The sequence below is a fragment of the Bidens hawaiensis genome, unplaced genomic scaffold (assembly GCF_021521415.1).
Source record: "Bidens hawaiensis isolate Kalapana, Puna unplaced genomic scaffold, B.hawaiensis_p1.1 tig00010169_1, whole genome shotgun sequence".
NCBI lineage: Eukaryota > Viridiplantae > Streptophyta > Magnoliopsida > Asterales > Asteraceae > Bidens > Bidens hawaiensis.
Window position 1 is genome coordinate 95,071 of NW_027491772.1, and position 72,089 is coordinate 167,159.

The window sequence follows — 72,089 nt, forward strand, 5'->3', positions numbered from 1 at the left end:
AAGTAATTAGCCACTCATAATAAGGTATGAAATACAAATAATTGTTTCATGAAAAATAATATATAAAAAAAAAAGTTCAAACGAAAAGTTAACCAATATAATATTCAGCTTTTTCTCTGCATATGAGCTTCTCCAAAATCAACGGCACCTTTACATCATCCACCATTTTTTTATTTTTTTGAATGTTTAAGCTTGCCTCCTACTATTTACAATAAACCGTTATTGCCAGGGATCGAACCCTGGACCTCTCACCCAAAGGCTTAAGCCTTTACCATCCCACCAAAGTGGAGATGGCGTCATCCACCATATAATCCTCTTTTCTTTCTTTTTTGACTTTTCGCAAAGTAGCTGCAACTTCAATTTATATTATATATTTTTCTTCTCCGTCTCTTGTCTCCTTTTACGAGACAAAACCCTTCTCCAAAAAAAACTTCTTATTCTTCTTCTCGGCTGTCTCTTTATTTATAATAATAATTGTAGGGTTTCTTTTCATTTAGTTGTTTTTTTTTCTTCTAGCTCAAGAAACCCAACAGCCCATCTACAAAATAATTGAGTATCGTAATCCAAAGTGTTAAATAAAAAATTTATAATGATAAATGAAGTGAACGACAATATTCTTTTATTTAATCTTTGCCTTATAAGATTACTTATTTTCTTTTATTATTATTATTATTATTATTATTATTATTATTATTTCAACTATATTTGGCTATTCGCTCGTTAATCTCAAGCTTTATAAAGACACTCCATTTTAGCTCGTTGTTTCTTAAAACTTTAAAATTCAAATATGAGCTACAATGGAAGTATATTCAATAAAATTAGCTCAATACTAACTCAAAAAATGTAGGGAATATATATAATACTTGTATATAATTTAGACCATATCAAATATCCCCGCACTTAAACCTTTTTTCGTCCCTGAAAAAGTATATATATTTCAATAGAATCAGAATTCAAGACTAGTTATTAAAACATATAGGTTATCTTTTAAGCACAGATAAACGCAAAAACCGCGATTTCCGATATTGTTGTCCACTTAAACCCAGCCACCAGCCTATCAAACCCCCAATTGCATTAAGCGCTTTAAGTTCAAAAACCACGGCTACACCTACCCTATCTCAGATAAAGAGAGCTAGAAAAACTAGAGTTAAAGCAAACTGGTTTGACAAATCACCATAAGTCAATGACTAGTTGATGGTACTAATTAGATACACTTGGTGAAATTTAATGGATGAATGGTCTTGTGAAGGTCGTACAAGCTATTCCTAAATATTATTGGACTTTGTCCTATAAATTCCTAATTTGATATTTATTAACTAAGAACCTTCGAGCCCCAATAGTGTATCCTCAGAGTCACTATCCCCTTGGTAACACGTAAACTCTAAGTCCCGTCTAGTATGTGCATCATTGGCCTCTTTTACTAACTTTAAAGAATGCTTCTTTGGAATTTTACAATACATAACTTTCTTCACAATCATTTTCTTTTCTTGAACAACTTTTGATAATACAATACATAACTTTCATAACAAACTTTCAAAACATACTTTTTTTTTCTCTTTTTTTTCATCTTTTTTTTCTCAATATTTTATATCACCCTAAAATATTTAACTATTTCTAAGCTCGTAAAAAGATTTACTTGTGGTGTGTGCTGGTTTGAGTGTATCTAAGTCTTACCATCTCAAAGTTTTTAGATTACGGTAATCCTCCCTATGCATCGAAATTCGGTTTCACCGTTTTTCAAATATAAATATATATAAAAACTGCTAAAGGGGACTATCAAAGCTAGTTGGGCCTACCGGCACATCCCAAGCTTAGTGCGTTATATTTTATTTAATCTCATATATAATAGTAGTTTTAAAAACCAATCTCAAATTTTTCTATCATTTTCCATTATTTGCAAAAAAATTCATTAAAATTTCAGGAATTTTTTTTTTTGCTTTTCTTTTTTAACCATTTTTTTATTTTTGTATTTTATATTTTTTTTCTCATTTTTTAATAAAATTTGAAACTATTTTTTTTTTAACCAAAGAAAACTCCAATTCCCATCCCCACGCTTAAAATCTACATTGTCCCCAATGTAGGAACAAAAAATAAAGCAGAATAAAAATTTAAAGCAAATAAAACAATAAAGTGGAACAGACTCCCCTGGTAATAATACAGTTATCTTCAAAAGTCTCGTTCCAAGGAGACCGTATAGCATTTCATTCGCGGCCGCAGCTTCTGGGTGTCGTCTACAATATGATAGGCTAAGAAATATCCTCGTCCGAATGGAGACTAAGTACGAACAAGAAAATCCAATCCTGCAAAATAAAACTCAAAACAACCCAAAACAAACATCAAACAGACTCTAAGGACTAAAAAGACTCAAAGAAAAATAAAATAAAGCAGAATAAAAATAAAAGAAAATAAAAATAATGCAACTAAAATTTTATACAAACTCTACAACTCGGGAAAGATCCCGAGTCTGTTCTCCTCTCTACTCTCCAGGCGGATCAAGGTAGATCGCCTCCTCCTCACGATCACCAAGTGGACCTCCAACATAATGCTTCAGTCTATTCTCATTCACTTTCCAAGAATGTCCATCCTCAGCCTCTATCTCAACCATTCCATAAGGAAATGCCTCCTTCACAATGAACGGACCAGCCCATCGGGATCTTAATTTACCCGGAAACAACTTCAACCGGGAATTATATAGAAGCACCTTATCCCCACACTTAAACTCTTTGGGCCCTTTAATATGTTTATCATCACGTTCCTTTGTCCGCTCTTTATACCCCCAACTTCTTTCATATGCCTCATTCCGTAGCTCCTCAACCTCGTGAATTTGAAGAAACCGACTCTTTCCCGCCGCAGATAAATCAAGATTTACGGATCTTAAAGTCCAATAAGCACGATGTTCTAACTCCACGGGAAGACCTTTCCATAAACTAGCAGAAAGGGAGTGGTCCGGATAGGCGTTTTAAATGCAGTACGGAAGGCCCAGAGTGCATCTTCTAGCTTTTCAACCCAGTCCCCACGACTGTTACTAACAGTTTTCTCTAAGATCCTCTTTATACCACGATTGGTGTTTTCCACTCGACCGCTAGTCTGAGGATGGTAGGCCGTAGAAAGTCGATGGGTGACCATATAACGTTTCAGAACCTTATCCATCTGAGCATTACAAAAATGGGTACCCCGATCACTGATCAGGGCCTTAGGAGTACCAAATCGAGCAAAGAGTTTTCGAAGGAATCCCACTACAACTCGCGCGTCATTTCTAGGTAAGGCTTGAGCCTCCACCCATTTGGACACATAGTCGACAGCTACGAGTATGTATCTGTTCCCTCTAGACATAGGAAACGGGCCCATAAAATCAATGCCCCAGATATCGAAGATCTCAACCACCTGGATGGGGTTTTGGGGCATCTCATTTCGGGATGAGATGTTACCAGCTCTCTTACACGCGTCACACGAACGAACAAACTCATGCGCATCACGAAAAATAGTCGGCCAATAGAATCCCGCATCAAACACGCATTTGGCGGTATAAGTTGCACCAAATTGGCCTCCAGTCGGGCCTTCATGACAATGTCGAAGAATACTACGAGCTTCATCACCAAAAACACATCTTCGGATCACCTGATCCGAGCCAATACGGAATAAGTACGGGTCCTCCCAAATGTAGAACTTGATATCTGCAAAGAACTTCTTCTTTTGCTAATATGTCAGTCCTGGCACTAACTCACCAGAGGATAAATAATTAGCAAGATCAGCAAACCATGGGAATCCCTCATCACTCGCCTTTACATATAGTATAGTCTCACCCGGGAATTCATCACCAATTCCCTGTTCCCGGGTCTTGTCCATGTCGGAATTTTCTAGCCGTGATAAGTAGTCGCCGGCGACATTTTCAGCTCCTCTTTTATCTTTAATTTCAATGTCGAACTCCTGAAGCAAAAGGATCCAACGAAGGAGTCGAGGCTTCGCATCTTTCTTAGCGAACAAGTAACGCAGAGCCGCGTGATCAGAGAAAATGATAGTCTTAGAAAGCACGAGATATGAACGGAATTTATCGCACGCGAAAACAACCGTAAGAAGCTCCTTCTCTGTCGTGGTGTAATTCTCCTGAGCATCGTTAAGGGTCTTGCTAGCATAATAGATGGGATGAAAATGTTTCTCTTGAAGCTGCCCTAACACGGCTCCAACAGCAAAATCGCTCGCATCGCATATGATCTCAAACGGAAGAGTCCAGTCGGGAGCAACAAGTTTAGGAGCACTTAATAACCTCTCCTTAATCAACTCAAAGGCCCTCAAACACTCCTTATTAAAATCGAACGGCCTATCTTTCCTAGAAGCTGGGTCATCGGACGGGATATTTTCGAGAAATCTTTAATAAATCGGCGGTAGAATCCAGCATGACCTAAAAAACTACGAATAGAATTCACAGACGTTGGCAGTGGAAGTTTGGAAATGGTGTCTACATTAGCTTTATCTACCTTGATCCCCGCACTAGAAATCTTATGACCTAAAACAATACCCTCACGAACCATAGAATGGCATTTCTCCCAATTAAGAATAAGGTTTGTCTCTTCACATCTATCGAGCACTCGATCTAAGTTACGCAGACAATCATCGAAGGAATTCCCAAAGACAGAAAAATCATCCATAAAGACTTCCATGGAATCCTCGATTAACTCATGAAAAATGGCCACCATGCACCACTGAAATGTAGCTGGAGCGTTACACAATCCAAATGGCATGCGTCGGTACGCGAATGTGCCAAAAGGACATGTAAATGTGGTCTTCTCCTGATCACCCGGGGCGATGGGGATCTGGAAATAACCAGTAAATCCGTCAAGAAAACAGTAGAACTGTTGTCCTGACAAACGCTCAAGCATCTGATCAATGAATGGAAGCGGGAAATGGTCCTGTCGTGTAGCCCCATTAAGTCTGCGGTAGTCGATGCAAACTCGCCACCCTGTTACAGTCCGTGTCGGTATGAGCTCATTCTTTTCATTTGTGATAACTGTCATACCGCCCTTTTTAGGGACCAACTGGACTAGACTAACCTATGCGGAGTCAGAGATCGGAAAAATCAAACCAGCATCGAGCAACTTAATAACTTTCTTTTTGACAATCTCCTGCATGTTCGGGTTAAGCCTCCTCTGCGGCTGCACCACAGGTTTAAACTCGTCTTCCATAAAGATTTTATGTGTGCAGAACGACGGGTTTATACCTTTGATATTCATAAGCTTCCGGGCGATGGCATGCTTATGAGATTTCAGAACAACCATCAACTTCTCCTTCTCCTCTGTTTCCAAGCTCGAAGAGATGATGACGGGAAGTTGAGACCCCTATCCTAAAAACGCGTACTCAAGATGAGATGGTAAATCTTTCAGCTCTAAAGATAGGGGGTTCTCAACAGATGGTTTTTCAATCGGAAACTCTCGCTCTTCAACCGCAAGGACATTAGAAAATATTTGGGAACTCATGATTGGCTCGTGTCCTCCTGCCTAAGGTAACTGCTCCTCCTCCTTCTCCTGCAACTCAAAATCAAATTCTGACGTCTCGAATGACTGATTTTCCACATCGATGATCTGAGTGTCGAACATGTCTCTCTGGCAGACCTTCGTAAGATAGTCGCCAACATGCATCATGAAAGTATCGATGAAGTAGAGAGTGCCGTCATGCTGCTGAGTATGCCTCATGGATTTCTGCACGTCAAATGTGACCGTGTCATCATGAACTCGAAGAGTCAATTTGTCATCGGCAACATCGATGAGAGCGCGTGCGGTGGCTAAGAATGAACGGCCGAGGATGAGCGGGACATTCGAGTCCTCATCCATATCGAGAATGACAAAGTCGACCGGAAAGATGAATTTGTCCACCTGCACCAACATGTTCTCCACAATGCCCCTTGGGAACTTAACAGATCGGTCTTCCAGCTGGATACTCATTCGGGTGGGAAGCAGCTCTCCCACGTTAAGTTTGGCAAACACAGAATAGGGCATGAGGTTAATGCGGCCAAAGCATTGCTAACATGAAGATTACCAATCAAGCAAAAAATGGTAAAGCTGCCAGGATCTGTCATCTTCCTAGGAAGCTTGTTCTGTACGACGGCAGAACACTCCTTACTAAGAGTAACAGTCGAAAGCTCCTCAAGTTTCTTTTTATTTGTGAGCAAATCTTTCAGAAACTTGGCGTGTTTTGGCATGTTTGCGAGAGCTTCAATAAATGGAATGTTCACATGGAGCTTCTTAAGCATGTCGAGAAACCTAGGGTACTGCTCCGAATCATTCTTCTTCACTAGACGACCGGGATATGGCAGTTTTAGCTTATAGTCGCGCACTTGTTCCTGCTCAACCTACTTTTCCTTCTCAACTGACGCACCGCCTGACCGTGAGGTACTTGCTGGGCCTCCCCTTTGGTTCACCTTATCAGGCGGTGTCTCCATCTCCAACTCCTCGTCAACATTCTCCTTACTTTGTGTATCTCTAACGAAACCTCTCCCACTTCGGGTGGTCACTGCCTTGGCCTGAGCATTTTGAAATGCTTTAGAATAGGTGGGGCCAGGATTAGGGACGGTGTTACTTGGAAGACTCCCCGAGGGTCGTTGATCAATCTTTGCAGACAACTCACCAAACTTGGCCTCGAGATTCTGAAATGCGACCTATTGTCCCTTCATAAACGTCTCATGCTGCAAAAGAGTGGATTTGGTGTTGGCGTCATTTTGTAAGAGCTGATTTAACAATTGAGATTGGTTAGCCAACATCTCCTCGATCTTAGAAGTACTATTTGGTATAGGAGCAGGTTCGGGGGTGGGTTCTTGGAACAGATTCTGGCGTTGCTGATAACCGGTGTTACCTACCCGCCAATTAGAGTTAGAATTATTGTTTCGCCACCCAGAATTGAAAGTACGGTTTTGATTAGCAAGAAAATATACCTCCTCCTGAGAATCAACGGGACAATCGGCTGTCTCGTGATTTCCACGACATATCTCGCACCTACGAGCTTTCAAATTAAGCTCTTTGATTTCCCTCTTTAGTGCTTCCACATCTGCCGACACACTCGTATTCTGATCAACATGATGCACTCCACGTGATGCTGAGATGGTTGCGGCCTTAGCAGCCTAGACGGACCTTCTACTCGGTGTATGTTGATCCCCTAATGCAATGCTCTCGAACATTTCTTCAGCCTCCTCTATGGTGAGTTTATCGAGCATGTTTCTTTGGCAGCGGTATTGAACCGCTGTTGGGTTTCGGGAGTAAGACCGTTATAGAATTTTTCAACCACAGCCCAATCGTTTAGGCCATGCTGAGGACAACGGCTTATAAGAGTTTGGAAACGCTCCCACGCGGAATAATATGACTCATCGGGGTCCATATGAAAAGAACGGATTTGCTCGCGTAGACGCCCGACCTTTGATGGAGGGAAATACTTCCTAAGGAACTTGGATTGCAAGTCGGCCCATGTGGCGATTGAAGCATTTGGAAGAGAGTCAAACCATGTAGCAGCACGACCGGAAAGTGAGAACGGGAATAACTTAAGATGAATGAAGTCGGACGAGATATTATCAATATTAAAAGTTTCGCAGATCCGCACGATTCGGGACAGGTGTCCCGGAGCATCTTCGTCATTCAAGCCGTGGAACTGAGCAGAATTAGTGATAGAATTCTTGACGTGAGAGGGAATTTGCCATTTTTGGTCGGACAATTGCAGATCGGGCTCCCATGATGCCATCGCTGGCTCTGGCATGAACGGTTTGTCTCGGTGGTGGAGCGGCGTCGCCCATATCTATTCTAGGAGTAGAGACGCTAACCTGGATGTCAGGTGAATCGCTCTTGCTATCAGTAGTCTCCTTAAGTCGCTCTTGAAACTCTCTATCTCTCAGGCTCTTTTGATGCAATGAATAAAGGTGGGCCTTGAGAACGGGTATTATGCATAAACTAAAATAAAAAAAATAATTTACAAATTTTTTTTTGTTTTTAAAATAACTAAAACTAAAGGCAAAAATAGCAAGTAAAATCACCTAAAGGAAAAATAACAACTAAAAAAATAAAATAAACAAATAATCAGATCAGATAATCAACTCGGTTTAAACAAAGAATTTGCCAGTGTCCTCGGAAACGGCGCCAAAAACTTGATGTGTGAAAAACGTATATAATATTAAAAACCAATTTTTACCGAATTCACCTAAAAAACACTCAATCGGCAAGTGTACCGGTCGCAATGTAATTAGCAAGTAAGAACGGATATCGAACCTAGGACACTATGGGTAAACTCTAATTATTAAACCTAAAAGATTACCAACCTAGACTTTCTTTTGATTTTTTTAGAATTTTTTTATATTAATTAAACTAATAAAACTTAACTAATTAAAATTTAAACTAAAAATAAAACATTATAAAAATTGGGTTTTACTAATATGCGAGAAACGACTACCTAGGTAATGGAATCCTACTAGTTAAACTTAATAGCTGACGAGCTTGACTTGGTTGAAAAACAATATCTTAAAAAATATGACACTAAAGACCACTAAAATACGCTAGATCGCCTCCCGGCCTCACCAACGACACCCTAGAACTCTAATGACATGTGAAGCTCAATTGTTAAAGGTTTGGATCACCTCCCGGTCTCACCTTGCCTAATAATATTATGGTACCCCACAACCCAAATCACCTCCCGGTCTTTTCGGATACAATATATATTAATATAAAGAGGGTATTTTTAATTAACTTGAACAAAACTTGTATCACAATAATCTAAGGGACCTAGGATAACTCACTCCCTTGCAATTATTACCCAAACCCGCAAAAGACAAAGATGACACAACACTAAATTACCTCCCGGCCTCTCTAGTGAAAGAACAATAAAATCTAAACCACTTTCAGTACTTATTCCTACGATTTTTTCGACCATAAACGGCAAACAAGTTGAAAACACAAAGTAGACAACCTAATCAAGCGCCTAACAATCTCCAGAAAACTATTAAACACAAGTGGAATAAATATTAAAGCTATAAACTAGATTCTATTACGCAACAATATCATGACCATAACAATTAAAAACCTTACCATAGCATCAAATCAACCAAAAATCAATAATAGTTCGTCAAACCATTAAATCTAACATAGTACTCAACCAAAACCTAGAAAGTGTAAAGTAATTAGCCACTCATAATAAGGTATGAAACACAAATAATATATAAAAAAAAGTTCAAACGAAAAGTTAACCAATATAATATTCAGCTTTTTCTCTGCATATGAGCTTCTCCAAAATCAACAGCACCTTTACGTCATCCACCATATAATCCTCTTTTCTTTCTTTTTTGACTTTTCGCAAAGTAGCTGCAACTTCAATTTATATTATATATTTTTCTTCTCCGTCTCTTGTCTCCTTTTACGAGACAAAACCCTTCTCCAAAAAAAACTTCTTATTCTTCTTCTCGGCTGTCTCTTTATTTATAATAATAATTGTAGGGTTTCTTTTCATTTAGTTGTTTTTTTTTCTTCTAGCTCAAGAAACCCAACAGCCCATCTACAAAATAATTGAGTATTATAATCCAAAGTGTTAAATAAAAAATTTATAATGATAAATGAAGTGAACGACAATATTCTTTTATTTAATCTTTGCCTTATAAGATTACTTACTTACTTTTATAATTATTATTATTATTATTTCAACTATATTTGGCTATTCGCTCGTTAATCTCAAGCTTTATAAAAACACTCCATTTTAGCTCGTTGTTTCTTAAAACTTTAAAATTTAAATATGAGCTACAATAGGAGTATATTCAATAAAATTAGCTCAAAACTAACTCAAAAAATGTAGGGAATATATATAATACTTGTATATAATTTAGACCATATCAATTAATATGTCGTCGATGAATACGATAACAAATTTATCCAAGTAAGGCTTGCAAATACGATTCATCATATCCATGAACGCGGCTGGCGCATTAGTAAGTCCGAATGGCATGACGGTGAACTCATAATGGCCATACCTTGTTCGAAAGGCGGTTTTCGGGATATCCTCGGATTGGACTTTGAGTTGGTGATAGCCGGAACAAAGATCGATTTTAGAAAAGAAGCTAGCACCTTGAAGTTGGTCAAAAAGATCATCGATTCGAGGAACTGGATATCGGTTTTTGATTGTGACTTTGTTCAACGCACGATAGTCAATACACATACGCATGGATGCATCCTTCTTCTTGACAAATAGGATTGGCGCTCCCCAAGGTGACGAACTCGGTTGAATGAAACCTTTCTCCATTAGTTCATAGAGTTGTTTCTTTAACTCCTTCATCTCAGTTGGCGCTAAGCGATACGGAGCTTTGGCGATCGGAGTGGTACCGGGAACAAGATCGATCCTAAACTCTACTTCGCGATCGGGAGGGATTCCGGGAAGTTCATCAGGATAGACATCAGAAAAGTCAGAGATGACAGGTACGTCCTTTATCTCTTTTGGCTTTGATTCTTTAGTGACGTAGGCCATGAATGCTAGGCATCCTTGATTTAAACAGCCCTAATCATGGAAATTATGTTAACTTGGCCAGCGTCTTTATCCCCTTCAATTCGAATCGTTCGTTTATTGGGGGCTTGAAGTTCAATGGTTTTGCTATTGCAGATGATACAGGCATGGTTATCGGATAACCAATCCATACCAAGTACAATATCAAAACCAGCAAGTGCCATTGGTAAGAGTTGGATAGGCAAAATATAACTAGCTAAATGATTTTTTCCGTTTTCAAGGGCTTTGGAGATCTTAACGATTTCGCCACTAGCAGTCTCGACACTTAGAGTTTTATTTAACTTTGTTAAAGGTTCATTTAATAGACTACAAAAGCTATAATCTATAAAACTTAAATTGGCACCTGAATCGAATAAAACTCTAGCATAGGTGTTGTTGACTAGAAACGTACCGGTAATGGTTTCCGGCGTGTCAGCGGCCTTCTTTGTGTCGAGTACAAAGACTCGAGCGTTTCCCTTCTTGTTCTGGCCACTTCCACCCGCACCACCAGTCGCGGGTTTGTTCTTTGGACACTCAAAGCTTAGGTGTCCCATCTCCTTGCAGGTGTAGCAAGTCATCTTTTTCTTCCAACAATCAGTTGCAGCATGGCCCGTACGATTGCATGACTCACAAACTTTAGGAGGCGAAGCGAAGTTACATCAACCCTTGTGATTCCTTCTGCACGTTTTGCATGGCGTGGCGTTGGAATTGAATCGAGATTGTTGTTGGTTAACGCCTTTGCTTTTGAATTGATTGTTTCCTTCTGTATACCCTTGGGTTGTTGTCATTGTAATCTTCTTGTCTTCTTCCTGGTTGCAGACCATTCGGCCCATCAGGTAACCAGCCAATTCCATTGTGGAGTCGGCGGTTTGTGGTAAGTGTGACCTTACCATGTCGCGGATTTCCCGCGGCAGTCCCCAAATGTATCGGGTAACTTTGCTGGATTCTGGATTCACCAGCTGGGGAACCAATCGTCAATATTCGTGAAACTTGGTGTTGTATTCACGAAGATTCGTCCCTACGACCTTAAGATTAAGAAATTTAGTTTGGATTTGGTCAGTTTCATGCATGGGAAAAAACTTTGCCATCAACATAGTCTTGAACTCATCCCAACTCAACTTGTACATTACTTCTCTCCCTTTGCTCATAATCATTGTATTCCACCGCTCGAGCGCTTCTCCCTTGAACATCAGGGCAGAATATTGGATTTTCTCTTCATCGGAACACTTGCTTGTTATAATGATCGTCTCCATTTCCTCAAGCCATCTCACGGTTGTGATGGCTCCTTTGTTACCGTGGAACTCCTTCGGTCCATAGTATTTGAAATCCTTAAACGAACACCCACTATCTTAAGTTTCTGGAACTCTTGCCTAACCCCACCATCGGCGTTAGACTCATGGACACTTTCTTCGATATGATACGGTTTCGGATGGGATTACATGGATTTTCAAGATGGATTAACGGAATGAGAATGTTTCGAGTTTTTAGATTGAGACCTAGCCATAGACTCTTCTCTAACCGCATCGTTTATCATCTTTTGTATATGGCTCTTATATTTTTAGGGGATCGGTTCATCTTGTTTGTTTTCGGGGCCTTTCCCCTTTTCTCTTCTTACTTCTTTTTCTTTTCGAGCATTCTCGTTGTTATTATTTTGTTTAAACATTTTTCTTTTTTTTTCAATGTATATCTGAAATTTTTAACAACGTTTCCTTTATTAAACATATTTTATTACACATTCATATATATATATATATATATATATATATATAGATTATCCTATCTTTATTTCAAGAAGGTTTCAACATTCTTGTTATACACATATATAACACATAACATACAAGACTATATTATACACAACTTCTTCTTCGCATCCCCCTTCAACACTGCCTCAATCTTTCAAAAACTTTTTCACAACTTTCGTCAATTTGTTGCATTTGTGAAGAAGCTTTTCTCCCATTTTCTTCTTTTTCTTTCCTTCATCAGCCATCTTCTTTCTCCAATCGTCTGTTTCGTGCAGAACGCGGTCCAAGTGTTCTTCATACGACTGTGGGACCTCGTTGGGGTATCCGTATTGTGGAGGTGGGTCGCGGTAACCCAATGTCACCATTTCGTAGTGATTCCTCGAATCTGGATACGGAACGTCGGTCATGTCAGATGAAAGGTAGAAGAAAGCCTTAGCAGCTTTGTTCTGTTCTCGGATCTCATTTTCTTGCTCTTCTATTGATGGAATCTCCCCTTGGAATGGTGGGAAGCTTGATGATGCTTGGTTCTTGAGAGTTTTGAGATATTGGACATATGGATCCACAGAACCGTAGCTCAGGTTTTGGGAAGTGAGTGATCCATCCATTGATGTTGATATCTCATTTGGATTATTGGGATGCTCTTCTTCCGGTTCTTCCTCATATTCTTCCTCAGGATCCTCCTCTTCTTCGGGGTCCTCCTCCTTTTCTGGTTCCTCTTCTTCCGGCTCCCCTCCTTCCATGGGTTGAGCAGTTTCATTCACCATCGAAGGCATTCGAAAACTTCCGTAAGACATCATCACCCTCGTTTTGGGCTTATGAGACGGTCATTCGCCATTGTTTGGTTGAGAGTTTACTTCATTGATAGTGGGGCTTCTTGTATGCCATCGTCGTTGATCAGAGTAGCATTGCATCCAGTCGGAGGATGGGATCTCGGTTCTTCCTTGATGGGTAAGTTGGAAAGGAAAGCATAGGATGGGTGAGGATTTGGTTGTAGGTATCCGGTTGGATAGTACTACGGTATCTCTGATAGTTGGTACGTGGGGATCTCTGATAGATGGTACGTTGGTACTTCAGAGGGTTGGTACATGGGTATCGTTGGTGGATGGTAGCTTGAGTGCCTTGGTGGCTCGATTCTTTGTTTCGGTGGACTATCGGGAACGTCTATTGGGTAGTGCTTGGATCCGGGGTAGTATACAGGTTTGGTCAAGTCATGCTCTGCATCTTGATCAAAGTATGCTTCATAATATCCATCACTCATGTTATCCTCGGGGTAAGGTTCAACGATTCCAGCCTCTTTTGCTCTTTTCACATAGTTTTCCATAAAACTCTTGAATGCCATCTATATTATGGGCGGTTTAGAATGTGGAGGGAAAGAAAAGGTTACCAGCCTATCTTATCCCTAAAACAAATAAACAATTATTTTTTATATTTTGATCGAAGCTTGGGTATTGTTTTATGATACCCAATTCGCTAAGATCGATGGCTCTGATACAAACCTGTCACACCCCCATCTTAGGCCTATGAGTGCGACCAACAGTTGGTACCACAATTGTAAATAAATCAGAGTTACGTTCAATTAGTGGAAGTCTTATAAACATGTGGATTTAACTTATAAATATTTACATACAAAAGACGGGATATAAAAGATTCCCATTTAAGTTTAAAGGATTATTTGTTTTACAAAACCACCTTTTTCAATACTTTAAGTTTATACAAAACAAATCCGAGCCATCGGATATATAAGTAGCACTTCGACACTCCAAGTGCTAATCTTGGTCACTTGCAAAATGTAAATAAAATACATTAGCAACAAATGCTGGTGAACAAGCTGACACTAAAATATTTTCTTTTACTTTATTACCCCTCGAGACTACGTCTGCCTCGGCCCATCGTGGCTTAGGAATAACAAAGTTAAAACAACACATTTATAAACTCGAGTCTCTACTCTATGTCACCTCAGCAAACACCACAGCGTTCGACTTAGTTAAGTACCTGTACGTATACACAAGGTCGTGCTTCCCGCGGGAAAGCGTCCTACGACCAGGCGTGGTGAGGTGTGCCTACCGCGTACTACCACATATGTAAGGATCCAAACAAACGTATACTACAGCCTGAGGGCTAGGCTTATACACTTATTTATAACGGTTTTAGGAACACATAGTCCCTTGTAAACAATTTTCATATAACATGTTTGACTCGTTTAAAAATGAGTTTGTAAACGTTTGGGGCATATTCACCTTTTCGCTTTGGGATCGGCTTCAGCACCGTCCGAGAGTCTTTCCCTTGCTATCTTGCACCTATAGTACGAGTATAACCATTTATTAGTCGGATATTCAATCCGGCTTAAGACCTTTAGTCTTATTTTATAACTCTACCTCGATGAAACTTTAGTTCATAGATCTCTTTTACTTGAAAACCTTTAGTTTAAAAGTAATTATAAACCTTTAGTTTATTTATAGAAACCCGACGTTTCTTCTTCTCTAAGAAACGTATTCTTTTCTTTATTATTTAAGAATAGTTATTTATTACTTAAATAATATTTCATAACAAAGAATATATATACTTGCACACATATATATATATATATTTATCTATCACAAACATATCATTTATTATTTCTTTGTTATGTTTTCTTTTCTTTTATCGAGGTATCGAGTATAACCTCGACTTAAGGCTTAAGCCTTTAATATAATATTTTTATTATATTCATTTTTCGTTACGCCTTACCTTATTGGCGTTTAGAAACCCTAAGAACTCGAGCAGCACTCCAACGTCGCTTGGTTTCCTTTGTCATTTTGATCAACGTCCCTCCTTGTTGCCAAACGGTAATACTAATCTTCAACACTCGATGGCACGCTTTTCGAGACTCATCGCCATGATAACAAACGCCTTCTTGGTTGTATGTGGGTGGAGGGTGGTACAAACTTCGAGGAAACGTCGACACGGAAATTGAGGATCGGAACACGTTTATCGAGTAATTATGGTACGTTTATCAAGGTGGATCGAGGGTCGGGTTTATGAATTTTAGAGAGATGTTATAGAGAGAGAGAGAGGAAAGCTTGATTTTGGTGTGTAAGAATGAGATTCCGACCTTGCTACTTATAGACAAAATCTGGTGTCCCATCGCGGTACGCGACGGTCTCCTAGGCACCCGTCGCGTACCGCGACGTAGCCCTGGCCAGTCACAACATAGGTCTGCCACGTGTCGCCACGTGGCAGACAGTGTGCCACGTGTTGACACGTGTCGGACGACGTGCCACGTGTGGCCACGTGGCGATCGGTGTGCCACGTGTGGCCACGTGGCAGGCCACGCGTCTCGCTGTCAGACACCCCATCGCGATACGCGATGGGTCTCTCTTCTGATCCATCGCGTAGCGCAATAGGTCAGGAAAAACAAAATTTTCATTTTTAACCCTCAGGTTTGGAATTTGGCAATTTTAGTCCCTAGACTTTGGAAAGTTTACATTTTGAACTCGAAATTTTCATAATGTTACAGGCCCCTAAATGACCGCTTAGTGATAAAGGAGGTAGGGGTGCAGAGACAACCAAGAGGTTTGCCTAGTAGCAGCCATCCTTGAAAGAGTGCGTAATAGCTCACTGATCGAGCGCTCTTGTGCCGAAGATGAACGGGGCTAAGCAATATACCGAAGCTGTGGGATGTAAATATACATCAGTAGGGGAGCGTTCCGCCTTAGTGTGAAGCATCCATGCGAGCGATAGTGGACGAAGCGGAAGCGAGAATTTCGGCTTGAGTAACGCAAACATTGGTGAGAATCCAATGCCCTGAAACCCTAAGGGTTCCTCCGCAAGTTTCGTCCACGGAGGGTGAGTCAGGGCCTAAGATCAGGACGAAAGGCGTAGTTGATGGACAACGGTTGAATATTCCTGTACTACCCCTTGTTGGTCCCGAGGGACGAAGGAGGCTAGGTTAGCCGAAAGATGGTTATCGGTTCAAGGATGTAAGGTGACCCTGATTTTTCAGGGTAAGAAGGGGTAGAGAAAATGCCTCGAGCCAATGTTCGAGTACCAGGCGCTATGGCGCTGAGGTAACCCATGCCATACTCCCATGAAATGCTCGAACGACCTTCAACAAAAGAGTATCTGTACCCGAAACCGACACAGGTGGGTAGGTAAAATAGCCCCGTAACTTCGGGAGAATGGGTGCCTCCTCACAAAGGGGGTCGCAGTAACCAGGCCCGGGCGGCTGTTTACCAAAAACACAAGTCTCCGCAAAGTCGTAAGACCATGTATGGAGGCTGACGCCTACCCAGTGCCGGAAGGTCAAGAAAGTTGGTGACCTGATGACAGGGGAGCCAGCAACCGAAGCCCCGGTGAACGGCGGTCGTAGCTCTAACGGTCCTAAGGCAGTGAAATTCCTTGTCGGTAAGTTCCAGCATGCACGAACGGCGTAACGATCTGGGCACTGTCTCAAAGAGAGGCTCGGTGAAATAGACATGTCTGTGAAGATGCGGACTACATGCACCTAGACCATATGACCCTATGAAGCTTCACTATTTCCGGGATTGGCTTTGGGCCTTTCCTGCGCAGCTTAGGTGGAAATATTTTGAGCTTTAATTTACACGAATAATACGGTACGTACTATATTTATGGGTGATCAATTTAACAATCCAGTCATATTGCCAAATTTTGTGTGTAAAGGTGGTAAAAATTAAGGTCAATGGTACGTGAGCTTAAACCATTTGCTCATAACCGAGGTATATCAAGAGTTCAATTAAAATATTATTATAATCGACGAACAAGAAAAATAAAACACGATGGTGAAAGTAGTTGTGAAGAAGTGAATTAGTTGAATAGTGCATCAATTAAAACTTTCTACTCTAGTAGGAGAAACCAAATGAGGTTGAATTGAATACTCATATGATGAACTCGTATATAGACCGATCGGAATACATTAAAAATTAAAGAAAATGAAAACTTTTGCTCCTTTTAAATTTATTAACTCACTAAAATTTAATTTTGAATAGTATGGGAAAAATAGTTGTTAAAAACTCTTTTGATTTATAAAAAGTTACTATAACAACTATAATTTAAGATTAGAGAAGTAAATTTGTGAAAAAGGTAAAGTGTGTTTTTGAAGTAATTTTTTATATTTTAATTTGGGCTACCATTTCAAAAGTTAAAATGAATTGCTAATTGTGAAACATACTAATAACTAATTGCATAAACATACTATTTATTCGAATTGCAGGTTAATTATATACATTGCTTATGTTTTGTATGAATTTGAATAATGCATTTGGAGATTACATAACAAAATTTTCATATGTTTTGTAGTGTTACATTGATGAAGCTAGCATTGCATATCTGGGTCTTAAAATTACTGTCAATCTATTTTTATTCAACTCAAACGTTATATTATTTTGTCCCGACTTTTCCTCGCACGACCCAAATTGACCATTTTTAAATAGACCTGTTTCAACCCGAACATGTTTTATAAAAGTTTATAAAATCAATTTTCGAAGAAAGAGATAATAAGACAAGTTAAAATAGAATATTTTTACAAAGAATTTAGAAGTGTAGAACTTGTAGATTATACTCTTTTACAACGGAAGATAACTAATCATAACAAACGTCAATACCCCAACAACACTAGCCCAAAACAACCCGACCGTGGACCCGCGACTCCCACCTGAACGTTTCGGCAACCTCCTAGGCAACGCGCATTCTCCACCGTTAAACACCACCTTAGTCGGAAACCCGTCTCCACGCGCCACACGTATTCTCCGTGTACCCTTCTTCAAAAACGATATAACCGATTGTTGCTTCCCGGGAACCGGCGGTTCCCCTTGTTTCGACCCGTTAGTCAACCCGACTAAATAATTCAAACCCGGTAACCCTTGCATGAAAATCGTCTTATTCACTTTCGGTAACCTCGTCCCGTTAAACGAGTAAACATTTTCAAACCCGATATATGTCCGCTTCATATGAACCGCCAAAAACCAATCCTCGAACGGTTTTTTGTCCCAATTAAACAAAGTTACCCGGGCGGTCCACCCAGTTTTATAGTCACTATCCACATGCCAGTTTAGACTTACCGGGCAGTTATCCGGGCAGGGTAACTTTCTCGGTAAGTCAAAGTGCTTTATTTTCGCCCACGCCCGGGCTTTAATGGTTCTGTTTCTAAACGGAACCAGCAGCGCTTCCGCAGGAAGCGGAAGCGCTGGAGCATCCTCAACACATTTTCGAGGATCCTCATCATCACATCCACATGCACAAGTATTACACGGGACCACAGAGTCCGCGTAATACGCGGAAAACGACACACAGCATTGTGCCATTTTCCGTTTAGGTTTTGTTATATTACACGCCACTTGGTACGTCGCGATCACGGTGACAGTGGCCTCGACCCCACTCGGGTCGGGTGTTTCAGTCGGGTCAATCCGAACGGGTTGCCCGCATCGATAATTCGGGTTAACAAACCCTTCGATCTTCCAGTTTTGCGGAGGGTTGATCGCGGTCCGGTTTAAATCCGGAGGGAGTTTAAAAACATTCATTTGAAAAACAGACTTGTCTTTCATTGGGTTCATAATTTTCGGTAAAATGTTGCCGTCGCGGCAACAAAACAGTAACTTTCCGACCTTCTCGTCATCCTTCATGGTCGGGGGAAGGTCGGAAATAACCAGCTTTTTTTGACAATTCATGACCTTGGAAAAATCAAGGTCTTGATAATATTGTCCGCCCGCGCTGTAAAGGCATTCGGAGGGGTCTTTACGACGCGTGAAGGCCCCACGTATTTCGTAAATGAACTCGTTTCGCATCCATTCGAAGGTTAGGTTCCAGTGGTCGAGGCGGCCGAGGGGGTGGTGGTTCTCGATGGTTACTTGAGCTAGATAGCTGCTTTTGTAGGACTGTGTTACGTCGTATGTTATCGAAAGATCGGCTTTTTGGCGTGGGAAGAACTTAAGTGTTGCTTTCTTCTTTGCTTTGAATTTGGGGTTTTTAGTGCAGCATATGTGCATTGTTTCTGTTTCATGATCAAGAAAGTGATTAGTGTACATAATTATTTGTTAGTAGATGGCTTAGAATTGAAGTCAGCAAAAGAAATTATCATAGACAGTTTCTTTAATGGGTCATAATAAAATGATTTGACACAGACAAACAGTCGTCCACGAAACACTCAAACGGCCGTTTTAAACACCCAAAATAAAAAAATAAGTTAAACTTTGAAAACTGTCGGTCAGAATGGCTGTTTGCACAATATCTGAATGGTCGTTCTGACCATAGCAGGGTCAGATTTGGAAAAGTATTGGCTAGAATGACTGTTTGACTAATATCCAGACGGCTATTTTGATCATGGACAGTCAAACTTTGAAAATTTTTGTATAGAAGTTTTTGGATTATTAAATATTTTAGTATTTAGCTAAGCACTTTATATAACCCACAGCGGAAGACATTCTATTCTACCTAACAAGACGGATACTTCAGAACATGTATGTGGGTTTTTTTTTTCTTTTTTTGTTTTTGTACTTTTTAAGTCGCTACCCAGCAAACTAACTCGGAAAGTTCGCTTGAGTGGCACGTGAACCTAATGGTGGCAAACGAACTCCATATAGTTTGGTGAAAAACTGTAAGCAACGGGTTAAGTTTAGTGAAAACGTTACAAAGTTTGTGTGCCACCTAAGAAAACATGTTAAGTTCACGTGCCATCCCAGCAAACATGTCGAGTTGGTTCGCCATACGAAGGTCCAAATAAAAATATTGTCGGAACTCGCACAAGTAGCTTACCCGAGTGGTAGCGACTAATGAAAGGCCTTTATATAAACAAAATATTTATAAACACCAATACTTATTTAGCTGAATCCTAAACCACTCCCTAAATTAAAAATAATAAAAAAAAAAATCTTATCATAGAACAAAGAATAGCACATACTTCCTTTGGTTGTAGCTTTAGGACACTTAAACCCATCATTTTCAAGCTTAATATTTTTAGGCATGACATTGCCTCCAATATTCACCCCAAACATGGTCCCCTTAATCTTAACCTTGGCACCCATCTGAGTCAAATCATTCGCGGTGTCAATCGCGGTCTTCATATCCGCCTGCGGGTACCCAATCATACGCGTCCCATTCTTATCAACCTTCATGGGAAAACTATCACCGTTAAGAACCGTCGCACCATCAACCGACACCAAGATTTCGTCATGTTGGAACCCGATAAACGCCTGCCATGATTTTAACTCGGTGGTGCCTACGTTGAGGACTATTAATTCAGATTTGAAAGCCCATGATTGCGCTATGACGTTTTTAACGTGTGGGTACTCTTTTTCTCGTGAATTGAAGGTGTATTGTAGATAGATCCCGTTACATGTGTCAACCTCTTTGGGTAGCTTGATTGCACCATCTTGACTCGTGACGCGGGAAATTTGGTAAAGAAATAGGAGAAGCCATGTTTTGCATGGCACTCTCATATCCTTGTGTTATTGGTGTTCTTAGTGGTTTCAAGATTTTGGATATATTAAAGGTGTCAGTGGTGGTTTAAGCGGTGGCGATCAGTCGTGGTGGTGGTGGAGAGGGGATCAGCGGCGGTCCGGCGAGGAGTGTTGATATAAGTGAATTGATATTAATGGAAAGTTGGGAGTGTGACCATTTCAGCTGCATTCTCTTCCCTTGTTTTGGCGTTTAAGTAGGAATTAGATCTGCATTTGCCTCCATAATTCTATAAACATCATATATAAGTTTGTATAATGTATATTACAGGATTTTTATTAAATATAAATATGCATTTAAGATTGCTTTTTATGTTTATTTGTTAGAAATCTTTACAAAGAAAATAAGTGGCATTGCTTTATATTCTCATTATTGTGGTCTAGTAAGAACTTTCTTTTTTAGATATTTGGGATGCCTAAATAATTAGCAGTACATGTAGCTGTTATATACATAAACAAGTCAAGTTATTCATACGGTTCAAGCTCGAGTCTAAATTAAAGCTCGTCTATAAACAATTTCAAGAACAAGCTTTGTATAGCAAACTTGAAATAGTTTTGAGAGCCAAAGAAATTATTACTTAACCAAGCTTGAATTTGAAAAACAAGCACGAGCTTTAGATATAAAGCTTAAAAGTTAAAGCCATCCAACTTCGAGCTTTTATGTAAGCGATCTCAAGATTAGGGTAACTCAAACTCGGCTCGACTTATTTACACCTCTTTCAATCACTACCCATAAGTTAGCAATGCGACCAGCCTACTTTTTTACCGCTACTTTTTTTATAATCTTACAGATATGAGTTCATATCTGACGAGCATATAAAATCATGTGTTCACTCAAACATTGCAACTTTGGATAGGATCATTAGATAAGTAATATTTGTTACCAAAGTTAGTGTCACCGCCATTAATGACATGTAAAACTGTTTCTTACACAAACCAGACAAGTATATTGTTCTGACTAAGTTTGGATCCAAGGGTTTATGTGTTATACATGTGGATTAAGCAACTGTAATCTCATCTGCGGTGCCTAAATCCTCAACAAACTGTGATTTGGGTTCCAAATCTATGAACTGATTTGACTGGCTTGCTAGATGTGCAATGCTGACCCAACCTTCGCGCTTGATATAGTCTGCAACTGCCTGCATTTCTTCATGTGAGATATATATGTATTTTCCTCTATCGTCCATCACACCCGACAATCTCCCTGTGCATCAAAGAGAAATTAGTATTTTTATAAAAAAGAGAAAAAAAATAACTGTATCCAAAGATTTAGACTAAACAAAGTGATAATATTAAAATAAGAGATATCAACTAATCATACCCATATCTTCCAATGATGTGATCCGGTTGATACAGTCATCATCATCATCATCATCATCATCATCGTACTCAGTATATCCCACCAATAGCAATGCTATGGTAGGGTCTGAGGAGGGTAAGATGTAGACAGCCTTAACTCTATCCCATAGGGATAGAGAGGCTGCTTCCGGTGAGACCCCCGGCTCGATAGTAGTTTTGCATCAAGCCTTGGACATAAGGCACATAGCACTCAATCATCGGGACACCGGCTGATCGGTGCATGTGCCCTTGTCTTTCGGCTATCAACGCCACCACATGATGCCTGATTAACCTTCCGCCACTTTTAACGTTATTTTCACGAGATTAGTAAAATAACGTCAAAATTAGTGCAATTTTACTTTTGCCCACCCGAGGGTTCACACATATATAAATTATATGCGCGCACCGCAAGCAGGGCGTCTAAAATACTAAAACAAGATTTCAGAAATTGAGGCAGTAAGATGGCGGGCTGGTAATGGGTCGGATTGACCCACTAAACACTTTTTTCATCCAATTTTTACTTTTTATAATGAATAATTCAAATGTTGATTATGATTACAATAAGAATCTTAACTTTTATGAACAAAATGATTATAAATATAGAGTTTAAAAATTTCAACACTCTTGCACATTCAGATACAAAGAGACTTAAAATTTCTTATAAGTACAACACAAAACTGACCTGAGTCCTTAGTTTAAATTCTGCAGCAAGATCTTCCAATGGAACACATTTCTGTTTCTGCAAGTTCAAGAACCGGTAACAACCATGACTTAAGAAATCAACTTATAAATTATAATCCATTTCCATCATAATAATAACTCGTGTGTTAACTTAAATTAAGTAATTAAACAACAATATACCTTAATGTACTCGACAAAATCAAAAAGCAAACCCTGTGTTCCATCTTGAAGTTCGTTTTCTGTGGTACCTTCAGCATCTACTGAAAACTCTCCTTTCCATTTATCAAACTCTAAAGCCGCTGCTTCCTCCTCTTTAAGCCTTCGAGCCTCAGCTTCTTCTTCCTGAGCAGATAAAAGTAGTAATTTAAATAAGATATTCAATAATAAAAAAAAGTTAAAAACAATTAAATCATTAGCATTAGTGGAAATTAAAACATAAACAAACCAGCATCCGTTCCCTGGCTTCATGTTCCTCATCTTTCCTCCTGCGCATTTCTGCATAACGATCTTGTTTTGTATTTCTCAATTCACGTGCAGCCTCGTCAGCCTTCAAGTTAATAATAACGAAATGATTAAGTTGAAATGATTAGTTTAAAATAAATAAAACGCTTTCATTGTATCTAACCTGGCGTTGTGCTTGGCGTTCTTCTTCCTTCCTTTCTTCTTTGATGCTTTTGCATTATAATATTCCCCTTCAACAGCTTCTTCATCACTTCCATCCTCAATTTCTGCCTCAAACCACAACAAATGAAATTGATCAAGATATTCATCATGATTCATGTGAAGTGCTTAATTTGACAGATCTAATGTAACTAAGCTTTAACTAACTAACTAACTAGCTAAAGAATCCAGTAGAATCCCACTCATAACAGAGTTATTTGTAGGGTGGGATAAAGCCAAATCTTTCCATTGTCTTAGGGTGTGCAAAGCCTTGGATTTACTGATACCGATAACCAAGCTTCGGTTAAGGTAGGGTCCTAAACCATAATAGACAACTAAGCTTTGGTTATAGATGGGTCAGTTAAAAGTCGGTTATGGTTAACTGTCCAATGTTTTTTTTTTTGCTTTGCTCGAACTAAAATGGTTCGCTTATGGTTTTCCGGGCTCACTTATGCAGTTATGAAGTTTCCAATCTAAAATATGTACGTTCCAAGCTCAGTTATGCAGAGAATTACATGAAAATACATTGATATACATGGAAAGATGCAAGGTTCTGTTCTGTTTCAATTAAATCGGCTAACCAATGGGACTAAACCGAAACCATAACCAATGGCTCTGTTACGCAGATGTTCACCATAACTGATCGAACTAGTTGATTTTTGGTTAATTTCGGTTATCAATTCGGTTTTTGGTTATGGTTCAGTTTTTGCACACCCCTAACAGAGAGGCTGCTCCTACTGAGACCCCTTGCTCCAAAAACTTTCTTTTCACGTGTACAATACAGTATAAACTTATAGTATAATAACCTAGATAACATAAAAATTGTAACTTAGAGGGTAACAAGAAACAACAACCAGAAATACTACTATACTAGTAATGACAGCAGCTACCACTAACATAACCTGATGAGTAAACTACAGTAGCAACAGATAAATAAAGAAAGTTGCAAAAAACATTCATATATGCTTTGTTTGCCTCACTTATTTTTACAAAATATAAATATTAGCTAAAAAATTATATAAAGATTGGAACACCTAATAAAAATTAAGCGACTTTACAGGAACAAAGATACTTTTTGAGTGACTTATCAGAACACTTATGAAACGTGATTACTATCTGATGAAGTTTTCCCATAATCCAGATAACATAAAAAATGTGACTATAATAATCACAAGCAACAAGCATCCCAGAAATACTAGTAATAATAGCAGTAAAGAGTAAACTACCACTAACATAATAAGATGAGTAACTATATTGGCAATCAGATAAACACGGTTGCAGAAAGTAATGAGTAAACTATATGCATTAGCAACATAAAGCAATGAGTAAACTATATTATTAAACCTTCAACGGTTTGCGGAGCAGCAGAAGATGTACTCGCAGCCGAAGTATTCCTCCTGCGCATCCTACTTCGCGCACCGGTCGGTCTCACAACAGCTTCTCTCTGCTGCACCTGCAAATACCAAAAACCACAATTCAACACCTTTCAAATTGCAATCAAGTTAATAAACCATTCGTTGCAAAACCCTAACCTGCGGTTGCTCTTCGTGTTCATCACGAGACGGTTCCGCCTGTCGGCGTTTCCACAGGTAAAGTGGAACCAACGCAACGACAAGAAGCATTGACAGAATTGCCACAAACATATCCTCCATGTTCTCTGATCAAATTACACAAATTAATTTCTATAATAATAACCTAGAGTGGTTATAAATTAATCAAACGAAACACAATTAACTGCATAACAAGTAAAACTATATAGAAATTAAACATGTATTATTAATCATTTGATGAAAAAAAACAGAATTAATTTAAGAAAACCTTACGGGTTTGGATACTGAATCCGAATTTGTGAAATTAGGGTAAAACAGAGAGAGATCGAGAGTTCAATTTGTGTGTTTTTATGGATGAATCAATGGAGAGGCATACCTACACTTTTGTTTACTTCCACAAGAAACCTTGAGTTGTTTCGTGTCTATAGTGTCGGGTTAGCGGGTCGATGGATTAGCGTGATGAGATTCTTAGACCATATTTCAAATCATATATTTATTCGTGTCGACTCATTAAATATATTCGTGTCGACTCATTAACTTTGTGTTATGTTCAATTTTACTTTCATTTACGAATATGATAACAACTAGGATTTAAATTAGTAATTAATTATTCTTATTCATATAAAACATATTAAAAGTTTATGGTAGAGCTAACTGCTTTTGTGTAGATCTAATTATTTATCTCTCGTTTTCAATTAACAAACTTATATGCCCATATTTAATTTAAAATAAAAACAAATGAATGAAATAAAATCTAAGTAATTAACTATAAATTTAAATTTTTTCCCTAAAGTCAAAATACTTTATATTAACTTCTCTAAAGTTCTTAAACGGGTTAAAAGATCAACCAACTTTTTAACGGATCGGGTTCGGGTTAACCCGTTTACGAAAACGGGTTGTGTCAGCTGATCCAAAAGCTATACTTTTGGTGTTGGATTCCGGGTCGTGTCAGGAATTGACACCCTTACTTTTAGCACTCATAACTTTTAAATTAATTGTTTTTCGTGCTTACAATTACTATTAATGGTTAAATTGTTTTTTCTTTAACAACCAACAAAAAATTTCATTATATCAGCAATAGGCTAGAAATACCAATACAATTAAGGCCGTAAACGAACCGAATGAACACGAACATGGACCTTGTTCGTGTTCGTTCATTAAGAAAATAATGTGTTCTCAAACGGTTCATGAACACTTACCGAACGAGATTTTTTGTTCGTATTCGTTCATTAAGGAAATTAATATGTTCATGAACGGTTCACGAACACAAAAGAACACAAATAATATTGGCAGAGCCTATATATTAAGATCGATGTATTCATCAATGTGAATAATAAAAACATATAAACGAATTGAACGAACACGAACAAGGGCATTATCGTGTTTGTTCATTTAACTTTAAATGAACACGAACACTTAATCGAACAAATATTTATGTTCATGTTCGTTTATTTAAAAAAATGGACATTTGTGTTCGTTTATGTTCGTTTGTTTAAAATCTAAACGAATATAACTGAACAAAGATAAATGAACATATATGAACACAAACAAACAAACGAACATAAATGAAAACACTTAAATGAACACAAATTAACAAATATAAAACTTTAAGTAGATGACTCATCCAAATAATATTTAACAATTTTTTACTAATACATAAACAGACATAAACAAACATAAATAAACGAACATAAACGAGCGTTCATGAACAAAATCAAACGAAAGGAACATGTGTTCATGTTCGTTCGTTTAATAAACGAACACAAACTTTTTGTTCATGTTCGTTCGTTTATTAAATAAACGAACATAAAAGAACTTCCCGCAGAACAATTCACGAACAGTTCGCCGAGCGTTCGATTCGTTTATAGGCCTAAATACAATCACCAACACATTGGTTCCCAACTCAACCCATTTACAACTTGTACACCTGAAATTAACACAAATCATCCCATGTGAGCCCTCTTTCCTTCCCCTGCCCTCTTTATTATTGACCCAAAGAAAGCCCAACACCTTTATTTCCTCCACCAAACTCGACGCATGAATCGGGCCCCCGAGATGAACTAGGGCATTTTTTTTCTTTTTTCTTTCCATAAACTCCAAACTTAACTAAACAAATTGCTTGCAATATACTTGCCTTCTCCTTAGGAAACATTGAGAACTTATGCATCTCCAACGAGTCATGGTAACTGAATAATACAAAAGAGGTACCTTACACAATTGCAAACTTATGATTTGAGTTTTTGTATTTAACATGCTTTAATTCAAACATAAAAAATGTAAAACGTCTAGCAAACATATTTTTTCAGTTGGTATTTTAGTAAATATTTCATCATCTTTTAGTGATCAATTTTCATTGTTCTAAAAGCACCTATCAATAATTATTTAATAATTATTTATGTTGTTTTCAGAGGAAATTATGTCTTCAGGAAGATTGGTACTTATCTAAGATTCGTTCCTATTCAAATTTTCAATTGTTTCATTGATAGCATTAGACCGGTCGTTATGGGGCGCCCTTGAGGGGCCTTTTTAGGCGCCGTGGGCGCCGAACACCGCCGAGGGGCGCCGACGAACCAAGGGCGACGAAGGTGAGACCGTTCCAACGGCCGGCGCGGTTTTGAATTTTGGTGGGTCCCCCCCTCCAACGTTCATATTAACGGCTCTTTAAAAAACTAATTATTTTATTTATAAATACTAACCCATTTTATCAATTTTTCCTCAAACAAATACCAAATTTCAATCAAATTTCACTAAAAAAATCTCTCAACTCTCGGATCATTTCTCAAATTTCACAAGCTCGAGCTCAAACCCGAACCCAAACCCGAACACGAGCTCGAGCTCAAACCCTAACTAAAACCCGAACACCAACCCAAACCCGTTGGATCCGGCTCAAAGGTGGTGGGCTAGTATGCTCGCAAACAACGATGACCCTACCAATCCTTTCTATGCCAACCCGCATAACCCAAACACCCCAATACTCGAAACAGAAGTTCCCGAAACCCAAGTTCCCGAAACCCAAGTTCGTCGCATACGAAGCCATAGAAAGAAGGTTGTTGCCGATCAAACACCAATCGAAAAGGTTGACAGGAAAAACTGGGAAGACGATGAGGAAGCGGCTTTAGCGCAAGCGTGGATCGACTCATCCAAAGACTCAATCTTAGGTAATGTAAACGCAGCGCGATATTTTGGGCAGAAATACGTGATAAGTTTTTTGAGATAATGGGTCGAGGTCGCTACCGGGGAATGATTCCCTCTCCAACAAATGGAAGGCAATGGTCTTAAAAATGAACCACTTCTCCACAATTCACACTCGCTAAGAACAACAAAGGAAGCGGCACGAACGACGCCGACCTTCTTAAGGCTATGTTGAAACAATACAAGGGCCTTCATGGTCACCACTTCGGCATGGAGATGTTTGAAATTTGGAAGAAATGCACGAGCTCGCCAAAGTGGCATCCGATCCCGACATCTTCACCGCGACTGTCCAAACAGTCAAAAACAACGTCTACTTCGGCCAATCAATCGCCGTCCCAAGCCGGGTCGGATGCTCGTTCTCAATTTAACTTAAACGAGATTGATCCCGATTTTCTTTTTGATGAACCGGATGAGTTGCCACATCCGGTAGGAAGAGAAAAGGCCAAGACGGCGGCTAGAGGTGGGGGATCTTCGTCTAGAACGACATCCTCGATAAGTTCCGACGTGAGCGCGCGATTTGACAACTTGGAGCTTGCACTTAAAGAGTTTCGCGAGGACCAAAAACACTCAAAAGAGGAACTCAAGATAATACACGAAGAAAGAAAAGCGATGCATGCGGAATACAAAGCCATGCATGAAGAAAGAAAGAAGGCTAAATCAGAGCGGCAACGAGAGAAGGACTTCAAGCTCATCGCAAAGGATCTCTTGCATCTAGATCCAGCCACGCGAGCATTTTTGGAGAAAAAAAACAAGAATAATGACAAAATACGCAAACGAGGACTCGGACGCTGAATATTAGTTCTATTTTATTTTCTATTTGTATGTTTTTTTTATGTTCTTTAGTTTAATTAAGTTTGATTTTTATTATATTTTAAGTTTAATAAAGTTGTTGGTTTTTTAGTTTTATATAAAAAAAATAAAAAATTAAAGGGGCTTCGAAGCCCTCGCACCATAGTGGGGCCTTTTTTTTTTTGGGGGGGGGGGGGGGGGGGGAAGGCTTAGCCCCCAGTGCCCACGTGGGGCTAACATGACACTGGGGAGGGGCTTCGAAGTCCCTCACCATAGAGGATGGTCTTAATATAATGGAAGATTCTCTAAATGGTTCAAATGAAAGAGAAAGAGAGAAAAAAAACGACCCAAAAATTCACAACTTTCTTAAAATGACCCAAGTAATTTGTACTAAAGTGACACATTGTAAATATAACCGACGAGATTGATGAACCATTTAAAAGCTGACACGTGGCAAGAATCTGACAAATCCGACCGTATTTTTGAAAATCTTGGGGTTTTTGTCCAAATCCGTTCTTTAAATTTTTTTGTAAAAAGCAGTCTCTCCAGACGGTTTTTTTTATATTTCCTACCTGGTTCGTTCAAATTCTGATTATCCCTAACTTTTTCTTCATCGTCATGCATTATTAATTGTACTTAAGCAATCATATTTGTACCTCTTAAATTTTAAGAGGTCATTCTCATTTCCTTTAGTATATAATATAGATATAGATGGGTAGCAACTATGTACTTAACGTAAACAATTAATTATTCTTATATATATATATATATATATATATATATATATATATATATGTATAAAACATTTTATTAGTTTGTGATAGAACTAATTATTTATCTCTCATTCTCAATTAAAAATAAATGAATGAAATAATAAGAGAATAGATAGCTATAACTAATAAAATAAAATTGTTGGAAGTAAAAAGTAGTTTAAACATAAATTCGTTTTATATTTAAAAGTTAATTAATATATGAAAATTTTAAAATATAAGTAATTAACTTTAAATTTTGAAACATTTTATCTTTAAAATCAAACTATTAACTTCTTTAAATTCTTAAATGAATTAATAGGTCAACCCATTTTTAACAGACCGGGTTCGGGTTGACCCGTTTACTAAAACGGGTTGTGTCAGCCAAATAAAATCTATATTTTTTGGTTTTGGATTTCGGGTCTTATCAGGATTTGACACCCCTACTTTTAGCACTCTTAACTTTTAAATTAATTGTTTTTCGTACATATAAATATTTTAATGATTAAATTGTTTTATTAACAACCAACAAAAAAATTCATTATACCCACAAGAGGCTAGAAATACCAATACAATCACCAACACATTAGCTCTAAGACACCGAAAGAAACAAAGTATCCCAACTCAACCCATTTACAACCTTTACACCAGAAATCAACACCCATGTGAGACCCCTTTCCTTCCCCTGCCCCCTCTATTATTGACCCAAAAAAAGCCCAAAACCTTTATTTCCTCCACCAAACTCCACACATGAATTGGTCCCTAGCGATGAACTAGGGCATTTCTTTTTTTTCCATATACTCCAAACTTTAATTAAATAAATTGCTTGCAATATACTTGCCTTCTCTTTAGGGAACATTGAGAACTTATGCATCTCTAACGAGTCGTGGAAACAGAATAATACAAAAGGAGGTAACTTACACCATTGATAACTTATGATAGAGTTTTTGTATTTAATATTTCTTTAATTCAAACACCAAAAATGTAAAATGTTTGGAAAACATATTTTTTCACTCAAGTATTTTAGTAAATATTTCATCATCCTTTAGTGATCAATTTTCATTGTTCTAAAAGCACCTGATCAATAATTATTTAATGATTATTTATATCAGTTTTTTCAGACGAAATTCTGTCTTCAGGAAGATTGATAATTTACTAAGTTTCGTTCGTATTTAAATGTTCAATTATTTCATTGATGACATTGATATAAACTAGCTAGCTTCTTTAGGGGGAGAGGGGCGTATGCGGCATAAGGTATTCGGGCACCACTATTATCGCGTGAGCACCATCGCCGCAAATCATGGACTAGATACCCAATAAAAAGAGGAGAGAGTGTGAGTGGAGAAGGGAAACAACGAAAGAGACATCGAGAGAGGGAGGGGGAGAGGTAGTTTAGTGGAGTGTTGCATATTATTTAAATGAGCTTAGAGTAGTATATGGAGTAAATTAGGTGGCATCATGGGGTACTTTGAGTGAGCATCCCTCTCTCCCTTTATACAATTTTGGTTTTTTTTAATGCAAAACTAGAGTAATCATATTTGGGTGTTGAATCCAAGGTTTGAATGATGTGGATTATTTCATAATAAAATGTACAACAACTTTTCTTCTTTTAGGCTAAAAGTTTGCTTCAGAAGTTTGTGAGTGTAAAATTCATCCAAACAACATAGGTGGCAAAAGGTGGGGGCCTACTCTCACAACCCCCCCCCCCCCCACACACACATACATAGATACACACACACATTTATATATATATATATAGATAAATGATCAAATACAATAATCTCCTATCGTACATTACGTACGCGAGCATATAGAATGTTGATTTCAGAAATCCTAAATCACACAGTGCACTCATATGACCCGTCACTGTCGCTCTTCCTCATGCCATCTCCACCACCACTCGTCGGCATCAACACACCTCCTTCACCAAAACATGATTCGACAACGATAGTCCGACAACTCGCTGGAAAAATCATGAACGCCGCTCCCGTTTCACAGGTTCTGTTTATTTTTTTATATAAGAATCGAAATTGAAGTTAATTGATCGATTAATCTTTGAAATCGATTCAATTAATCTTCAATTTGAAGCTTCAATCAATCAATTTTGAGTTTTGAGTGATGGGTTTTAACCTGAACGTTTAAGTTTTTTTGCATGAACGTTTAGTGTTTTTTTTGTTTGAATGTTTAAACTTTTAACCTTAAACGTTTAAAGGTTTAACATTTGAATATTTAAGTGTAGGAAGTTGACTTGAACGTTTAAACCTTTTGTTATGAATTTTTTTTGTTAGTTTAGAAGTTCTGAACTTCTAAACTTTTTGTTCTAGACTTTTTTGTTCAAAACGTTTAAAGTTTGTGCAGAACGTTTAAACATGAACCTTAATCATAGCTCAACTAAATATATTATTCTACTATTTCATAACCGACTCATGATTCTAAAGCCTCTTGCACATCAATTCCATTGATTAAATAATCATTTTTTGATCAATTTTGAAGATCATTGATGTTCAACTACATTTTATTTCAATTTTGGTTTTTGACTTTTGAGATTTCTTACTTTAAGCTGTGATTAGAGTTCAGAACTTGGAGGAGATAGAGCGACGAGTTCCGAATTTGGATCAGAATCGATTTGTAATCGATGAATTTGATCGCGAACTACTGTTGGGTTATTTACGAAACTGCCACAACGTGTTTTTCATCTAACGCTCTGGAAGGTCATGTACGTGATGTAAGATAAGCCATTATTGTACGTTAACCCACATATGGGTGTCCAAAATACCCGAACCCGATTAATCCGACCCGTCCCGAACCCGAATAAGCTAAATAGGGTTGGGTTACACAGGGTCAAAAAGTATTAATCGGGTTATTCGGGTTAACCCGAATAACCCAAATTGCTAATAGGGTCGGGTTTCGGGTTAGTTTTTAGGAGAAAAAAATCGGGTTTCAGGTTAATCTGAATAACCCGATTAGTGGTGACGATATATATTGATTTTTTAGATACTTTATGTTACTTATATATAATTGGTTTAATTAAAATATAACATGGCCAAGTAATTAAATCAGATTGAATGGTTGAAAAGTAACAAATGGACTACATATTGGTTTGTTAGAGCCGGATTAATTGCAAATAAATGCATTAATATGATTTTCTCAAATAAAGCATGACCTAAGTTGTTAAAAGTCACAGTCTATGTTCTTCCTCCTGGTACCCATCATTCACATAAATAATTTATTTTACTTTTTTACACTTTTGCATCATGTGACCAGTAGGCTACTGATCACATGCTGCTAAACCTAATGATATTTAGTTAACATATTTCAATATCATAACACCTGCTTATGCTTATACTTTTAATTAGGTTAAAGAAAAGTAACTCTCAAAACAAACAATTGGTTCTTTAGATCATTTATGATTGGTTATACAAGTTATACCTCTCTTTGCAACCCATCATTTACCAACACAATAACTAACTTAAAATATAGAGTAACCCGTAACACCCCAGCTAAAGCGGAATACGACTGGGTGTGACGTACAAATTGTTCAAAACACATGTGACACTATTAAGTGACAATATTATCATTAATTCATTCAAATGCATCAAGTACACAAGTTTATCAAATGAACAAGCACAAGTGAAAGGGAATAAAACCAACATCTTCTTGTTTATTATTTATAACCTAAGTTCTAGTATCTTCGTCATTTTATCCTCTAATGAAAGTACCTGTAACATATATATAAAATAAAGTCAACTAATTGAATAGTTGGTGAGTTCACACAGTTTAAATAATATATAAAAATCATACAATTCCATGAAAACTTGTGAAAAACACATAACGGTTCTTTACACTAGAATCAAAGGACCTGAGTGTAAAGAATAAATGAAGGTCTTTTCCAGTTGGGATTGTGCACCAACGTATTCAGATCGGAGTCCCTTTTCCACTAGAAACAATGGTCCTAAGTGCAAAGGGAGGCGTATGATCATACTTATCGAAGAAATCCATGCACGTAATATTTGAGTAAGTAATAAGTAAACACACAAGTCCATGATGCGAATTGTAGTTTGCAAATAACAAATAAACGAAATTGAATTATTGACAGGATATATATGCTACCCCCAAAATAGTTAAAAAGGGGGTGTGATAAACTCACATCGAATGCGGTTTAAAATAGAAGTCACCGCTTTACGTCATAAAATGTTCTAGTGCCTAAATCATGCAAGCACTATAAGTATTTGCTATGCGATTCCTAGAATCCTTAGTATCCAAACAATCCCACGGATTATTAAAAGTTTGACTTTCCGTTGACTTTGACCAAAGTTTGACTTTTTGTTGACTTTTGACCAAAATGTCCAAGTTGTTGACCGTTGACTAAAAATATTGACCGTTGACCAAAATATTGACCATTGACCCTAAAAATACTGACCGTTAACCAAAATATTGACCGTTGACCCTAAATGTTGACCGACGACCCGTTGGTGACTTTTGACCAATTATCTAGACTTAAAATAGTCATAAGATATTCATAGTCGCAACCTAACAATCGATCATGTAATTGCAGTTAATCATTTTTCATGCAAACCTATGACTAAGTCACTCGTTTACCAATTTCATTTCTCATAGCAAGATCAAACATTTAGTCAAATAATTTCAAGTTGACTAATAAATTCAAATTCCAATATAACACAACAATCTTTGTACAAACTACAAATATTTTTACCAAACAACATGTTGGACAAATTTGGGCAGGTTTTAAGTCACCAAAACCTATTTTTCTAACTAGCTAAACATGCAAATAATTTACCAAATAATTCCCACAAATACTTTCAAGTATTAGGTAAAACATAAAATTTTCTTGTAATTTTCCAACACACACAAACATCATGAAAATTCATACACTACAACAACCTATTTTCAGCTACCTTATCAGCACAACAGAATGTAAATGTTTTCTAAAAATTCCATATATGTTCAATTGATGCAAGACCAATTGGATTGGATTCATAATTCAATTTATAATATTTCAGAAGTGGAATCACACAATTATCCATTTTCTATTACAAGTTACACAATTTACAAAACGAATCCGAAAATTACTTATTCAATCAGAATTGCAACACGATTTTGTAAATTCATAAAAACTAATCAAACAGAGTCCAAAAACTATTATTTTTGACTTTTTGAAAACTAGACCCAAAGTAATTGAACTTAGCATCAATAATCGACCAAAATCACTAACATATCAACAAGTTATACAATTAACAACCTAGGTTACAGAATTTGTCAGCAAGCAGATCTAAACCTATGTGCACAACAATCATGATTTTAATATCTATATGATCCTAAATCACCAATAAATCATTTTAGAAAATCGAAACTCATGTTTTTCCATTATTAATCTAAATACATAGAGAACAAATATATATAAATAAAAGATTCAAACTTTTATACCAAGACACAACAAACACTTTTAACCAAATCAAACTTTGATCATTCTTTATTTATCTATATAATCCAAATCATTTGGATACAAAAATCATGTTTCTAATATAAAGCCATAAAGAAAAACATAAAGAAAATATATGTTAAATATGATTACCTAGTTGCTTAATCCAAAAATTCAATCCTATTGCTTCCAAGAATCATCAAAACACTACTTGTGTATGAGGATAATTTGAGAGAGTTTTTGCAAAAGTGTTACGTGTGTGTGAGTGATAGATTTAGGCCAAGAGGAACAAAAAGGAAAGAGAAAAGTTTGATTACCAAGAGTTTTTAACTCCTTGTTAAATTAATAACAACCCTTTAATCTCACATTAATAAAATTCAACCTTAGGTAACTTTTATATTAGAATAGGTGTCATGATACAACTTTTTAAACAATTTCTATGTATTATATTGTCTAAGGTTTATTGGTCTAGCTAGGCAACATAACATGTAACATATCATATAATGTAACAAGTTTAATCATCTAACTTTCTTATAAATCACATAAGTATATAACAACTAGTCAGGTAACATATTGATCATATAACACATTATACCTATCGTATAAAGTAGATGCAACATATTATTAATATTATAACATATGCAACAAGTTACTTTTGTTTAGGTCACCAACGACACGACTAACTCAAATGTATGCATACATGACACTATATGCATGACAGTTACTAGTTGGGTTTACTGACACAGTCAACATGATTTAACTGGGTTTAGTTAACGGAGTTAACCTGAAAATGCCGGGTGTCACATCGGGGATTAGAAATAGTGAATGTATATTTTATTATGGAGTTGGATATTATAATACGTTTTATACATATATTTATAAATAAAAACCAAAAATTTAAAACGGGTCGGATTTTCGGGTTCTTTAGATAATTTATTATTGGTTATACAACTTATACCTCTCTTTGCAACCCACCATTTACCAACACAATAACTAACTTAAAAATATAGAGCAACCCGATTAACTCGACTAACCCGAAACCCTATTAACCTAAACCCGACAAAACCGAACCTTAATAGGGTCGGGTTATGGGTCATATATATATATATTTTTTAAAACCCGACTAACCTAACCCGAATAACCCAAAATCCGATCGGGTTGACCCGATTAACACCCCTAAACCCACCCTTATATATATAAAAGAGTTCAATTAAGAATAAGAAGTTTTCTAGGAATGGTAAGAACCAACAAATTTTGACAGTTAGCATTACAAATTATGGTGAAAGAACAATTCTGGGAAACTATGTCGGTTATAATAATGAAAGAGTAATTCTAGAATACTATGTCGATTATTTGTAATTTTAAATCTCAATCATTGATTAACATCATCCAATGACTATGATTTATTCCCTAGTTTTCTTGGGAAACTACTTATATTAGGATAACTCTCTCTCTCATATATATATATAGAGAGAGAGAACTAGAGAACTAATAATGAAGTATTTTTAATTTAATTAAAAAAATATTTTTTAAATTTTTTTCTTTCATCCTTCTTATATATTGTTATTCTTCACCACAAAAAAAAATAAAAATTAAAAAATTAAAAAAAAAATAAAAAAATAAAAAAATTAAAAAAGAAATAAAAAAATTTAACGAGTAATGCATATATGCAATACACCGACTTTTTTTATAATGCATATGTGCAATAGTGTGCATTTTGATATTTGAAATAGTGTTGAATAGCATATATATATATATAGTTGTTTGTATTGTTTATTTGCAATAGTGTCATATTATATTCAAAAATTAAAAAAAATCGACATAGTGCATATGTGTATTAGTGTTGTATTACATATATGCGATAATGTGTTTTGCATACAATTATTAGTGTCGTATTTGCATATATTCAATAGTGTGTATTAGATAATGCAATTGTGTTGTATTATATGTAATAAAACACTATTGTATATATGCAATAGACATTAGTACACATATGCACTACAGTATTACACCGACAAGTTTTTTTTTTTAGTATCAATATCATCTTATTAGAATGAGGAAAGAAAAAAAAATCACAAAATAATTTTTTTTAAAATAGTTAAAAGTAATTCTTTATTAGTTCTCTAGTTCTCTCTTTAAGAGGAGTTCTGTAAGGCCCGGTTTTGTTTAATTGAGTTTTTCGTATTTGTATCATTTTAGTTTACGTCTTTGGTATTTACGGTTGTATGTATTGGGCCCGAGGCCTTTTGTATTTGAAGCCCATTGGGCCTTATTAATGAAAGAGGTATATGAGTAAATACACACATATATAAGGTGTGTGTATCTCATACACCAACCTAACCCTTTCACAAACATTATTCATCCAAGTAACAAAAACTCTCAACTCTCTACCCTCCTCTCTATTTTCGGCTCTCTTCATACACACACAAGATCCGAGATCTCGGTCCGACTAGTTGTTTCCGCCAACTAGTTGTAAGGTTGATCCAAGAACGACTAGTAATTAGTTTGTTTTGTTGTTTGATCCGGTTTCGGGACCTACAATTGGTATCAAAGCTTTCGGGCTCGACTAGTTGTGGATATTGGGTCACAACCTTGGATTTTGGTCTTGTGGATGAAAAGACGGACTTGTTGAGAAAATAATTGATTTTCGTTTTTTTTTGTTCTTCAAGTTCAAGAAATTTAGTGTGTTTTTTGTTGAAGATGGTAAAGTTTGGTTGAAAAAGTGGTTGGTTTTGGTGTTTTGATTCTCAAAGAGTGTTTGTAGTTGTGAATGTGAAAAGATGTCTCAAAAGTTGGGATATTAATGAAATGGGTATGTTTGTAAAAGGTGGCAAGAAAGTTGGTTGGTGACATTCCATTTTGGGTGAATTTCTCCTTACATTTTCTTTAGTCAAATTCGCTTACAATCAAATTCGCTTACAACCAAATTCGCTTACAATTGTTACTCGCTTACAACCCAAACTCGCTTACAATTGTAGCTCGCTTACAACCCCAACTCGCTTACATCCCAACTCGCTTACAATTCCTGCTTGTGTTCAAACTCGCAATTCCTGCTTGTGTTCAAACTTGCTTACAATCCAAACTCGCTTACAACCCAAACTTGCTTACAATCAAACTCAATTACAATCAAAATCGCTTACATTCAGACTCGTTTACAACTCACCAGTCGCTCACATTTAGACTCGCTTACATCATCAAACTCGCTTACAACTCAGTTAACTCGAATACACTTATTGGTCGCTTACACCAGACTCACATACATCTCAGCCTTATCCAAACTCGCATACATCTTCCAGCCTACTCGCTTACAATACTCCATCGATTACAATCTGCCTAATCTTTCACTCGCATACATTCCATACACTTCTCATACACCCTACTCGCATACATAGACCCGTAGGCTCAACCCAAGTCGCTCACAAACCCCAAGTCGCATACATCTTAATCGATTACAACCCAGCCCTGATCAATTACATTTCAGTAGCTTACAACTCAGCCGCTTACACCAAGACACGATTACAACTCCGCATTCGCATACACATATGTCGCTTACATCTCAGCCCTTTTCCTAATTGCTTACAATCCCAAAATCGCATACATCATCAGTCGCATACAATATTAGCAGATATGTGTTAATTTATGTTTGAGAAGGAAACCATATTTAAGGTTTGAAAGTTTGGGGGCGGCGATGATGTAAGAGAGAGAGAGAGAGAGAGAGAGAGAGAGAGAGAAAAGAGGTTTGTTTTTGTATGGGAAGGAGTTTTGAGCGGCTGACGAGTTCTCAATATTAGGGTTGAGGTTATTTTGTTGTGTCGGGACATATTTATTTTCAATTGTGGGCCAACATAACAAGTCAACATAGATCATTTTGACTAAGAACGTGAATATAAGTTGGTTATTTGGGTTGCACCAATTAATTTTGTTGGGCCTAAATTTTTGTTAGACAAATGAACTTACCATTTGGACTGCTAAGAGATACGATCGAGTTGAAATCTGTTTAGTATGAATGAGGTCAGGTTGATACAAAAATTTAACTCAGGTCGCTAAATACGAGAAACAAGTTGCTTGGGAAATTTGACTAACGAGTCATATTTTACACAAAAGATATTTTGATTAGTTTAAAGTTAACACGTGTTAACTAATCTCTGGCGATCCTTAAAAGGTTTAACTCGGATCTAACTTGCGGGTTATTTCGGGAATTTAGCTTTGCTTACATTGGGTTTCAAAGTTGATAAGACCTTTCTTTCGGGATGGTCCAAGAAAGCGTTTTGTTTTAGTTCAAAAGAGTCAAAGTCAACTCGCAATCGCAAGTCAAGTTTAAAAAAAAAATTTCTTGCGATTCTAAGCTTGAAGGAAGTCTCAATATGAGGGAAGGTCTAAAGGACATGTTAAAAGAGGATTTCAACATGTTTAAACACACTCAAGGAGAATCAATTACCTCTCTCATCAACAGATTTGAGTCACTCGTTACTAAATTGAGAAGTGTCGGTATCATCCCTGAGTTGTCTGAAATCAACATGAAGTTGTTGGAGTCACTTCCTTACGCATGGAATAGCAGTGTGATTACCATAAGGAGAACTACAAACATGGATACCTTAACACTCTCAGAGTTGACTTCTACCATCAAGTCTATTGAATCAATGGATGCCAACCTTCGAATAAAAAATCAGTCAAAAGAAAATAAAGATGAGACAAGTGATGCAGGTGTGAGCAGTCAAGCAAGTCCTATCATCCCCGAGTGTGCTGCAAGTGGAAGTAGTCAAGCAAACATCTCGTCAAGCTCCACTAATGGGATTCCTACACCTGCCTCGCTCATTCCCGAGGTACACAAACTTTGCTCACAAGCTTGCATAGATAAAGTTCTTCACTATAGAAACTATAATGCTAATATTCTTGAACAAATTCGTAGCATTCAAGTTCAGAATGATGATCTTAAGAAAGCTGCAAAGATTTATAGCACTAGGATTAACACTCATGGTAATGATATGGCAAAACTTAGAAAAAAAGTCACTATTACTACATATTTAGCTCAACATTATGAAAAACATATAGATGAATTAAATGCTAAAATTTCTAAGTTAGAAATTGAGTTATCTCAAAAGAAAGTTGCCATAGAAAACTTTGAGTTAGCCTCTGAAAAGCTGAACAAGCTAATTGGGTCACAGATGGAGTTAAGATTAAAGACTAGTATAAGCTATGATAGTTCTGCTGTACCACCGCCTTTTAATGATAACTATACTAGCCTTCCTCACTCTGATTTTAACCCTCCTCCTGAGGAAGAAATGGTCTATGGTATTGGCCATGTGCCCATATCAAAGACATTTGTTCTTGCTGCTCCCAAGACTGTTGATTCAGCTGTTCCTTCAGTCAGTCCTAATAGTAGTTCATCTTCTGTAACGGGTTGTATAGAAGAAAAGGGGTGTGTGGAAACAAACAAGGGTCGTGGAGATAAAAACTTACTTTTTGATTCATCTATTGTCAACCCTGTCTGTAATAATATTGATTCCAAAAACATTTTGAACAATGATGAATCTGATGAGAGTGTTCATGTTGGCACGACTCTTGAAAATGAAAGTGATGTTCCCATTTCTGATAGTGACTCTGAAACTATTTTTGATGAAACCATTGTTGATAGAAACGTGCATGAAAAGGTATATGTGAATACTAACTTACCTAGTTGTTCGTCAAATAGTTTTAAAGTTGAGGAAACCAAAGTTAATGAAAATTGTTTTGAAAAGGAAAATGCAAGTACATCTGGTAAATTTTTCCCACCTCATAGAAACAATTTTTATCAATATACTAATCAATATTATCAACCTCAACTGTACAATCAATTTGATAATAGCTACTATGGTTATTATCCACAAGATTATGTTAACTCTTTCTATAAAAATGTTTTTGATGATCGGGGTAATAGATTTGACAACTTGTTTGTTCCCATACAACCATCTCCTTATTCGCCACAACCCATGTATTATCATTCTGACGGTTTCTATAGGGAAGATAGAAGAAAACTTTGTTTGTGTGTGGTAACCCATCTCACCTTGCAAGACATTGCAAGAACTGACATGATATGAAAAGGAAAATGAACAGTCGGTTTAATCAATTCCGTTCGAAAGCTAAACCAAGCTCAAGGAATAGAAATGATCAACCAGCTGACACTTCTGCCAGTGAAATGGACGTGAGATCCAAAAATAAAAAGAATGATAAACCTCCTTTTTGGATAACCAAGAAGGAGAGAGCAAAAATGAATTCAAAGACTGAAAGGTCTGAAAAGTTATCAAAAAGAAAGGAGAAAAGAAATCCAAAAATTGAAAGATCTGAGGATGTTGTTTTAAAACCAAGAAGGAACAGTCTCGAAAATCTTTTAAAACAGGAAACCTGCTCGCGCATGAAATCTTAAAGACTGTTCTTCTGATTCTGACATGTCCCACAACTTCATAAACAACAACGAGACAAGGACATTTGACAACCTTGTGGTTGAACCTCCCGAGACAACTAAGTCTCGGGAACCTGTATCTAATTAAACTGCTAATGTGTAGGGTCAGCCAAGATATTATGTAAATAGAATTTGGTATTTGGATAATGGCTGTACCCGACACATGATAGGAGACGAATCCTTGCTATTTGACATTAAACCGTTCGATGGCGGATACGTTTCCTTAGCTGGTGATATGGGTGGAAATATTTCTAAACAAGGTAAAGTGTCAAATGGAGTCCTGACGTTTGAAGACGTCAACTTGGTGGAACAACTAAACCACAACCTGCTTAGCATCTCTCAAATCTGAACCGAAAGTTTGTCACAATAGAACGGGTCAATACTGATGACAACTATGCAAACCTATTTACTAAAGCCTTTGATCGTGCCAGATTTTTGTTTCTCGTTGAGACACTTGGCATGATCTCTTTTGTACAAAATTAAGTTTTATTTTTTTTTTGTTCTATTTTTCTTTATTTTTATTTTAAAATTATTTTAATTTTATTTTGTTTTATTTCATTTTATTTTTACTTTAGAAAAACTATATTTTATCTAAGTTCTTTTTAATTTAGTTTCCTTTTTAATATAACTTACATTTTTAAGATTTTAAAATTTAAACTTTTATTTTAAAATTTATTTTTTAAGTTTTAAAATTTGAAACATTTTTTTTATTTTTATTTTGTTTTTAATTTGTATTTCATTTTATTTTTATTCCTTTTATCTTTTTGTATATAAAATTGTAAATAGTTTTTTAATATGTCACAATTTTAGAGGGAGAAAGTGAGTTAAATTTAACTCACCAAAAAGATTTTCACTTCTTGCGTTAAGAAAAACAAATTAAGTCACTTGACTTTCCAAAAATATTTTATATTATTATTTGAAAATGAGTTAACTTTAACTCGTCAAAAAGAGTTTACATTTGTTAAGAGAAATAAAATTTAAATCACTTGACTATTTTTTAAATATATTTTATATTATTATTTTATTTAAGAGAATCTGAAAAAGACTTAAAAATATAATCTCTCGTTTAGAGGGAGCTCCTGCTTAGAGGGAGTCGGATAACATTAAAATATCAGAAATTTTGAGAAATTGATCTGACCTTTGGAAAATGATAGAAAATTGTCTTTGGTGAACCTAGCACATGAAAAGAGTAGATCAAAAGCCAACAAGATCATTTCTTGATGTGTAGATAGGCTTGACAAATGAGTAAATATCACAGTGATATAAACTTAAATATCTGCCTATGCTAGTGGTTACACTCTTATGAAGCGGTTGTCGACTCCAAATAAGTTATATCGATGAAGGCAAAAATCCTAATAATCAGTCATACACGAGCCCGTTAGTGATTGGTCACAATGAAAATTATTTCTTGCTTTAGCTTCAAATATTAAAAAAACATAAAAAATTATTGAAAAAACAGAAAAACTGCAAAATGCTCAAAAAGTATTCAAAAATCAACAACAAAAATGTTGATAATTTTATTAAACAAATTAAAAGGGGTATATTAGAACCACGTAACGTGGGGCAAACAAGTAAGTCCTAAACACTTTACATGAAGGCATAAGTTAACAAGGTCCTTATTGCATTGTTGTTAAGTATTGACCCGGTAAAATATATATTGAAAAGTGCTTGGATAGAGACGATGATGAGTTAGAAGAGAGATGACAAGGATGAGGATGAGTATGATAGCTATGATGATACTCGTGGTGATGGTAGTGGTAGTGGAATTGGTAGCGATGAGGCTACTGAAAATAAGACGGCTGATGCTGAGACGTCAAAAGAGGCTGAGAAAACGAGGGAAACGGAAGCTGCGGTGGAGGCCGAGCTCGCCTTCTTACTTAACGTTTGTTCTTTTGCAGGTACCGTTCCTTCAGTTCAGAAAGCCGGTGAAGAAAATAAAGATGATGATGACGGCATCAACTATGACACATCACCAACTGGGAAGAATGTTGAGCCAACCGTTGACAAGCATGTTGTCGCTTCTGTTGCTGATCCTGCTAGAAGTCGATCAAGAAGAGGAATCAAATACTACATAGGAGATTGTAAGGCCCAGTTTTGTTTAATTGAGTCTTTCGTATTTGTACCATTTTAGTTTACGTCTTTGGTATTTACGGTTGTATGTATTGGGCCCGAGGCCTCTTGTATTTGAAGCCCATTGGGCCTTATTAATGAAAGAGGTGTATGAGTAAATACACACATATATAAGGTGTGTGTATCTCATACACCAACCTAACCCTTTCACAAACATTATTCATCCAAGTAAAAAAAACTCTCAACTCTCTACCCTCCTCTCTATTTTTGGCTCCCTTCATACACACACAAGATCCGAGATCTCGGTCCGACTAGTTGTTTCCGCCACCTAGTTGTGAGGTTGATCCAAGAACGACTAGTACTTAGTTTGTTTTGTTGTTTGATCCGGTTTCGGGACCTACAAGTTCTCTCTAGATCCCACCCCTATATATATATATATAGATATATCTTTACTATATATAATACTGAAAACGTGCGCATTTTCCGCACCTGTATTTCTCCGGCGGGTTCTTCTGACTCCTACCGTCAGTTGATAATTGGTATTTTAGTAATCTTCTTCTAATAAATAATAAATATAATAATAATAGTAATAATAATAATAATATAATAATAATAATAATAATAATATAAGTCAAATTTCAAAATGAAATCTGATCCATCACCGTGAAATATATTGTGATAATATATTATCATCATATATCAGCTCATCATCATCATATATTCCTCTTAATCTCATCAGTAGCTCATCTTCAAAACATCAGCTCATCATAATCAGCAGCTCATCTTCATCATCATCAATCTCAAACATACTTGATGTTCTTCATCATCATCAACCTCAAATCCTCAAACCTCAAACCCTTGATTTCATTAGTCAAAAATTCAAATCTCTCAAATCCCACCACCAATCGCTTCAATAATTCAACCGCAACACCCATAAATCATTCCGATCAAAACCCTAACCTTCGGCACCACGCTGCCACCACGATAGCCACCGCCGCCATGGGTTCCGGCCATCCCATATTTCCGGTCATGTGTCTTTTGGTGCTTTTATAACAGAGCAAGTGGAATTGTGGAAGAGTATGCTATGTATTGCAATAATTAATCACCACCCGGTCAACACACTGGTTTTCCACATCCAAACTTGCAAAATCTTATAAATAAAACTGAAATCATGATAGACATATAAACCATAGAAATTAGAGAGATAATATTACCAGTGATGAATTGCAGGACAGTTTGATGAAGACAACAAAATGATGTTTTAATATCAAGATTATTATTATAAGTTGTGTTAGTTAATTTTCTGGAATTAAAACTTAGGAACCCTAATTGTAATTGGGGAAGATGAAGTGATAAAAGTGATAATATATAGTTTAGGTTGTATAGCTATACAAAACACTATCTTAGTTCAACTGGTTGTTTTGGTGGATTGTTAAACCGGAGGTCTCGGGTTCGAATCCCGGCATTCACATGGTTTTGGGTGATTATTTTTAAAATGAATAAAAGGCTTAGGGGTAAAAACGTAATTTCAACATTTTTAACAGGTCAACGCTTGGTCAACTGACGGAAGGGCACAGACTGACCCGCCCAAATATCACAGACGTCCAAAATGCGCAATTTCGTTTTTAGTGGCTATTCCGTGTCACGACGATATATTTCAGGGAGGCAAATTGGAATTTTCTCTAAAAATAATTACAATATTTCTCCATTTACTTAACTCAATTTTTATAAATTTATAAAATAGTTTCAACTTTGGTCCATCATCTTTACTCATATATTCCTTACAATTTCAATTTTAAACCAACTTCCCACCAACGATTTTTAAACGGCTATAATTTTTTCGTACGTTAATACTTTTTTTTTAAAAAATTACACCATAAAAATGAGCATTCTATTGTCTTTAATTTGAGTATGGTATTGTTATATTTTTTTTCAACTAAAAATTTAACATGTAACATATATGTGTGTTTTTTAATCCGGGTTTGACGGTTTTTAAGTTAAACCATGAACCAAACCACCAGTAACATTTTGTTGTCGTTGAAGACCGAAACATGCACACAGTTGAAAATTTAATCTGAATCATTACTAACAGTTTAGTTTCACGGATGGAGCTTTAATTATAAATTTACCGTTCGGTCAGGTTTTATATGGTCGGTTTTCGATGTAAACTGCAAACTAACTATTTGCTATGGTTTAAAAAATTAGAAACCCATTACCAAAAAAGGAGAAAACCAACCATGAAACCAAACCGATGATTAGTAATTTAAACGGTTTCAAGGTTTCAAACTAACCATGAATATCTATAATTGTTACGTGATTATTAGAATTTAGTGTTACCCGCTGTATCGCGCGAGCACCCGTCTAGTATATATATATATATGTAATTTTAATATTATATAATAGTTTGTAAAAGTTTGTTGTAGAATAAAGTGAGATTTTTGAAAAAAAAAGTTTGAAATATAATGCAAGAATGTGTTGATTTAGCATCTAATTGATTATTGAGTTGGCCCTCATTGACAAATCTGTTTCATATGTGTTTTTACTAAACCAATAGAGATACTAGTATCGCATCAAAGAATATGCTTTTACCAAAAATAATGCCTGGGCCCTAATTTCATTATTAACAATTAATTTAAATAATTATATTGCATCTTCATCGTATTTATATACTTTAATTTACCTTTTACGACGAATTTCTTTCAATTCTTGTTATCTATCGAACTTGAATTCAAGACCTCCACCTCTCAAACCAAAGTGTTTAGAAACTTTCTTTACCAAGAGGCCACCGTTTCATTGGTAATACTTTAATTTATTAAGTTACTAAATTTGTAAGTCTTGATGACTTTTTTTTTTCACATTACATTGCTAATTTTTATTTTTTATATACTCTCCACCTCTACTTATAAATTATGGGGATGGATATTGCGAGAAGTGATATTACAGCGAGAAGTGCGAGAAGTGAAGACATAACTCCATTAATCCCTAATTTCACTCCCTTTCATATGATGTTACATACATATATGTAAGCTGGCTGTATTTATGTCTTAATTACACATTCAAACCTACCTACAAACATATAAATGTACCGAGCTACATTTAAACCTATGTACCTACACACATACTGAAGAGGTAGGTCCCAGCAGAGCCCAGTTGGACCCGCAAGACTCACCTTAAACAGGGACGTCTGCGCAGAGACCAACTGGATCCGCAGGACCAACCATGCTCAGAGACGTGACGTCCTTACGCGCAGTATGCAAGCTGGTCCCGCAGGAAATGCCTCCCATGGTGAAGGACTCCGCCTGTTCCCGCAGCCTCGGATACAAGCCATGAGGGAAGGCCACCCGCGCAGCATGGCTACACGCACTAGGTACTTAGCTCTCGTTCAGTGTCACCTGAAGGAATGAGCAAAGCCGGGAGCAATCCCGCACAGAGGCGGGAGGGGGAATACTCCCGCCCAAATAAGCCAGTCTATACTGAAGGACCTTTCACCGTACCTGACGAGGTATGGGCGAAAGATCTGATCAGGGATACGACAGCTCACTGATACAGTATGGCGAGCAGCATGCTCCTGTACTGTATCACTATTAAGCCGCTGCCTACTCACCAACTACTGTCATACCACGTGCGTAGCCGGCAGTTGGTGGAAAGGGAATAGTATACAGCAGGCCTGGTCGCTATCAGCCGCTGCCTACCCACCAACTACCAGCAGGGCACGTGCGTAGGCTACTGTTGATGAACAGGAACACTGTTGCAGCCGGCCATACCTCCTTGGAAACCTACCTTCGGCTATAAATACCCCAAATGGTATGATCATCTGGTATTATCCAACAACATATCTTACTACATTATCATCATATTATACCTGATATCTGCTCTAGCAATCTCTTAATATACTTTTATATTTAAAGAGCAATCTAGTCTGATTCTCACGCCGGAGGGTGGTCACAAGGAGGAACCCCCCCCTTCTCAGTGACGAGCTCACGGTGTCTGTTTTGCAGGTTATCAGAAGAACCATCTTCCAAGGGTCTAACCCCTCGTGGGAAACAGCTATCCAACCCCCAGGTTACCAGTAATCTGCCCGGGGTCCGGTTAGTGTTTCTTCACATACAAACATATATACACATATACAAACATACGCACACATATATAAACATACGTACCAACACACATACATATGTACCTACACAATACACATACACATAAGAAAGAGTGTGAAATTAGGGATTAATGGAGTTACACCTTCACTTCTCGCACTTCTCGCTGTAAAAAAACTTCTGAAATGATCCAATACCTATAAATTATATCTATTTTATTTGTTACGCAACTTGAATAATCATCTTCGGAAATTGAGAGTCTCATCTATTTTTTTATACCAACATGTATGCCAAGACATTGGTTAACAATCACTAGTGAACCAATGATGCATCTAGTTCGTTGTCCTATCCGGTTCTAAAAACAAAGGTTATATCGGCCTTATGAGATTTGGCCGTGCTACTATCAAACAATGTAATTCCTTTTAAACAACTTTTCTCAAAACGTGTTAAACTATTTGCCTCTGGAATCTTTTACAATGCGGCAAGCTTTTGTTAACCGTTTGCAAGTCTCATGTGTTATCAGTATCACGACCAAATATTTTAAGTTTCATTATTCTCCCCGTTACTCCATTTTAATACTAGTTAGCATAACGGCCTCTAATGTATATAATATAGCTTTTAATAAACATACATGCAATATAATTTTAACATAAAGACTATGATAATACAAAAACACAACATCCAATCACACGTCATCTGCCATTGATAACCAACCACATACACCCACAATGTCTAAATCAAATGACATTGATTTTTATTCAAATTCTGACACCTAAATTTTCACTAGTTCATCTAGGCATCCACAGTCTCACTGGAATCAGCAGCAGCCAGAATCAACTCCGGTTGCATGGTTCCGACACTTGTCCCATCCAACGCATTCGGTAGCCCCAAAGCCTTCAATGCCAAATGGGCAGCCTTCTGTCCGGATATCATCATAGCCCCAAATGTTGGCCCCTAAAATATCACACAAACCATCAATCAAACAAACCATTTTCTTTATCAAAATCTTTAATAAAAACAAATTTCTTAATTATTATCTTAATTATCAGCTAGCTTTCCATTTATGTGACTGATCATAACATTATTAAAAGAGACTAGCAAGACACTAGCAAAGTTAACTATTAGTCTTTTTATAATGTGTGACGACTATCAACATTGTAGCAAAGTTAATTATTAACTAATAACTTTCTAATTATTATTTTTTGTTTATTCGTGACACTAACATTAAAAGAAAAAGACTAGCAAGATACTAATAATACCATTCTCGGAGATCCGTCGATCTCTGCAACTTCCATTCCAGTAACAATCATGCCCGGAACAACCTCTCTAGTCATCTTCACAATTTCATCCTCAGCTGTATTCATATCGAGAGCTTTCATCCCAGGAACGCTCTCAATCATCCCAACGCTCCTCAACCGCTTCACCCCAGTGGCACCCATCGGACCATCATGACCACACGAGCTCACAACCACCTTAGCCTCCATGACATTTGGGTCCATGCAGGATTGTGTGTCATGGTTCATTGACACCAAAGCCCAATTGGTCACAACACCACCTACTCTTCCTCCCTTGATGATTAAGTCCTCGGCTGCAACCGCGTTGAAGAGCTTAACATTTGGTCTAGCCAAAAGCTTGCTCATGATGGTGGAGGTGAATAGAGCAGCGTGTTTGATGACCACGTAGTCTTCTTGCTCGTCATACTCGATCTCGAGCTCGTCGAGGAAGTGGTGGGCTGGTTTGCGGACCACCATGGCGGAGAAGAGTTGTCCTCCGAGCCATGCTCCACCACCAGGGCTCACAGATTGCTCGATGATGGCGACCTGCGATTAAATACCGTTTAATCAGCACAGATTATAATTAGTTAATTTAATTACAAGTCTTGATGCTTTTTTAAGCAACAAATTTTTCATTTTGTAAATTATGTATAAGCTCTCAAATCACAAATACTATTTCTTTTCTTTTTTTTCCTTTCAGAGACCATCTAAGCTTTTTTTATAAAACAAATTATTTCTTAAGACTGTTATTATTAATATTAATATATTATTATTATTATTATTATTATTATTTTGTCTATTTTCTATTGCATTAATTATTTTTATGCTCTCAAGTCACACATACATCCTAAAACTACTAATTTCTTTTAATTTTATTCTATAAATTATGTGTAAGCCCTCAAATCACATATACAACTTCTAAAAAAAATTCAAAATTGCTGTTGTTATATATTATTATTATTATTTTTTTTATTTTTATTTTCTATTTTATATATTTTATATAAGTTCTCAAATCACAGATACAATCTCTTAAAATTACAACTATTTATTATTTTTGTTGTTTTATAAATTATATATAAGCTCTCAAATCACATATACAACTTCTGAAAACTACTATTATTTTTTTATTTATTTTAGTTTATAAATTATCTATAAGCTCTCAAATCACATATACAACTCCTTAAAATTCCCGTTATTTGAATATTACAATAACTAGAATTATACATATATTCACCTGATTAGTATAAAAACTAAAAAATGTTAAAATTGCATAATATGCTATTTAATTAAATGAGGTTTATGATGTAACTTGCTTTTCGTTTGCCTGCCAGTTTATTATAACTTTTTTATTTATTAAAGAAAAGATTATGTTTGATCTTCATCGTATTCATAATTTTAAAATTGATCGATACACATCCAAAATCGAAATAAAGGAACGATTCATCTTTAATTTTGCATAATTATTCAAAATCTATACGATCCAAAACGATCTACGACCATAAATAACAAACAAATAAACATATGAATCAGATCAGTTGCTAAAGCTGACTAAAAAAATGAATAAAAAATTATTATATACCTGAACGTTAGGGTTTTTGCTAAGTTCATACGCACACGATAAACCAGCGGATCCAGCACCAACAACAACAACATCAGTATCCGCATACGTAATCATATCAGTCATGTACCTTCTAGTCATTTCACGTGACACGATCGATTCCTTGATCGGTTGAAACGTGAACGATCCTAGATCGTATGGAGCAGCCGACATGGAAATCGGCATGTTCCGGTTCTGGCTAGATTTAACCTGCTGGAACCGGACCGGGGACGAAACCGGAACACCATAGAAAGATGTTTGGTCCAAGAAACATGTCTTGGCAAAGGTGGTGGTAGCCATGGACGCCATTAATAAAAAGATATTAAAGTTTGTTGTGTAGATGAGAAGAATAATGTGAGTGAGGTGTGTTGTGTTGTAGTAAGTGAGGAGTTATATAGGGATGTAACGTTAGTAAATATCTTGAGGGGCCACGTGTGGGGAGAGGAGGGATAGGGTGTGAAGGGTGTAGAATAAATCAATTTGTTGTAACCAGTACTTTAATATTTTATGAACAAATATTGTCCACATTTTGAATTGGGTCCTTGTTGTAACGGTGTTATCATTTTCTTACACTTTAATTTGGGAGACAAAATGATGAATTTGGTTCAAAATATCTAAATACATTATTGTAATCACCTCAAGTTGGATGATATATTGTTTTTGTTGAATTGATATATATACTTTTATGGTAAAACTAGTAAAATAAAAATCTAATATAGGCATTAATTCTAATAAATGCCTTGATGATACTTATACATAATTAAATTTAATTCTATAAATGAAGTTATATTAATGTGAAGTTATATTTTAAAAAAATTAATTTTTAATGGCTAATTTGGATCATTGACAGGACATTGGTCTACCCGTCCATTTCCATTATCGAAATCATCCTCAACAAGAAACCACTATATGTGAGAAAAACCTCCTGGCTTAACATGAAATCTTATATTTTGGTCACAGTCGGGACTTAAACCAAGACCTCCCTTTTTAAAAAGTTAATTAATTTGTGATGATTATTACAAGTAATTATGAACAGATTTGTAATATGCATATGATTGAAGTTATAATAAATGTGAAGTTATAAAGGTTTTAAAAAGTTAATTAATTTATGATGATAATTATAAGTAGTTATGATAATATTAATATGCATGTAAATAAAGTTATTTTGTTTTTGAACAGTTAAAAATCCTTAAATTGGTTACTGACTAAATTTATCATATTGAATACACTAGTATTTTGATTCGGGGAAACCCTCACTTAAAGCCAACGCTGCCTGTGAACACTCGTTCGAAGGCACGATAGTGCGGTGAGATAAACCTCCGTTAAGTTCGTTGATCCAACTAGTGAAAACCACATACTTGCCTAATCTTCCATCATCATCATCCTGATGCCTCTGAAACTAAGGTAGTTTTGGTAGACGGGGTTGAGAGGGGGGGGGGGGGGTTGAAAATGAGTCATTTCAAGAGAATGAAAAAAAGGGTGGTTGGTTGGTTAATGAAATGAAATTGATTATTAAACAAGGAACCCCATTCCATCAAATCCACTCCTACCCATCCTCTTTTTTTTTTCCATTCCTTTATACCTTACTCTCTAGATAACACGACCTCACAACAACCACACCACCTCCATCGCCACCATATCACCATCCCACCACTGCCACAACCACCACTTGACCACCGTCGCCACCACCATTGGTGACTACCACCACCGCCACGATCACTGTCGTTGCATGACCACCACCATCGCTGCCTCCGCCACCACCATTATCGCCACCATCACCGTTGTGACACCACCAATGCCATTACATTTTTTATTTTTGTAGCACAGGTCGATACGTGCAACGCCTAGTATCCGTCGTTTACGACTAGGACCACTGGGTATCTAATCCCGTTCGCTCCCCTAACTTTCGTCTCTCAGTGTTAGTGTCGGCCCATGATCTCACATATTATTTCCAAATCAATTCAGAAATCATATGCAAGAACTATAGCATTTCGTAATTAATTGGAAAATCCACTTTTATTCTCTATCAACCAATAATGTGGGACCATTAACATGGTTAAAGCTAAATTGTTTGAAGTCCAGACGCAACATGGTATTCTTTCTACCACTATGCTAATATATAGATGGTTTCAAAATAAATATTTTATCCATATAGAACACTCATATCGATAAAATGATTTGAACTACTTATTGGGATTTTTTAGCCAATGCTGAATTGATGATCACCTATTTATTGTGTATAAAGTAAGAAAAAGTTCTTGGATTAAAAAGTAAACAACTTTGTTATTTTATTAAAAAAAATTGAGATATGAGTATATTTATCATTTCTATTACATTCATACGTTGTTTTATGATTTTTTATTTTTTTTAATCCTAAACAACATAAAATAGTAATTCATTCCATTCCTATAGGTTTTCCGAACATGATAAAGGAACGATAATAGTTCATTTCATTCCGTTGTTCATTCCATTCCTCCTCTATTCCATTAACTCCAACCAAGCATACCCTAAATGTTGGGGTAGGAATCGAACATGAGTCACATGAAACACCAACACTTACGTGTGAAGTTTTAATGTTTTAAAAAATGAATTAGGTATTTACTTTGAGAACAACCCATGACCTAGTGGTATGGTATTTGTACCTTTAAAGTAAGGTTGTTATTTGGGTTTCAAAGTTTTAAATCTTGACTCGAAACCCAACCCAAACATCTCATGGGTTTTTCATGTTCGGGCAATTCGGGTTCAGGTTTTTTCAGGCTAGGTTAATTGTTTTTCGAGTATTATAGAAAAAAAATATAAACTAATGTTGGGTCATGATTTGGCTAGACTGACGCATATCAAAAGGCCACGACATTATCAAGATTAAAGTGATATAAACAAAGCCGAGTTTAAGAATTGCATTATGATTATGATGATGTAGTACCGAAATCCCTATGGATTTCGGTTGGGCTTGGGCTTTGTTGGGCTAGGTTGTTTTGGTTTCCCTATATATAGATAACATGTATAGGGTTTATGGTTGGTGGTTCACATTGATAGACACTGTCAATCAGTAGTAGCCACCATCAAAAGAGCAAACTCATGTACCAGACGATTTGTTAATATAATTGTGGGAATTTGGAGTATTATTGTGTTCATTATATATATATATTGTTCTTCTGTTCTCGTTCATGAATCACCATGGTGTTAGAATTCCGCACTAACATCGTGTTTGGGTTGATATCATATTGCATAGATCCGGTTTTGGACCTTACAATTGGTATCAGAGCCTTTTGAACCATTCAAGGCTCAGTTTGATATCAACGGATTCAATATCTAAGTGTGTTTGGTGGTATGGTTTTGTTTTCCGGTGATCTGCGATTCGGAGAAGAAGAAATGTTATATTTGGTTAAAGTTTGGGTTATATTTAGAAATAATTCAAATCCCATCAATCTAGGGATTTAGTTGTTACAAAAATCTTCTGGTCAAAAGAATTCTCGGGTGTCCTTGGCGGTATTTCATAGTTTTCGGCCAACTTTATTAGTTTTTGGCTTTAAATCAAGGAGTTCTCGGCCAGAATCAAGGGTTCTCGGCCATATTTGATTGTTCTCGATCAGAATCTAGTTTTCGGTCAAACTTTGTGGTTCTTGGTCAACGTCTTGGGTTCTCAGTTAACTCTACATGTTCTCGGTCAACAACAAGCGTTCTCGGTAAAAAAAAAGTATTTGGCGGGAAAATTTTTCCTGAAAGAAATTTTTCCAGAATACTCCTTATAAATAAAAATCCATTCTTGAAAATTTTGGCGAAAACATTTTTTTCAGGTGATTTTCGGTGAATTTTTGGCAGGAAATTCGAAAAATTTGTATGGAACGAAATTTTTCCTAGACACTTCTTTTGAGTGGGACATCTTTCCTGAGAATTTTGGCGATCATAGTTTTTCGAAATATTTTGGCAGGAAAATCAGATTAATTCCTTTAATTACTCAATGGATTCTCCACAACCCATATCAATGTTTGGAAGTACTTTTAATCAGTCTTCTCACTCACAAGTAGTATTTCAGAGTTCGTCTACAGAGGTAAGTTTTCAATTTGTTCTCAATATTGCATTGATAAAATAAATTTATATAAGCTCCACAATGATAACTTGATTACAGACATGGAACGATTAAAATCTGAAAACTTTAAACTTAAGAAAAATGAAAAAGCTTTCCTAGACAAAATAGAAGCACAGAAAAAGGACATCTCTAAGCTTAAGTCTGATTTCAGTATAAAAAGTTGTCACTACCTAGATTCCAAACAGGAAATCGCTAAACTAACTGCTAAACTGGAAGCCTCCAAGTTAGAAATTCTGAATCTAACTAGTAAATTTGAAAGGGCTGAACTTGATTTCAAAAAATTCGAGAGTTCCAGTAAAGTAGTCAATTCAATGATTGAAAATCAATTATGCTGGAAAGAAAATGAGGGTGAGGGTATAGGATATAGTCAGGTACCCCACCATACAATGACAACTAGGGCTGTTCAAAACCGGATATCCGAACTTTCGGATATGCGAAACCGAATATCCGAACCTTTCGGATAGTGAAAATCACTATCCGAATCTGGATCCGAAATTTCGGATATCCGATGTTCGGATACCGAACATCGGATACCCGAATATCCGAAAAAGAAATAAAAAAAACCTTTTTAATAACAAAAACCATACATCATCTCCAAATCCAACAAATCAAACATAAAATTTCAAGAATGAATCTGCCATTTCTAACATTCAATAATCTTTACAAAACTAAATCACTTGAATAGTTGGTGTCCATCGTCAGCATTCACCGTCATCCACCAACCACAACCGCTGCTCATACCTCTCAGTCTACATTACATATGAAGGACAAATCCTGTTTATTCGTAGATCTCCGTTCCATCTCCATGTCCATTCCAGATCAGATCTGCTGCAGCCATGGCAAATCAGATCCGTTGCCGAAATTACTCGTTTTTGGTGGCTAGTTCAACCAGGTGACATCAAACTAAAGTATAGGGCTTGTGAATGGAGACGGTGTGGTGGACTGATGGTGAAGACACAAGGCGATAGTGGCGGCGTGTAGGTAGACGATTTGATGAATATGGTCCGTATGTGTATTGAAAGAATGAAAGTCAAAAATGGATTAGGGGATTAGGCTCTGCATATGGTATATGGGTTATAAGAGAGAGGTTTTGTATAATGTATAATATAAATTAAAATTAATAAAAATTAAAATTAAAATACCGGATAATTCGGATATCCGAAAAATCTGAAAACTACTATCCGAATCCGAATATGAATTTTCGGATATCCGGGATTCAGATATCCAAAAATCCGGATAGTTTGGATACGGATAGTCGGATAATTCGGACACGGATTCAGATTCGGATAGTTTTGAACACCCCTAATGACAACTATACTAGTCTTCCTCTTACTAAAGAGCAGGAAGAAAAGGTAAAAGACATGAAGTATGGTAAACATGTTCAATCTAAAATTGTTGGATCAGGATCCCTAGAGGAAATCAAGCATGTTTTTAAATGTGTGAACAATTTTGATGCCTCTACTTCATGTGCATATATAGTAAATGATGTTGCTTCTGATAGTAAAGGGGTTCAGCCTAGTGAAAATGAATCTTTCTCTAACGTGTCTTCAAACTCAGATGACACCACAAAACAAAATTGTACTAATAATACACAGAGTTGTGGCAACAAAGGGAAGGCACATAAAAAATCAGCACAACAAGGACAGTCTCGTCCTCATAGACTTTCGAATCTCCATGTGTTGATAAATCATTGGGTGCTATTTATATTAAGAGGCAAACATGTTACCACTGTGGCACGCCAGGACATATAGCCAGAAATTGTGTTCATCGTCTATATGTTCCCTATTACAAGCAAAATCAGAAGGCTGCCCTAAGGGGCAAGAAGAATGGAAAAACCTTTCCTAATAAGTAATTCCAACATGAGGCAAGTCACTACGTGAATATTGACCTTCAGCCACACGAAAAAAGTGTGGCCGTAGGCCTTTAGCCACACACATTTGGTTCAGGTCATATGTGGCCAAAGGTCGCGACACCGTGGGTATGATATGGCCACACACAGTTTTTGGTGGCCTTATGTGGTAATAAGTGTGGCTAAAGGGTACAGGCATTAGTTGCTGGCCATCAAGAAGCCTCTCCAATAAGTGTGGCTAAACAGTAGAAAATGGCCACATGAGTATTTACTTTGAGTGACCATTGCACGTATATAGCCACATGAATTAATGTTTCAGCCACATGAATTTTATAATAATGTGGCCAATAGGGTTGTGTTAAGCGTGCATTGTGGCCTATACCGTGTGGATATAGCAAAGCAATGGCCACTTAAATTTAATAATAGTGTGGCTAATTATATTACATAGATACTGGATATTATATTAAAAGTGGCTAAATATATTTACTTGCCACTCAAAAACTTCTTTGTAGATTATAGTGTGGCCATTGTCTTACCGTTGTCACACAAAATGTTTTTCCTAATATAAAGTGTGGCTATTGTAAAACTTTTCATCACACATAGTGAAGTACTGTGTGGCTAATCATAACTTATAGACACTGGAGGTTATTGTAAATATGGCTAAAAATGTTAACTTGCTAGTCAAAAACTCTTTTGTAGTTTGTGGTGTGGCCATTGTCTTACCGTTTGTCACACATAATGCTTTTCCTAATTTACAGTGTGGCTATTGTCAAACTTTTCGTCACACATAGTGAGGTACTGTATGGCTAATAATATCATATAGACACTGGAGGTTGTTGTCAATGTGGCTAAAAATGTGAAGTTGCCACATAAACACTCTTTTGTGGTGTGGCCATTGTTTTACTGTTTGTCAGACATAATGCTTTTCCTAATTTAAAGTATGGCTATTATCAAACTTTTCGTCACACATAGTGAGGTACTGTGTGGCTAATAATATTATATAGACACCGGAGGTTGTTGTCAATGTGACTAAAAATGTGAAGTTGCCACTCAAACACTCTTTTGTGGTGTGACCATTGTCTTTACCGTTTGTCACACATAATGTTTTTCCTAATTTAAAGTGTGGCTATTGTCAAACTTTTCATCACACATAGTGAGGTACTGTGTGGCTAATAATATCATATAGACACCGGAGGTTGTTGTCAATGTGGCTAAAAATGTGAAGTTGCCACTCAAACACTATTTTGTGGTGTGGCCATTGTCTTTACCGTTTGTCACACATAATGCTTTTCCTAATTTAAAGTGTGGCTATTGTCAAACTTTTCGTCACACATAGTGAGGTACTGTGTGGCTAATAATATCATATAGACACTGGAGGTTGTTGTCAATGTGGCTAAAAATGTGAAGTTGCCACTCAAACACTCTTTTGTTGTTTGTGGTGTGGCCAATGTCTTTACCGTTTGTCACACATAATGCTTTTAAAGTGTGGCTATTATCATACTTTTCGTCACACAAAAATGTTTATGTTGTGGCTAATGGTCATTTATAGACTCTAATTTTTGTAATTTCAGGTACTTTTGGCCACACCTATTTAATGTGTTCTATGTGGCCAAATTGTGTGTAATTAGGCAATATATAATTAGTTTTATTTTTGGTGCAGTAATATAAAACAGCTATAAGCAAGCATAAAAAAACAAAATTAGAAACAAATTATATTAACAATAATATTCACTTAAGAAAATGTATATGCAAAATATCTTACAAAATACAAAAATAAGACTACCTAAGGTGTCGGTTTTTTGGCACTGCTCATTGTCTTCTGTTTGGTCACCCGGTCTATCGTTGTGTACTTTGCCTTTGGCTTCTTGCCAGCTCTGTCTGGTTCTTTTGAGGATGAGAGTGGTGGTAGCTGGAACAGCAGAATATGAAAAACAAATATGTATAATTAATGTCGTATTTTGTAATTGAATAGAACAAAATAGTAGGCCTGCAGATGAACCGAACGTTCATTAACTGTTCGTGAACCTTTCGGCTGGAAGTTCGTTTATGTTTGTTCAATTACGTTAGTTTAGATTATAAACAAACGAACATAAACGAACACAAGTGTTCATTTTTTAAACTAAATGAAAATGAACATAGATATTTGTTCAGTTAAGTTAAAAGGGAACAAACCTCCTGGTCACATACGATTAGCTGTTCTGGCCAAGCAACAAAAGAACCACGTGCGTTGCCAACAGTCACAATTTTACCTGCCTCACAAGGAATAATTGCTTGTTCCTTTATGACTTCATCAATACTAACTTTATAGCAACCCTTCGGGATTGCTTTTCCATGCAACTGTTGTGGAACCGGTGACCAATAAACTTTACCATTTTCCACCTTGTTACGCTTGTCATGCACACACAAACGACACTCATACACCTATAAACCAGCATGTGAAATTAAGATGGCTTAGTTGAAGTCAATATATAAGTACATACCCATGTTGGTGGGAAATTAACAATGTTTCGCGCAGTACATACCTTTATGACAGCAGGTGGGGAGGCTTCATCCGTAGATACATCAACTTTTCTTTTACGCCTTCTCAGTTTTACCTAAAAACCATTCAATGAACCAATCAACAATTAAAGGAAAAACTGAAATTGCCAAATACTTACTGATGGTTTTTTTCGAGCCGTTACTATCCGAAGTGTGGTGTAGTTGTGTTGATGCTTGGTCAACATTGTTCTCTACGGGCTTCATTGGTAATATAACAAAAATTGGAATTGTTAGGACTTATTAGGTTATAAAATATAAAAACTGAAACTGCCAATATCTTACTGATGTCGCGCTATGGGGATCGACTACCGTTTGGTCAACATTTTTTTCCACAGACTTGGCTTGCAATTCGGTAAATAGAAAATGAGCACACTCACATTGGAAACGAATTATAAAAAGTACTGAAATTGTCAAATGCTTACTGATGTCGCGATATGGGGAGCGGGTACCGTTTGGTCAACACTTTTTTCCACAGACTTGGCCAGCAATTCGGTAATAGAAAATGAGCACACTCACATTGGAAACGAATTATAAAAAGTACTGAAATTGTCAAATACGTACTGATGTCGCGATATGGGGAGCGGGTACCGTTTCGACAACTATTTTATCCGCAGACTTGGGCTACAATTAACTTATGCAAAATCAGCACACTCACATGGAAAGTTAATTATTAAAACAAATCAATCAAACTGTAAAATGGTTACCTGAGAAGCGGATTCTTGTTGCACAACCTCACCTGAGGTTAAGATGTTTCCCACAGAACTGGCCTACAAATCAATTTATTAGGTTATAGAAAAAGAAAAATCACATGGAAAGTTGTAATAAACAAAGAAACTGTCAGATACTTACTGGTGCTGGCATTTTATTTTGCGCCACATCACTAGTACTTTGGTTAGAACCAACCTGGTTGGGAACAGGATTTACCTACGAATTGTGACAAAAACAGTGCCAATTATGTATGTCGAATGCATTAATAATATGTAGCATACGTCACTTACTTGACTTGCCGACATTTGGGGCAACAATCCTTCGAGATGTCTGAACCTGGCCTCAAATGCTAACTGTTCCTTCTCACGGCTTGCTAGCATAGCACTCGTGGATTCAAGTAGAGTCGTCAACCTGTTCACCAATTCATCTCTCTGCACCGCCTCATACTCAAGTTGGGCAATCCGTTGCTTAAACGAGCCTTTTACCCGACTCAAACCCCAATATTTACCTGTTGTCAATCCGTACCCAATCCCTTTTAAAAACCCACCTTTCTCTTTGCCAAGCACTAAGGTGACGGCATCTGTGCACGGTTCAAGTGCCAGGGCTCCGGAGGCGATCTGCTCCTCATGCTGAGCCTGCAAGAAAACAAATATTATAATACACTTGTAACACGCTTATGTATCCACATAAAGTGTTGAGACAAGTTATACTGACCCAAGTTTTTTTGTAAACGAGTCTATTACGCTTGTAACACGCTTATGTACAAAAACACATATAAATATTCTAATTTGCTATTAACACGCTTATGTACAAGAATCAAAGTCTATTACTCTTGTAAGACGCTTATGCATCCACGTCAAGTGTTGAGGCAAGTTAGACAGACTCAAGTTTGTTTGACGCCAATATAAGGCTGTGTGTGTGGCAATGAATTGACTTTAACATGATTTAAAAAGTTTAATACTAAAACATACTAATTTGGTTGCCACGCCTTCGACAACAGCATTCTTGTATGCACCATCTTTGTCCTCCCTTACTTTCATCCACATTAATGCACGGCCGGGGATCTCATCCGGTCCAATTTCCTTCTTTTTGACCTTGTAAAATATTCAAGAGAAAGCAGCCGACAGCCATGCGTTAGACACATAACCAACAAATCATTGAACTAGAGAGAAAGCAGCTGACGGTGATTACCAGTTTCTCTCGAAGGTAGGTATAACCCCCTCGTCCCATGTGATGATCAAAAACATTCTTTGCTCGAGCTCCCTTTGATGAAGCCGATTTTTTCTTCAACCACACATTATAATCATTTCATTATATTTAAACAAAAAACATAAACCATATATAGTCGATCAATCTACGTTTGCAGAGTAGAGGATTTATACCAGAAACTGCTCTGATTGTGTGTACTCAACGAAGCGATCCCAGTCTTCTTGCCTAATCATCGTCCTGTGTCCCTTGGGTATCGCCTTCAGCTTCAGAGGTTTACCGATGTTCGGCATAATGTATTTGGCATACATTTTTCTTCTGAAATCCCGAAGAAGGTGTCTGAGTCGATTCATCACAGAAGGCTTGTGAGACGCCTCAATCTCAAAATATTTATGCATAATATAATACAATAAAGGTAAATTACTTCTCAAAATATAAAATGCACAAATAAAAATTAAGAATAACCATTTTTTGTTCCCACAGTTTATCTCTAAGCTCCTTTGTGACCTCCCTCCAACTTAAATGTCTCATGCCAACTATTTCTCTTACAACATCCCCTAAAAAACTTGCAAACTTTGAAATGTTTTGGCCAGTGAACCTACCCAGATTATCAAACTCCACTGCCAGTTTGACACCACCAGAGTTTGCATATTGGGTACGCAGCTTAGGTAACCTCGTCAACCCCCTTGTAGGTTTTTTCGTAGTAGAAAAAATGTTGAGGGGTTGGATAGCCTCCAAATTGTTGAGGGGTTCGATAACCATCGTCCCTATAACCTCGTCTGCTTGACCGTCGTCGTCGTTGGCTTCTTCGCTAGAGTAGCCTTCAGTGTCGTCTAATTGAGCGTCGTCGTCGTAGTTGGCTTCCTCATCGGAGTATAAATCATGTTCTTCTTCGATTCTTTCATCTATAAGCTTCATCTTCGATTGTTTTTTAATAATTTGGAGTGTAATTTGGAGTATAAATCACTGTCAACTGATTTGTGGAGTGGAAGATTTTTAATAATTTGGAGTGTAATTTGATTTTTGGAGTGTTAAATGTAATTTGGAGTTTTTGAATATTTGGAGCCAATATTTTAGAGCTTTTTGAGTTTTTCCTCCCTTTTAATTAAGAACCAATAGATTATTGGCATAGTTTTTACGGCAGAGAACATGTGGCTGAAAATAGGCACTTTGACAGAAGATGGTTGGATAAGGGTGTATTGCGTATTAGGATATTTATATATGTTTATGTATATTAGCGTGTTACAAGCGTATTAACAAAGTGTTTTTTGTTTTATTTTTAGATTTAACCATAATTACCATTCATTAAAAGTTTTCATACAAAAGGCACCATTACAATACATTCCATGAAACAAAATAAGAGTGAATAACAAAATAGATGATACAAGAAACTATAAAATTAAAGCATTTAAAAGCTAACCAACCAACATTCAACACAATAAACTAAAAAGTGTATCAATACAACCATACATATACAAATAACCAACCAAATCACAAATGTTCCAAAATTCACCAAACACGTCACCAAATATTTCCCAAATGTTCCAAACATCACTAAATCACTAATTAACTTTTGAAACTAACAACGTAGCTTCATTGAAGTCATATTCAAATCTGCACTTATCACCGATCTGTATTTCATTTTCCACCTTGAATTTTTCCATTTTGGTAACCGATATCTGAATTTCAGGTCCGACAGTTCACCATGAAGTCTCATTTTTTTACGACCTTCGGGATTGACCAAAGTGATTGGCATTCCATCATAGGCATCAATATTGGTGGCAATGTGACTCGGAAGACGCTGTGAAAAGCAAATTTCAAATATACTTGTAAATAAAAAAGAAATTTAAAAATTCAATTTACCAATTTCTTGGTGACGTTCATGTGGAAGACGATTTTAGAGTCATCATCTTGCTCATCAAGATGAATTGGGTTTTGGGAGGAACTACCTTGATTGCTTAATTGATAGTTGAGAAACAACTGATTTGGACCAGGAAGGATAAATTCTATGCCATCTTCATGAAAGACATTAATATGAAATGTCTTATCTGATATGATTTCTAACACAACAAACTAACCACCTTTCAAGTTGGTTTGTTTAAAAACCTCAATCCATCCATCCTCTAGCCTACAACCCATTCCATCCCAAAGACATGAAACTTTAAACATATATCTATCTGGAGCAATAAGCTCGAAAAGCGAATTCATGTAATTGTCACCAAATTCTTGAATCACATACCACTCAGGGAAATCCTATTAAACATGTTAATTAAAAGACATTTGAATTTTGAAACAATCATTAAAAACAGAAATTAAAACTTACCAAGTAATGAACATGTCGGTTTCTGATTGGAATACATATCATAGTTCCGGATTGATCATTTACGTTTCTTTCGAAAGTAAACATATTCAACATAGATCTTGATTTAAACTCAAAAACAACATATGTTCCAGCTTGTATACAACATTCTCTGATTAATTCAGTCCAACCGGTTCCAAAATAAAAGTCATCAAGTACTTTGATTATAACTACAGAAAACGTTCTACCACTTTGATCATAAATCAAACAACAACCGGTATTCGATTTCATGTCAGCAAATATTGGTTGAACAGCTTTAGGAATGAGCTATAAGTAACACAAAAAATGTTCTTAGAATGTATATGTTGCAAAACTGTAAAATGTTTCATAAAAAAAATTAACCAGATAACATTAACATACCATCCTACTCATGGAATCGCTGTCGATATCTACCAGGAACTTAACTCCATTATTGAGACGTGGCATTTTTATGTTCTTACCAGAGAAGTAGAAGTCGATTTAGGGTTTTGAAGTTAAAGGGGTTTTGAAGTTAAAAGGGTTTTGAATTTTGGTTTTATTTATTTCTACACATTTAATTATTTATATATTTTGGTTTTTTGTTTTATAACTTTTTTAAAAAAATAGTATAAAAACATAGTCTTACTTTTAGTTTTTTTTACTAACATTCCGGTATTAAATTTCGTTAAAAGTTGAGTTCGTTTAATAAATCGTATTTTTTAAATAAATTTGAAATTTTATCCATTATTGAAGTATTATCTTAACCGTTAGTAAGATTTTCTGGATAAAATTTACAACTTCGTAATAGAGAGGCTCATAACATTCTAGTGTTATCATTATCATATGTCGTTTTGTATCATTATCATCTTCTAGGCTATCATCATCACCATATGTGTTATGATGATGATCAACATCATAAAGTTATCATCGTTATCATGTATTATAGTGATTGTCATCATCATAATCATCGATCACCATCACCATGAAACGGCATCATCATCAGACGTGCGGGTAATCAACGTGGTCATTGTATAGGCTATCGTAGTCGGCGTTGATCATACGAGTAACATATATCTCGCTATCAGTGTCGTCATCATCGTCACACATCTCCATCATCATCATCATCATCATCATCATCAGCATCATCATCATCATCATCCGATTGCCATGTACGGGATGTAGTCAGCATCGTATGGGTTATCGTAAACAAACGCCCAATATTAGCGATCACTGTCGGCACCATCTTATGAATTGTTGTCGTCATCAAACGACATCATCAGTCGTACATGCTACATCAGTATGACCATCGTATACGTTATCATGGTCGTCGTCGATCATACGGGTTACATGTCATTAAAAATCGGTGTCACCATCATCATCAACATATATATTATATATATATATATATATGTGTGTGTGTGTGTGTGCGTGCGCGCCTGTGTGGCGTATTGTCATATAGGTACATATAATTGGTCCTCATCATATATATGTGTGATCATCATCATAGACGTCATGCTTTTCGTACGAACTACAGTCGCCATCGTATGGGTTGGCATAAGCAAACCGTATATATAGGTTAGCAGCATCAATATGATAACCACCACCAACCCAGGTAGTTATATTAGCATCGTCTCGTCATAATTGGGCCAAGCATCATGGTTATCATACGGGATAGCACCGTCATTGTCTCATGTATTACATATCCGCAATCATACTACACACCACCGCCCACATTCGCCACAACGACCCCCCGCACCAACCACTAACCACACTCCACCACCACCCACCACAACCACCCACCACACCACCACCACCCACTAATATTATATATAAATATATATACATTTATTTATACCCATCCACCACCACCACCCACCCACCCACCACCACCACCACCGACATCCGCACCCACTACCCACCACCACCACCCACCACCACACATCCGCCACCACGAACCACCGCACCTCCGCCACCGTCCACCACCATAATGACCACCTGAACCCACCACCACCCACTAATATTATATATATATTTTGCTACTATAAAATACTAATCGTACGATTAAAATTTAAAAGCACGCGCCTTCTTTTAAAAGGGTCAAACAGCTACCCTCGTAGGTCACTCATCTACTTCTGGAACGTGGATAAGTAAGTCAAAATTCCTAAAAACCGTCGACGATTCGTTTCTACTGTGAAGCACAAGCTCGAGTGGTTTAATTATTCTGGAACGGAACCAAAATGAAGAACCCTAACTCATCTACTTCTGGAACGGAACCAAAGACGAGGCAAAAGCACGATAGGTCTCATAATGAAGATGGAACAGGTGTTCCTATATGATTTTTTTAGCGTTTTAGGTTTACTTAATCTTAAAATGTAAGCATTTGTTTGAATCTTCTTATGTATTAATGTGTTTGATAAGTGTGTTGTTATTGTAATACATATCCTTGTTTTTTTAAATCTATGTATAATATTAAAGCATGTTATATGCGTCTGATTAGCGTGTTATGGCTTTGGTATGAGAATTTATCATTGTGATGTTTGATAAGAGTTTTCTGTTTCCTTGTGATTCGTGTTGTTATCCCCTACCCCCGTGTTTTATTGTGTGTATGTGATTCAGTTGTCGAAAAAAACAAGACTGATAAAAGGAAGACTAAAAAAGTTGCTCTGGTGGGGAAAACAAAACATGTTGTGGAAGCAGACTCTGATTCAGACATTGACACAAAAATCGACAGGTTGTTGTCAAAGCGAAAACAGGTGGAACACAGCACCTCTGACCCGGACTTTCAGCCTCCGAAAAAGAAAGCTATTAAAGAAAAGAAGCCAGCCGATAGGGGAAAACCTTTTGTTGAATTTGTAGACAAAAAATTGAAGAATATGTGTGCACCTTGTAATATTGTTGATGCAGTGAAGGCAATGACCACTGCCCAAAAAACTTGTGTGGAAGAAACAGGTTTCGGGTCAATGTTAAGACTTCAAGTAACCCAAACTCCAACAACTTTGGGATATTGATTGCTCATGAACTATAATAAACGTTTAAATGAATTGAACATTGGGAGCGGTGCTATTAAGATAACACCACAAAAAGTGCATGAAGTGTTGGGGATACCAATGGGTAAGATTCCTGTTTTAGACAAGAGTAGACCAAGATTGGGGGAAGATGTTACTTGAGATTTGTTCAAAAATCAATTCCCGACAAATTCAAGAATATATATAAAGCATGTGAAAGACAAACTGGCCGCGGATCAAGGAGTTGGTGAACTGTTTAAGATTAATTTCCTTGTGTTGTTCAACACCTGTATAGGATTTGTGACAAAATCAACAATAGTCAATCAACGATTCATCTCCGCAATTGATAAAACCTCGGATATTCCAAATATGGACTGGTGCAGCTATTTTATTGAAAACTTGAAAATGACAAAGGAAGAATGGAGAGGTATCAACGATCAATACAATGGTCCGATGACCTTCCTTGTGATGCTTTACACGCATGAATACCAGAAAAAATATGGTCCATTTGGGACTCTCATCACAACGCCTGCAGTCAACTACATAACAACAACTACTCTTAATAAGATGGAAAAATACTTGGAGAATAATGGTCCTCCCTTAGAAGAAGATGCTACTGAGGTTGCTGCTGCTGCTGTTGCTGCTGTGACTTTTAGTGTTGACGGGAAAGGGATTGATGCGGCTGCTGCTGCTGTGACCGTTAGGGCTGCCGGGAAGAGACTTGATGAGACTGCTGTTGCGGCTGCTGCTGCTACCGCTGCTGTGACGGTTAGTGCTGCCGGTAAGCCTGGAGTTGAAGTAAACACTGCAGCTGAGGAGAAACAAGAACATGGTATTAAACTTGTTATTTTCTTCTAAAAAACTCTCATATCTCTTATCTCTACATGCATTTTATGTAATACAACATTATATGTAATTAAAAAACATATGGTCAAAGTGCATCTGAAACAGATAATGCCGATCAAACAGCTGAACAAGATTTGGATGATTATGTAAGAGATTATTCACCTTTAAGTTTGCAAATGCCTATCGTGCTTGTTGACTATTATTTAACTCCATTACAACTGGCTGGGATAAATTGAAAATGTTTTTGAATTAACAATAACTATATTTTATTTTTACAGTCTTGGAATAAGGCAATGGATAACAAGTTGAAGAAATTTGATAAAATTTGCTCCGAGATCAACGAGTTGGTCCGTCAAGGAAAGGATAGACATCCATCAAATGAGAATATCTTTGCTAGATGTTGTGAATGGGAAAACAAATTCACTAATAATGTGGTCCCTAAAACACAAGATTCAGATGTTGGTGTTGGTGGTCCAGTGGCTGCTCAGAAAGGTATTTGGGCTAAATTAATTATTAGTATAATTAAAACGCTCTTAAAACACTTATGCTGTTATTTTAAACTTATTACATCTGTGTGATGCAGTTGATTCAGATGTTGGTGTTGGTGGTCCAGTGGCTGCTCAGAAAGGTATTTGGGCTAAATTAATTATTAGTATAATTAAAACGCTCTTAAAACACTTATGCTGTTATTTTAAACTTATTACATTTGTGTGATGCAGTTGATTCAGATGTTGGTGTTGGTGGTCCAGTGGCTACTCAGAAAGGTATTTGGGCTAAATAAATTATTAGTATAATTAAAACGCTCTTAAAACACTTATGCTGTTATTTTAAACTTATTACATCTGCGTGATGAAGTTGATTCAGATGTTGGTGTTGGTGGTCCAGTGGCTGCTCAGAAAGGTATTTGGGCTAAATTAATTATTAGTATAATTAAAACGTTCTTAAAACACTTATGCTGTTATTTTAAACTTATTACATTTGTGTGATGCGGTTGATTCAGATGTTGATGAAGTTGTTAATACAGTGCTTGCGAAATTAAAAGAGGATATTTAATTATAAATAAAAACCAAAAGGGGTTGAAGGTATTTAATTATAGTTACAATTATTTTCTGTCAAATTTAATGTGAGTTGTTTTATGTTTAACAGTTGACACCGGATTGTCAACAAGTGATAGCCCAGATGCAATGAGCTCTCCATATCTTCTGAGAGAGGTTGACATATCCGCTGGTGTCACGCAAGATGAAGATATAATTTCAGAGTATATATTTTTTTGTCTTGGAGACATTTGGGAGGAGGTCTACAAGTCCACTTACATAGAATCGTTCAAGGTAGTCTGTGAAAGCTTCTGTCCTAGCATTTATATAGCCGCCAATGCAATGGATGAATTCAGCAATATAATGAACTATGAAGAAAAGAAAAAATCTGCAGCATCACCGTTCAGATTCTTTGCTTCAAGCACTGTGCTGGTACAAATTAATCTATTTTGTTTGTACTATTAGAAAACGCACAATAAACGCTTTAATCATCTGCATTTTAATTATTATACAGACAAGTGACCATTATTCTGAGTCAAAGGGTTTCACTGACAATGAAAGACTGGATGTGTTGAAAGACAACATCGAAAGAGAAATGGCAAAGAGTGGAATTCTATCACTTAAGGAGGTTGCCATAGTGCTCGTGCCAATTCTACAACGCTATCATTTCTTTGTGGTTACCTTCAATCTTCAAACAAGAGTGATAGAATTACTTGACAACAGTGCAAATCAAGAAATACCAGCTAATGCAATTAAAAGCTTAGAAGACAAATCAAAATCAATTAGAGAGAATTTGAAGAAAGATACGGAAAGACTCCATATATACTGGTGAACATATATACCTTTAACCCAAAAAACATACATACCTGTTATAAAAATTGTCAAAATACTTAAATTGCTTTCTATTTTGTGTAGATAAACGTTTTTTGCATGTATCTTAAAACAATCAAACACCCCATTACTCAGCAAATCCAAGTAGCAACAATCAATAGATTGAAGATGAGATGGAGAACAAAAAGTAATGGAATAGATTGTCGTATTTTTGCTATGAGACACATGGAGAAATATAATGGGAAGAGACAATGGGGGTGTAATCTCCAAACGGAAGGCCCTGAACAACAAAGACATATAAAAGGGTTGAGGTTAAAGTATTTGTGCAAAATCCTCCTCTCGGATACAAAAAAACACAGAAATACTCTTATCCATAATGCACTGCTATTCCATGAAAATGACGACACTCGTTTAACCGGAGAAGAGTTGATTGCTGAACTTAAGATAAGGCAACAAAAAATTTGAATGATTTCAAAACTGACTGCTATGTACTTTAAGATACTTGTTATGGAGATCTCTAGTCTTCTGTTAACAGTTTGTAATGCACTTTAAGATAATAGTTACATGTTGAATCAATGTTTTAACACAAACATAAAAATTTTATTATTACCAAAACACACCATCACAAACATACAAATTTTATTACTACTAATCTCTGGGTGACACACATAAAAACACACCATGAAACACCATCACATACTAATCTCTGAGTGACATAAGAAACTTCAACTTCAATTCCATTGAGCAATTCAGTTCAAGAATTGCCTTGTCCAAAAGTTTTAACTCGTCAAGCTCTCTCTGTCCTACATCAACCATAAACAAAACAACAAGATCTCGGATAGTACTAGCGGGCATTCGAGTAAGAACTTTTGCAATGACATCCCTGGCATCCAAGCTATTGCTAGTCTTTACAAGTTCTTCAGTAAGAGTTTCCCGACAAGCTTTATCTATCTCGATTTGAGCCTCAATATACCAACATTTAGAAGTTTAAAATTTTCATTTTTACCCGCCAATTAATCAAGTTATCTTCTAGAAGACTCCCAAATCAATTAGTATTTATTGAACCAAATAAAATCTCACCAAACCCTAATAAATGATCTGCTAGTGTATTTATTGAACTCTCATTAATATCAGGTGAGTACCAAATATTTTTGCTTTTAATTAGTCAGTTACATTTATTGGCGTTAATTAGTATATATATATATATATCGTTGATGACACAGTTAATAAAAATTTCATGGAAGATGGATAAGTTTTAGATGTCAGTAGGCGATAGGTGCAGTAAAGCATATAGAGATGGTGTTAAGGCATTTCTACATTTTGCAGTTCGTAATTGCAAGGAGACATCACCACCAATTTCTGTTTCATGTCCATGTGTTCGGTGTTTGAACCATGTATCTCTTAGTGTAGATGAGGTAGAACATCACTTGTACAGGTTTGGAATTGATAAGAATTATACTACTTGGATAAAACATGGAGAAGCCGACACCAACATTCCAACTAATTATGTTGATAATACTGGGTTTGCCTGCACCTGCATTCCAACTAATTATGATAATAATACTGGGTTTGCCTACACCTGCATTCCAACTAATTATGATAATAATACTGGGTTTATTGACACCAACATTCCAACAGATGCCTGTGAAACTGTAGAAATGGTAAATGCTACAAAAGACAATTTCAAAGGCGACAAGAAGTATCAACAGTTTCTACAACTACTTGTTGACGCTGAGAAGACCCTATATAAAGGATGTCTTGACTTCACCAAGTTGTCTGCATTAGTACAACTACTCAACTTGAAGAGCAAGCATGGGGTATCTCATAAGTTCGTTGATGAACTTCTGAAATTCTTGAAAAAGATGCTACCTGCAGATAACGAAATGGTAAATAATATGTATGAGGGAAAAAGGATGATGAAGGCAATGGGCTCAGGATACGAAAAGATACTTGTGTGTATCAATGTGCATTATTTACTATAAGGATTACAAGGATTTGGAAGCATGTCTAGTTTGTAACAAGTCAAGGTGGAAGGTAGATGAGAAGACTAACAAAACTTACATATACACGCCCTCTAAGGTACTGTGGTACTTTCCCATTATTCCACGATTCAAGCGCCTCTTTCAATCAAAGACCACAGCAGAGAATTTAACATGGCACGCCACGAGTACCAATAAACCCGGTGTTTTACGCCACCCATCAGATTCACCAGCATGGAAAGCCATAGATGACAGGTACTCCGATACCATCAGAAGCGATCCAAGAAATCTTCGTCTAGGGATTTGCACTGATGGGGTCAATGTACATAGAGGCAACAGAAACCACAGTGTCTGGCCTGTTTTAGCAGTCATTTACAACCTTCCACCTTGGATGTGTATGAAAATAAAGTTCATCATGCTTTCCTTATTAATATCCGGAGTGCCAGGAAACAATATTGATGTGTTTTTACAGCCTTTAATTGACGATCTAGCATCTTTATTTGAGGTCGGGGAGCCAACATATGATGCATATAAACAAGAAATGTTTACACTACGTGCAGTTGTGTTATGGACGATTAATGATTACCCTGCTCTTGGTACACTATGTGGTTGCCCTTACAGTGGATTCAAAGTTTGTGTGGTGTGTCGGGGCGACACTCAGTGTGTTCGACTTTATCACACAAAGAAGCAGAGTTATGCTGCCCACAAAAGGTATTTATCACATGACCACCCTTTCAGAAAACAAACAAAGACGTTCAACGGAAAAGAGGAGATGAGAACCGCTAAAGAGCCTATGACAGGAGAAGAGATATACGACGAGGTCAAAAACATTAACAATGAATGGGGAAAGGGATCTGAATCCCTAAGTGGGAGTAAGAGGAAAAGGGATAACACAAAGCCCCACCAATATTGGAAGAAGTTCAACATATGGTACCAACGGCTCAGCTATTGGAAGTATTTACCTGTCCAACATTGTATTGATTTGATGCATGTTGAAAAGAATGTGGCAGAAAGTATTGTCGGGACGTTGCTGAACATTCCCGGTAGGACAAAATACGGATTGGCAGCTAGAAAGGATTTGGAGTTTTTAGGGATTAAAAAGGAGTTGCAATCGAAAGCAAAAGGCAACAATA

The 72,089-nt window shown here is 36.7% G+C and overlaps 1 protein-coding gene and 2 pseudogenes across 2 annotated transcripts; all 3 read right to left on the reverse strand.

The window, feature by feature from the left end:
- Window positions 1-17,794: 17,794 nt before the first annotated feature.
- On the reverse strand, window positions 17,795-21,115 carry LOC143534512 (COBRA-like protein 10 pseudogene; annotated as a pseudogene).
- A 455-nt stretch (window positions 21,116-21,570) lies between these two features.
- LOC143534494 (DDRGK domain-containing protein 1-like) lies at window positions 21,571-25,033 on the reverse strand (annotated as a pseudogene). The gene is made up of 8 exons (XR_013135562.1): window positions 24,892-25,033; window positions 24,704-24,812; window positions 23,325-23,427; window positions 23,145-23,246; window positions 22,880-23,041; window positions 22,701-22,757; window positions 22,002-22,038; window positions 21,571-21,884 (listed from the first exon to the last, which is right to left on the reverse strand). The product of XR_013135562.1 is annotated as a DDRGK domain-containing protein 1-like (transcript).
- A 23,288-nt stretch (window positions 25,034-48,321) lies between these two features.
- Window positions 48,322-50,920, reverse strand: LOC143534522 (thiamine thiazole synthase, chloroplastic-like). The gene is made up of 3 exons (XM_077028988.1): window positions 50,536-50,920; window positions 48,942-49,502; window positions 48,322-48,636 (listed from the first exon to the last, which is right to left on the reverse strand). The coding sequence occupies exons 1-3, from the start codon at window positions 50,860-50,862 to the stop codon at window positions 48,475-48,477; spliced, it is 1,050 nt and encodes a 349-aa protein (XP_076885103.1). The 5' UTR covers window positions 50,863-50,920; the 3' UTR covers window positions 48,322-48,474.
- Window positions 50,921-72,089: the final 21,169 nt, after the last annotated feature.

Coding starts and splice junctions, on each gene's coding strand:
- LOC143534522 (XM_077028988.1), bottom strand. CDS start 50,862: ATGGCGTCCATGGCTACCACCACCTTTGCCAAGACATGTTTCTTGGAC. Junction 49,503..50,535: donor GCAAAAACCCTAACGTTCAG/GTATATAATAAT, acceptor ATTTAATCGCAG/GTCGCCATCATCGAGCAATC. Junction 48,637..48,941: donor TCGACGGATCTCCGAGAATG/GTATTATTAGTA, acceptor GTGATATTTTAG/GGGCCAACATTTGGGGCTAT.